This window comes from Bidens hawaiensis, unplaced genomic scaffold, assembly GCF_021521415.1.
Source record: "Bidens hawaiensis isolate Kalapana, Puna unplaced genomic scaffold, B.hawaiensis_p1.1 tig00024513_1, whole genome shotgun sequence".
Lineage (NCBI taxonomy): Eukaryota > Viridiplantae > Streptophyta > Magnoliopsida > Asterales > Asteraceae > Bidens > Bidens hawaiensis.
In genome coordinates, this window is record NW_027493878.1 from 236,072 (window position 1) to 307,432 (window position 71,361).

The window sequence follows — 71,361 nt, forward strand, 5'->3', positions numbered from 1 at the left end:
GCCCGTTCGAAATTTGCCATTATTGCCAATGGGGTATGTTCACTGATCCGGAGAAAAAACCGAGAATGGGTCGAACCGCTAAATCGGATCAGAAATTCGTGCATGGTGACCTACATATATATTTTTTTGACCCTACAAAAGAATCGGATCACTAATTACGCCCTGAAGCCACCACTTGGCCCGTTCGAAAGTTTGTCAGTATTCTGAAGGGGTATGTTCATTGATCCGGACAAAAACCTGAGTGTTGGTCGAACGGCAGAATCGGATCAGAAATTCGTGCAGGGTGACCTACATACAATATTTTTTGACCCTACGAAATAATCGGATCAATAATTACGCCCTAACACCACCACGCGACCCGTTCGAAATTCGGTCAGTATTTCCAAAGGGGTATGTTCACTGATCCGGAGAAAAAACTGAGTATGGGTCGAACCGCTGAATCGGATCAGAAATTCGTGCATGGTGACCTACATAAAAAATTTTTTGACCCTACGAAAGAATCGGATCAATAATTATGCCGTGACGCCACCACTTGGCCTGTTCGAAATTTTGCCAGTATTGCCAAAGGTGTATGTTTACTGATCCGGAGAAAAAACTGAGTATGGGTCGAACCGCTGAATTGGATCAAAAATTTATGCATGGTGACCTACATACAATATTTTTTGCCCCTACGAAAGAATCGAATCAATAATTACGCCCTGACGCCACCAAGCGGCCCGCTCAAAAATTTGGCACTATTGCCAAAGGGGTATGTTCACTGATCCGGATAACAAACTGAGTATGGGTCGAACCGCTGAATCTGATCAGAAATTCGTGCACGGTGACCTACATACAATAATTTTTGACCCTTCGAAATAATCCGATCAATAATTACGCCCTGACGCCACCACGTGGCCCGTTCGGAAATTTACCAGTATTGCCAAAGGTGTATGTTCACAAATCCGGAGAAAAAACTGAGTATGGGTCGAACCGCTGAATCGGATCAGAAATTCATGCATGGTGACCTACATATAATATTTTTTGACCCTCCGAAAGAATCAGCCCTGACGCCACCACTTGGCCCGTTCGAAAGTTTGCCATTATTGGCAAAGGGGATTGTTCACTGATCCGGAGAGAAAACCGAGAATGGGTCGAACCGCTGAATCGAATCAGAAATTCGTGCATGGTGACCTACATACAATATTTTTTGACCCTACGAAATAATCGGATTAATAATTACGCCCTGACGCCACCACTCGGCCCGTTCTAAATTTTGCCATTATTGCCAAAGGGGTATGTTCAATGATACGGAGAAATAACTGAGTATGAGTCGAACCGCTGAATCGGATCAGAAATTCGTGCACGGTGACCTACATACAATAATTTTTGACCCTACGAAATAATCCGATCAATAATTACGCCCTGACTCCACCACGCGGCCCGTTCGGATATTTGCCAGTATTGCCAAAGGGGTATGTTCACTGATCCGGAGAAAAAACCGAGAATGGGTCGAACCGCTGAATCGGATCAGAAATTCGTGCATGGTGACCTACATACAATATTTTTTGACCCTACGAAATAATCGGATTAATAACTACGTCCTGACGCCACCACTCGGCCCGTTCGAAATTTTGCCATTATTGCCAAAGGGGTATGTTCACTGATCCGGAGAAAAAACTGAGTATGGGTCGAACTGCTGAATTGGATCAAAAATTTGTGCAAGGTGACCTACATACAATATTTTTTGCCCCTACGAAAGAATCGAATCAATAATTACGCCCTGACGCCACCAACGGCTCTCTCGAAAATTTGCCAATATTGCCAAAGAGGTATGTTCCCTGATCCTGATAACAAACTGAGTATGGGTCGAACCGCTGAATCGGATCAGAAATTCGTGCATGGTGACCTACGTACAACATTTTTTGACTCTAGGAAAGAATCAGATCAATAATTACGCCGTGACGCCACCACTTGGCCCGTTCGAAATTTTGCCAGTATTGCCAAAGGGGTATGTTCACTGATCCGGAGTAAAAACTGAGTATGGGTCGAACCACAGAATCGGATCAGAAATTCATGCACGGTGACCTACATACAATATTTTTTGACCCTACGAAATAATCGGATCAATAATTACGCCCTGACACCACCACGCGGCCCGTTAGAAATTTTGCTAGTATTTCCAAAGGGGTATGTTCACTGATCCGGCGAAAAAACAGAGTATGGGTCGAACCGCTGAATCAGATCAAAAATTCGGTGTTGGTGACCTACATACAATATTTTTTCCCGTACGAAAGAATCAGATCAATAATTATGCCCTAACGCCACCCAGCGGCCCGTTCGAAATTTTGCCATTATTGCCAATGGGGTATGTTCACTGATCCGGAGAAAAAACCGAGAATGGGTCGAACCGCTAAATCGGATCAGAAATTCGTGCATGGTGACCTACATATATATTTTTTTGACCCTACAAAAGAATCGGATCACTAATTACGCCCTGAAGCCACCACTTGGCCCGTTCGAAATTTTACAAGTGTTGCCAAAGGGGTATGTTCACTGATCTGGAGAAAAAACTGAGTATCAGTCGAACCGCTGAATCGGATCAGAAATTCGTGCATGGTGACCTACGTACAATATTTTTTGACCCTACTAAAGAATCATATCAATAATTATGCCCTGACGCCACCCCGCTGCCTTTTTGAAATTTTGCCAGTATTGCCAAAGGGGTATGTTCACTGATCCGGAGAAAAAACTAAGTATCGGTCGAACCGCTGAATCGGATCAGAAATTCGTGCATGGTGACTTACATACAATATTTTTTGACCCTTCGAAAGAATCGGATCAATAATTACGCCCTGACGCCACCACGCGGCCCATTTGAAATTTTGCCAGTATTGCCAAAGGGGTATGTTCACTGATCCTGAGAAAAAAATGAGTATGGGTCGAACCGCTGAATCGGATCAGAAGTTCGTGCATGGTGACCTACATACAATATTTTTTGACCCTACGAAAGAATTAGATAAATAATTACGCTCTGGCGCCACCCCGCTGCCCGTTTGAAATTTTGCCAGTATTGCCAAAGAGGTATGTTCATTGATCCGGAGAAAAAACTGAGTATGGGTAGAACCGCTGACTCGGATCAGAAATTCGTGCATGGAGACCTAAATACGATATTTTTTGACCCTGCGAAACAATCGGATCAATAATTACGCCCTGACGCCACCCCGCGACCCGTTCGAAAATTTGTCAGTATTGCCAAAGGGGTATGTTCACTGATCCGGAGAAAAAACTGAGTATGAGTCGAACCGCTGAATCGGACTAGAAATTCGTGCATGGTGACCTACATACAATATATTTTGACCCTACGAAAGAATCGGATCAATAATTACGCCTTGACGCCACCACCGGCACGTTCGAAATTTTGCCAGTATTGCCAAAGGGGTATGTTCACTTATCCGGAGAAAAAACTGAGTATGGGTCGAACCGCTGAATTGGATCAGAATTTCGTGCATGGTGACCGACATACAATATTTTTTGACCCTACGAAAGAATCGGATCAATAAGTATGCCCTGACGCCACCACGCGGCCCATTCGAAATTTTGTCAGTACTACCAATGGGGTATGTTCACTGATCTGGAGAAAAAACTGAGTATGGGTCTAACCGCTGAATCGGATAAGAAATTTGGTCTTAGAGACTTCCATACAACATTTTATAAACATACGAAAGAATCGGATCAATAATTATGCCCTAACGCCACCCCGGAGCCCGTTCGAAATTTTGACTGTATTGCCAAAGGGGTATGTTCACCGAATCGTAGAAAAAACTGAGTATGGGTCGAACAACTGAATCGGATCAAAAATTCCGTCTTGGAGAATTCAATACAATATTTTATAAACATATAAAAGAATCGGATCAATAATTATGCCCTGACGCCACCCCGCGGCCCGTTCGAAATTTTGCCACTATTGTCAAAGGGTATGTTCATCGAGCCGGAGAAAATATTGAGTATGGGTTGAACCACTGAATCAGATCGGAAATTCGGTCTTGGAGACTTCCATACAACATTTTATAAACATACGAAAGAATCGGATCAATATTTATGCCCTGACGCCACCAAGGGGCCCGTTCGAAATTTTGCCAGTATTGCCTAAGGGGTATGTTCACTGAGCCGGAGAAAAAAACCGAGTATGGGTCGAACCACTTAATCGGATTAGAAATTCGGTCTTGAAGACTTCTATACAATATTTTATAAACATACGAAAGAATGGGATCTATAATTATGCCCTGACGCCACCCCACGGCCCGTTCGAAATTTTGCAAGTATTTCCAAAGGGGTATGTTCACCGAGCCGGAGAAAAAACTGAATAAGGGTCGAACCACTTAATCGGATCAGAAATTCGGTCTTGGAGACATCCATACAACATTTTATAAACATACGAAAGAATCAGATCAATAATTATGCCATGACGCCACCCCGGGGCCCGTTCGAATTTTTGACCGTATTGCCGAAGGGGTATGTTCACCGAGTCGTAGAAAAACTGAGTATGGGTCGAACCACTGAATCGGATCAGAAATTCGGTCTTGGAGACTTCCGTATAATATTTTATAAGCATACGAAAGAATCGGATCAATAATTATGCCCTTACGCCACCCCGCGGCCCGTTCGAAATTTTGCCAGTATTGCTAAAGGGGTATGTTCACCGAGCCGGAGAAAAAACTGTGTATAGGTCGAACCACTGAATCGGATCAGAAATTCGGTCTTGAATAATTCCATTCAATATTTTATAAACATACGAAAGAATCGGATCTATAATTATGCCCCGACGCTACCCCGGGGCCCGTTCAAAATTTTGCTAGTATTGCCAAAGGGGTATGTGCACCATGTCGGAGAAAAAACTGAGTATGGGTCGAACCACTGAATCGGATCATAAATTCGGTTTTAGAGACTTCCATACAATATTTTATAAACATACGAAAGAATCAAATCAATTATTATGCACTGACGCCACCCCGGGGCCCGTTCGAAATTTTGACAGTATTTCCAATGGGGTATGTTCACCGAGTCGTAGAAAAAACTGAGTATGGGTTGAATCACTGAATCGGATCAGAAATTCGTTATTGGAGACTTCCATACAATATTTTATAAACATAGAAAAGAATCGGATCAATAATTATACCCTGACGCCACCCCGCCGCACGTTCAAAATTTTGCCAGTATTGCCCAAGGGGTATGTTCACCGAGCCGGAGAAAAAACTGAGTATGGCTCGAACCACTGAATCGGATCTGAAATTCGTTCTTGGAGACTTCCATACACAATTTTATAAACATATGAAAGAATCGGATCAATAACTATGCCCCGACGCCACCCCGGGGCCCGTTCGAAATTTTGCCAGTATTGCCAAAGGGGTATGTGCACCAAGCCGGAGAAAAAACTGAGTATGGGTCGAACCACTGAATCGGATCACAAAATTCGGTCTAGGAGACTTCCATACAATATTTTATAAACATAAGAAATAATCGGATCAATAATTATGCCCTGACGCCACCCCGGGGTCCGTTCTAAATTTTGCCATTTTTGTCTAAGGGGTATGTTCACCGAGTCGGAGAGAAACTGAGTATGGGTCGAACCACTGAATCAGATCAGAAATTCGGTATTGGTGACTTCCATACAATATTTATTACCCTATGAAAGATTCAGATCAATAATTATACTCTGACGCCACCCCGCGTCCCGTTCGTAATTTTGCCAGTATTACCAAATGGTTTATACACCGGTCGATTCCAATAACATTTACATGTTAACTTTAATTTGATTAGCTTTTAATCTTTTATGTTATGTTAAATTAAACAAAACTAATGAATTGTTTTAAAAGTTCTATTGGAAGATCTAGTAAAAAAAGTGTGAAAATAAAACATTAAAAAGATTTAAAATAAAAAAACACATAGTGACGTTGTCTTTTGGATTTGCACACATATAAAAGTGTACGAATTGATGAAAACCATGGGTGGGTTTAATTACAAATGCCCTGTATTGAATGAATAAAATACTCAACTAATTTGTGATTATATATTAATAAGTATTTAATTACAAATCCCCTGTATTGAATGAATAAAATACTCAACTAATTTGTGATTATATATTAATAAGTATTATAACATCACCCAAAATAAAACAACAAACTCACGAGAACTTGTATTAATTATACAATTTAATCAATACGGGTTGACTATATTTTATGTTTATCATTTCTATGCAATCTTTTCTTAAATACAAATATAAATGGTTGATACCTAATATCAAATTTGCATTATCTGCATGACAATTAACAAACACCTATAAGGACATGCTCGGTATAGAACTAATTTTAGCTAAATATTAAAGAGTATTACATAAACGTTTGTACTTATTATTTTGATCTATAAGACGCTAAGTTAACCACTTAACTCACTATTTTCCCACCTCTCATGATAATGTGGCTAACACTATATACAATTTTCTTATACAGTTATTTATTTGTATTAAGTTATGCAATGAACATGTCCCTATATACATTTTAGTTATGTAATAATGAACATGTCCCTATATTTAGTTATGCTATGAACCTGTTCCAGTTAAGCTACGTATTATGGTTTTTAACTAGTGACGGTTACTTATAGCGTCACGTCACTGTCACGTAAAGTCAAATCACAAGACAAGTTTGCTTAATCAATTGGACAACTAGCCTACTATAATATATTGCCATTTGGCCTAAGTGGGACCATATGTATAAACCCAACTATAATTCACATAAAAGAAAGAATTGTATTAATTTCTTTTGTTTTTTTGAGAGAATAAAGAATTTAATATTGGAATTTCAGGTGCTATCAAACAATCTCTGATTCATTCTTTCGAGTCCCTTGCTTATATAAACACCAAACAAACTCATCATTTTGGCCATCTAAAATCCACCAACAAGCATGGGTGATTTTAGTTTTAGAAAGCTTATATTTGCATTTGTGATTGTGATTCTAGTGTGGGCTTCAAGCATAGAAACTTGCAATGCAAGAAGAGGCAAACATCGGAGGCAAAGAAGAGGTGCCACTTTAAGTTCATTGTACAAGAAAGGAAAGAGTGATCATGGACACGAAAAGTCAAAACCGAAACAGGTTCAAGGGCATCCACCTCCGCCTCCCGAAGAACCACTCACACCTCCACCTAAAGGTTCAAAGTTTAATGTGCTTGATTATGGAGCTAAAGGAGATGGTGTTTCTGATGATACAAAGGTGAGGTAGCTGTTCATGCATTTAGATTATATTAAAATTAACAATTTTGGTTTTGTTGCATAATGTACACTTTACATAACCTAGAATACCTCTTAGATAGTTTAGGCAGTTAAATTTGTTGGTCCCGTTTCTATGATACGAGGATCCGTGAAAGTGGGGCCTACAAGGGAAACAAGAAAGAAAGGTAAAACGTTAAAAAAGAAGTATACATATATTAACCTAGTAAGCATTCGCTTTGAGTTAATATAAGCATAAGAATAGAGTAATTTTAAGATTATACAAAATAAAAATAAATCTCCAGAAGCTCATATTTTACCTAAAAAATGTATATAGATAATTTGATCGTATAAACCAAACCGTGATCCAAAACCAACCCATAAATAAACCGAATCTCTAACTCTAATGAATCTAGTAATCTAGGACTAACATTTGTATTCACAATTCAATAGTATCATGCATGAGTACTTGCTTTTACCACATCCACCACCTACTAACCATTTCTACCACTTTTCAGCATAGCAAATGAACAAAAACAGTCACATAATCAAAGTTTGCATTTAATTTTGGAATTAAGTAATCCAATAAAGTTAGCATGTAGTACATAAGGACATGCATTTGTCACAAGATTTGCATTTGGGTTGAATTTTTAACTCTAAAGTTATATGCAACTTGTGTGTGGTTTCTAAAAGAAGACAGGTGGCTGTTGAATGTTGTGTGTTTTATCTATTAAAGGCATATGTAAATAAAATCATAGAATCAAAAATAAACAAAAATAATTAGGTGGGACCACTCAGAAGCCTCACAACAACAGTTTGCATGGTCCAGATTCCCAACAATAACTGTATAAATAACTATGTGTAGTTGTGTTACTTGTGTAGTCATATTAAACTTTAAAATGAACAAAAACTTATAGGAAAACAATTTTAAACTAATTATAATAATCTAAACTTAGGTGTACATATATACACACACTACATAAGTAATAGAATTGTGGCTTCAAACCTTATGAAAAATGTGTGTGCATAATGCAGGCATTTCAAGATGCATGGGCGGATGCTTGTAAAGTGGAAGCATCAACGATGATGGTGCCATCGGGTTATGAGTTCCTAGTGGGACCCATTTCTTTCTCGGGTCCATATTGTCAAAGAAACATTCTTTTTCAGGTAAACCAGGTCGATTTCAATAAGTTATGTCCAAAATGTATTTTTAGTTGATACAAAATTTAATTTATATTTAAATATATATTATTCTAAACTAAAATTGTTAAATATATTGCAGCTTGATGGTACAATCATAGCTCCAACAAATGTAGAAGCATGGGGTAAAGGTCTTCTACAATGGCTTGAATTTACAAAACTTGTAGGACTCACAATCAAAGGACAAGGCACCATTGATGGAAGAGGTTCTGCTTGTTGGACAAATTCTAAACTTTATGACAATGAAGAACAACTAATTCTTTCATCACACAATACCACATTTACACAAAATCCACAAGTATTATTTTTATCCTTGCTACTTTTTTTTTCTTTCGAATTTTATAATTTGATACGAACTCTAACAAGACAAGAACTTCAAAATCGTGTCAGATACATAAACCAGGGTACAACACATATATTTAAAAGTAATTATGTTTAAAGTATAGATCTTGTTAGTCATTTCTCTTTTATTTTTGGCATAGGATCTTCATCATACATCAACATGGATCTTCACACACACAGGCCGTATAGGACCTGAGTTGACTTAGGGGCTGCTCGGTAGCCTCTTAACAGTCATTAAGAGGCTACTTTTTAATGGCTCATAGCCTCTTAATGATTAAGAGGTAGCCTTAAGTCTGAATGATTAAGAGGTAGCCATTAAGAGGTTGACTCTTAACCATTCAGACTTAAGGCTACCTCTTAACCATTAAGAGGCTATGAGTTATTAAGAGGTAACCTCTTAATGACTGTTAAGAGGCTATCAAACAGCCCCTTAGTTTGTATCGGCTATATGAGCAGTTGATGACCTATACATCTCGTATAGGCTGAAAAGGCTATTTTTTTGTCTCTTTCGTACACTTGTCAGCCATGCGTGACCTATACGGCCCGTATAGTCCTATACGAGCCATATAGACCTGTACAATCAACATGAGGGTGCTATATATATGAAGATCACATTCCTTAATTTTTAAAGTCCATCATAAAATACCCATTTAGTTAAGTTATAAAATTTTAATTTTCTTAATTATATAACTAAACCGGTTAAACATGCTGACTTGTTAGATAAACCTGAACACGGTCCGTTTAGCAGAACATGTTTGTGTGTTTGACCCGAAACTATTTAAATTAAACTGAAACCCGTGAATTTCTTGTTAGATTCGAGTCATGTTATGATGTTAGAAATTCACATCAATGTTTTTATATTTATCTTATTAACTTAAAAAAATTTTGTTCATGACAGGTAAGCAACTCATTAGACAAAAAAATGCCTAAAACAAAACCAACTGTAAGGATCTCTTTCACCCTTTGAAAACATAATACATTGAATATTTGAATATACTATGTTAGTATTTTATGCTGACATGGCACCTACTTTGTATATACAGGCATTGAGGTTTTATGGGAGTTTTAATGTGACAGTCACAGGCATAACCATACAAAACAGTCCTCAGTGCCACTTGAAATTTGACAATTGTGATGGAGTTTTAGTTTATGGTTTTAGTGTTTTGTCTCCTGGTGACAGTCCAAATACAGATGGAATTCACTTGCAGAACTACAAGAATGTGTTAATTCACACTACAGATCTTGCTTGCGGTAAATAATATTTATCCCCTAAGCTTAGTCTATTTTTTTTCATGAAACGGCGACTTTTTCTGTGTGTTAGACATCACACTCTCTAAATTTGGAGAGCCCCGCCAGACTATGTTGTCTTAACCGGGCTCATGCTGGCTTTCAGAGTTTGGCTGCCCCTTGACAGTCGTTGTGTTACCACAAGAGCATAACTCTCTAGCGTAACACACGATGGGACGTAAACCCGGGTGAGCTTGGGATTCGAACTGATAACCTGCCTAATTATTTACTAGTTAATATATATTTTTTTAATTTTTTAACAAGAGTCTTTGAATTAAACGAAAAATAAAAATAGTTTTATAATTTATCGTCGATTTTAACAACTGATTTCACTTTAATTAGTTTTATTTGTAAGTAAAAGGTGTACAAAAGTTGATGCGTGTACAAGTGTCCGCGTGTAGTTGGTTGGTAGAACTCACGTGATACATCTGTATTTGGGTTTATTGATATTAGCGTTACGAACTTAACTTGACCGGATTAGTAGAAACTTTCTTTGGTTTATAGAATATAGTCATAAATATGTATCATTATTAAGAACAAATTTTATCATAACTAATATATCCACCAAAGCATATATAGAATGTGACAAATAATGCAAACTATATATTCTATAAAAAAAACAATGTAACAGCATAATCATGTACCCTACACACCAAGAGGCATATCAAATGTATATTCACATACTTGCACTTCCAAGTTCTATCATCTTATCCAAAAAGTATGCAGACACAAAATTTAAAAAGAATATCTCTTTGTCTATGTTTATTAAACTTATAATAGTCTTATAATGTCTCAAACTGTAGGTTCCCAGCCGGATCTACACGAGATATCGCGTTCTACGTAGGTGCAGAATCCCTACGTAAGACGTTACGAGTATAGAAAACAATACGAGCTAACACACGATACGATAACCAAACACACGTTGTATTCCAACCGTAAACACGTGATACTATGATCACTGGATACAAAACTCTCTGACTCGAATACACAAACTCTTAATCTATCTGTATCGAATAAGCCGTAACAAACAACTTATATAGACACGACAACTTCGCCTGGTATGTTCAGGCGAAGTTGTCCCTAACTTCGCTTGTCTAACAAGTTCGCCCATATAAGCGAACTTGTTAGTAACTTCGCTTACATACAAAACTCAAATTTAACTAACACGATTACAGACACTCGACACTGAACTACTGACATCATGCACCAACAGACTCCCCCTTGGCAGTAGCTTCATCTCTTTAGCTTCAAACACGTGTCTTGTAATCTTCAATCTTCTATCTTCAAGCATGCACTCCTTCTCGAACACAAACCGAGATAACTCTTTGATATTTCCTCGCTTCGTCTTTCCAAGCAGGAATATAAAATATCTTCTTGTCATTCAACACCTGCAAATCAGCTTGCGATAAGTTTACCAAGTGCATCGGATCGTACACTCTAAGCAGCTCTTGTTCATCTTCGTCTTCCATCACTGCCTCAGCTGTCTCACAATCTACAAACCACCACTTCAGGTCTTTAAGCACATCCTTGGGCATTAGCTTCATCGGTACTTCTTTCAAACACCGGATCGGTTTATACTTCATAATCATCCAAGGCTTTCCATCAGCTCTCAAACCTCTATCCTTGTCTTCAACAAGTTTTCCCTTTTGTGGCTTCAACAGCTCAAATTTCTTATCTTTTATACTCTCTTTCCACACAATTTTCCCAATGACTCTAGCCATATTATCGTCACTTCCGTTTATCAATCCCAATCTGGCTAAGTCTTTCACTTCACATTCTGGCAGTGTATTCAACGATCTTAACATCCTTCTAAAGTACTGAACACCGTCATACCTTTTAATCACGAAGAGCCTCAACTGCTCATCATATATCCAGCAAATAATCCCTTTCTTCGCTTCAGCATAACCTTTAATGTTGTAACTCTTCTTAAACATTGTAGGGACCGCCGGTTTCTTCGTTTTGACGAACCACTGAGCATAGCCTTCCTTCCACCTAGGCTGCTCTTCCCATTCAGACTCATCATTCCCAATCTGTTGACTCATATCTACGTTCTCGACTTGCGGTATCTTATGCTCCACATTCTCCTCTACTATCTCTCCCTCTTCTATCTCTGTATCAATCACAATCTCTTCACCAATCTTCTCTATCACATCACTCGGTAGTACATCATCATCACCAACCAAAACATCATCCATCTCCTCTACTATCTCCACCACCACATCATCACCACCAGCTGCAGTTGTCGACTCCCCCTGAGTTGTGGAAGTTCCAAGAGCTTGATCAGTTCTTGGCAACTCACCACCTGCATCTTTCGATGCATTGGGATCATCGTCTCTATCATTTCGTCTCTTGGTCCTCAACTCGTCGCCTTTACAGCTCGTCTCCCCCTGAGATGCCAAGAACTCCTTGAAAGCATCTATGATTTTTCCATGTTGTACCAGCAGGGACGACTGCATCTGATTCTCTGCAACTAGGCGCTGAATAGCCTGGGTCTGGATAAGATTAATCCTTGACTGCTCTGCCACGACCCGTTCCAGTGCTGCTATTCGTTCTGAGTCTGATAGGGTTGCATCGAAATCGAACCTCATATGTGATATATCTTGAGTGTACTGAGGAGGGATTTCCGATGTCACCGGGACCTCAGAAGTAGAAATAGACGTAACCGCAGGTGGTATCGTCACCGATAGCCCTGCAGTGGCCACAACAGTCGACTCTATAAATTGTGCCACGACCTCCGATGGAGTAACGGTCGAGGCGGCAATGAAACGATCTCAGGAGTCGAAAGTTGGAAGGTAGTGGGTGGGAGGCCAAAAGTAGACGAGGTAGCCACCACGGGAACACCCGTAGCGCTTGGCCTTGTAACCTGTAGTGATGAGGGAACCATTGTCATACCGGATAGTGCTGGTGGAGTGAAACGTACCACCCTAGAGCTCTCACCGGCTCCTGATCCTGCACCTATCCGTTCCCTTCTTGACCTCCGGATCAACTGTTGTACCTCTTCCTCATAATCAGACTCGCTATCATCATCTGTTCTCTTTCTTTTCCCATGTAGTCTTTCTCGAGTCACCATAATCCTTCTGGCCTCTGCCACTTCATCATCAGAATCTGAGCCAGCCACCGTTGTAGCTGCCCTAGTAACATTCACAGTCGAAGCACGTTCAACCGGAACCTGAACGTTCTCCTCTGGATCCACCCGATCCATATCAAAGAAGCCTTGACCACCAAATTCTGCATCAAGGTCCACGTTCTCCTCCGGTGACACAACAGGAGCAGTAGGTATAGCTTGAGGTGCTCCTGCCTATTGTGGTGCCGGGTCCCTAAACTCGTCCCCTCGAGCAGGCACATACCCCGGGTTGATCAAGTACCCAAAGAGTGGAGTATGTCGAGGACGGAGCTCAGGTTTGCTCCTCGCACTGGAGGATCTACATTGGGCGAAGATCCGTTTGTTCACACTCTCAACGTATCGGATCGGACGGCGCTGGGGAAGCGTTGGAGCAACATGATTCAAGATCATTTGTAGGAATCTTGGATACATGATGAATCGCTCACGCGCCATCGCTCTTCTTTGACGATCAATCTCATAAAAGACCATCTGACTAAAGTTGAATCGCTTGTTGTAAGTCAGGGCAGTCATCGCTGACTGCATGGTCGCGCCCATGCCATCAGTGCCCGCCTTTCTCCCTGACATGCAAACGATCATAACATGCATGAGAAAGCGCCACTAGTCAAGTAAAAAGCCTTTCCTCCTCTGTGTATCCCCCAAGGGACCAGAGTATCCCATCCTCAAAAACGCTCCATCACGGAAAGGAGCTACAAACTCTGTTGGGTCATCCCTTGTCTCGTTCCCAAATCGTAAAGCCGCCCGGATTTGTTCAGAAGAGAACTGAACAATCTGATTGTTGACTGTTGCGCGCATCACCGGGGGCTCGACTCTACAGTCGTATTCCACTGTCTGCCAGAAATCCTCAATATTGGGCAAGGATATTGGCAGAGTTGTTGTAATAGCGTGGAATATCCTCGAGCGTAAAAGAAATGTGATGATTTCGCGGAAATCATCAACTCCGCTCGCCTCCGGGTCTAATGTTATGTACATGTTGTGACCCGGGAAGAACTGTCTCTGGTGATCACCTCCGTCATCACCGCCTGCACCACATGCTCCAGCAACAGCAGCCATATCTGCAACAAACAGGTTAAGTTAGATAAACGTCAAAGCGAATCACAAGTTCGCCTGTTACCATGAGCGAAGTTGTGATCAATTCTGTATAGGCGAAGTTAAAGGTGAGGCGAAGTTGGGAAATAACTTCGCTTCAACTTGAACTTCGTCTGATAATAGTTAAGTAAAATGGTCCAGGCGAAGTTACTGATAACTTCGCCTAATCACAACATCGCCTCATAAACTGTTTCAAAATCAATAATCAGGCGAAGTTAAACCTCAGGCGAAGTTACGGATAACTTCGCCTAAACTGTAACTTCGCCGAATTTGAATCGGCAACAGTTAGGGATTTTGAACGACGTGTAGATGATGATTTTGGAGATCGAGGACTCCGAAATACATGATTTTATGAAGTTTTAGACGTTCAAGTAGTTTACTATCACGTAAAAACAAGTTTGAAATCGGGTGTTTAAGGTTTCGAAAGACGAGGTCGATAATCGAGTCGAAACGACCGATGATCAACCTCAAAAACACTGATTATACGAAACTAGAAACCTTACACACCTTTAATCACAGATTGGAATCGAAAAAAAGAAACTCAGATGATCGATGATATAAGTTCGCCGGTTGACAGAGAGTTAAGTTCACTGGGTTTTTGAAATTATGATCCTGTTTGACCTTAAAACTTCTTTATATAGGGTCACAGTTAGTACAGGCGAAGTTAAAAATAACTTCGCCTATTCCAGGCGAAGTTATAAACAAGTTCGCCTGTATTTACAAAAAAAACCCCTATACTTTTAACAATTTTCAATAAAGTTTTAAAAACATCCTTTAAAGCGTTAAATGATATGATCAAGACCAAGTAACCAGGTATAAAATCAAACAATTACAAAAGTAACAAAAATTTGAAAATTTTAAAGTACTCGGGATCATATTTCAGTCTCGACAGGGACTACCATGTTTTAGAAAAGATCCGAACAGGAATCATACTAATTTCGTGACTGTCACACAGATCCGTGTTCAGCTGTATTATGACATAAAGAAACAGGTTGTAAGCAGGTAATCTACTTAAAATGGTTTTCATCGTTTCTGTGATACGAGTTAGGTTCAATTAAGCTCAAAACTTAAGTGGGCAACAACTCAGAGATTATGATGCCTCCTATCTATTCTCAAGACGTATTTGGCTTTCCCCAAGTCATCCCGAATTGACCTCGACCCGTAGTGTCTGATTAAGTAGTAATTACTCTTCGATCTTAGACTCTGTTTCCCGTTCACCTTCTTGTGTCTTGATTGATAATCATTATCATTATGAACTCTAGAATTTTTTTTTTTTTTTAATCTAACATGTATATACACAACTTCAAGTAGAAAATAACTGCAAGTCCCGAATCTGGATCACTGCAGCGTCTTTACACGCTATCTTCACGGGAATCAGAACACTCACGGGCTCGTGTATGACTGGGTAATCACTTTTCTGCCTATCATTCGGAAAGATATGTATGAAGACATGCACAACTCTTAAGGAGTTTCCACATAAAATCGAGTAGATTTAGTTAGTATCACTTCTACTTTTACGCACCATAAAAAGCTACCATGACATACAATGACTGTTCTAAAGTCTTTTAGGCCTTATAACTTCACTAGTTAAGCACACAGAATCAATATATCTATCACTTTCCAAGGTTAGATCAATTTTCTGTTAAACATAGTAAAGGTACTTCTTACGAAGTAGTAGACTTGAAAAGTAATTTCATCTCCCTAAAAGAAAAATTTTTTTTAACATCAATCGCCCCGACCAACTCAAAGTCTTCAGGGAAACGGCTATCCCGAAGATCCAATGGATCAGCTGGACCGACCACATACTAGTATGTGTCCTTCTAACTAAGTATGATCGACTAATTTTCAGCGAAAGAATGAAAACACATCATAAACCGCCCCGGTCACTTTCAGTCATCTGGTTAATGGCTATCCTCATATTCTACAAGTAGAAATGTGGACCAAACATATCCGAAGACATGTCCTTCAAACTGAGGCAACCAACATAATTCTAAGCGATAGTGACGTTTTTTTTTTTTTTTTTTTAACCACAAACATATGACTTGGTTACTCGGGATTGATCATCCCATTCAGCTCAACAAGGTTTTGAAATCTAGTTTTGTCAAACGCTTTCGTGAATAAGTCAGCGAAATTATCTAACGTGTCAACCTTTTCGAGCTCAATCAGCTTCTTCTCAGCACAATCCCGTATAAAATGATGACGTATGTCAATATGTTTAGTTTTACTGTGCTTCACGGGATTGTTAGTTACTGAGATAGCAGCAGTGTTATCAATGCAAATAGGAGTAAGTGAGAAATTCAGACCATAATCGCGCAACTGTTGTTGAATCCAAAGAACCTGGGAGCAGCAGTTGGATGCTGCCATGTATTCTGCTTCACAGGTTGAAATTGCGACTGAGGTCTGCTTCTTGCATTGCCACGACACTAGTCTGCCACCAAGAAACTGACATCCACCAGTTGTAGACTTCCGACTCTGATTGCACCCTCCATAATCAGAATCTGTGTAAGCGACTAGCTCCAAGTCTCCTCCTCTCGAGTACCACAACCCCAGCTTCGGCTTGCCTTTGAGATACCGCAGTATCCTCTTCGCACCCTTCAAATGAGATTCTTTTGGGTTTGCCTGAAAGCGTGCACAAAGACAAACAGCAAACATTATATCAGGCCTAGAAGCAGTTAAGTACATTAAAGAACCTATAATAGCCCGATATTGGGTTGGGTCCACGTCTGCATCGTTGTCTGAATCAGCACCCAATTTGTGATTGACGCAGACCGGAGTATCATATGGAGTGCTGTCCTCCATCTTGAAGCGTTTGAGAACATCATGGACATACTTCGTCTGATGAATGAACATCCTGTCTTTCTTCTGGTCAACCTGCAATCCTAAAATGAAAGTTAGTTCACCCATAGCACTCATTTCAAATCTCTTCTTCATGACGGCCTCAAACCCCTGACACATGGCGACCTTTGATGCAGCAAAGATAATGTCGTCCACGTAGACTTGCACCAGTAGGAAGTCGCTACCCTTTCTCTTGAAGAACAATATGCTATCAATTTTACCTCTTTCAAACTCATTCTCAAGCAAGTAATCTGATAAGGTTGAATACCAGGCACGAGGTGCCTGATGTAGTCCATACAGCGCTTTACTTAGCTTGTACACGTGATCGGGAAAGTCAGGGTCAGGAAAACCCGGAGGTTGCTCAACATACACAACCTCATCGACTTTACCGTTTAGAAACGCACTCTTCACATCCAACTGAAAGACCTTCATCTCCTTATGAGCAGCAAATGCCAAAAACAAACGAATGGCTTCCAATCTTGCTACAGGAGCAAACACCTCATTGTAATCAATCCCCTCTTGTTGATTAAAGCCTTTAACAACCAGCCTCGCCTTGTTCCTGATAACAATCCCTTTCTCATCTCTCTTACATTTGAAGACCCATTTTGTGCCTATCGCATGCACATTCCTTGGTTTTGCAACCAAGTTCCATACTTCCATTTTCTTAAACTGAGCTAATTCTTCTTGCATGGCTTCGACCCACGAGCTGTCCTTAAGAGCCATTTGATAGTTCTTTGGTTCAATCTGGCTGATAAAGCAGGTGTACAAGCACTCGTTGATTATGCCTGATTCGTTAATGCTTGTGTAAACACAGGTGTGCTCATTCAAGCTTTGTCTTGTTTGTACACCGGCGGACAGATCACCTATCACATTTTCCAAAGGATGATCTTTGTGAATTCTCGTAGTCGGAACCGAACTGACATTCAGATTATCTTCCAAGTTCGAAGATAGCTCATCAATGGGTGATTGATGTTGAGAGTGAAACGGATTGATGAATTCCTCTTCAGTAGAGGCAGCAGGGGTATTGACAGCATTTGACGAGAAAGGCTGACATTCATCATACTGTGGTCGTTGTACCAAAGTGTCTTCCTCATCGCATATCATCTTCGTAGCAATTCTTTCCTCAACATCTGCAAAATCCAGATAAGGTATGTTAAAAGATTTAAAAAGTCTATCATAGTCGAAAACCCCAGCGGGTCCCGAGCTTGGTTTTGGTGATTTGTAACTTGTGATATCAGTGTTACACACCACCTCAACCTTGCTGTTCGATGTATTAAAGACCCGTCTGTTGGGAGTCCCAACAACGTATCTGACTAAGATTCCTTCGTCGGCTACTTCACCAAATTTAGAATTGGTCTTTAATATCGAACATGGGGACCCGAATGGTTCAAGACCACTCAAGTTTGGCTTTCTCCCATGCATAAGTTCATAACAGGTTTTATTTAATCTTTTAACAGTTAACACTCTATTAAGGATATAACAGGCTGTTGCAACAGCTTCAGCCCAGAACACCACGGGAAGTTTCGAATCAGCCAGCATGGTTCTGGCTCCTTCAATTAAGGTTCTGTTCTTCCTCTCAGCCACTCCATTTTGTTGCGGTGTATACGGTGCGCTGTATTAGTGTTCTATCCCCTTCTGTAAGCAGAAGATCTCCATATCGTAGTTCTTGAACTCAGTTCCATTGTCACTCCTGATGAATTTAACCCGTTTCCCCATGATATTCTCCACCTTGGTAATCAAATTCTTTACCATCTGCACTGTTTCATCCTTTGACTTCAGGAAATACACCCAGGAATATCGTGAGAAATCATCAGTGATCACCAAGCAGTAAGATGTTCCTCCTAGACTTCTCACATTCACGGGACCGAAGAGATCCATGTGAAGTAATTCTATGGTACTGACAATTGAATTGACCTTCTTGGTGAGATGGGATTTCTTGTGTTGCTTTCCCTTTTTGCATGATAAACATTTGTCTTCAAAGTTGAAATTCTTCAAGGGAACACCCAGTACAAGCCCATTTTTGACAAGGTAGTTCATTTTCCGAAGATGAATGTGTCCCATTCTCCTATGCCACAACTCGGACTCCGATTCAGTCGCTTTTGACAGAAGACGCGATTCTTCTGTGGCCATCTCAGTCGATCTCATATCCATGATATACGTATTCTTCACTCTTGGAGCCTTCATAACAATCCAATCTTCTGGTATCTTAAAACCAGGATACAACACAATCGCTTCATTCTTTGTAAAATGTACGGTGTAGTCTTTGTCACAAATCTGCGAAACACTCAGCAGATTGTGCTTCAGTTCTTCAACAAAGTTTACTTTCTCCAAAGTCATCTTTCCATTCGACACCGTCCCTATTCCTGTAATTCTTCCACCGCTCTCTCCTGCGAAACTCACCCTTCCTCCTTGAACAGGTTTCAAGTCGTGTAACAATTTTTTGTTACCCGTCATGTGCCGGGAACAGCCGCTATCCACAACCCATTGATTGTAGGCAGCCCTGTTCAACTGTTCCTGCACGATTAAAGCAGATGATTAAAATCTGGGGACCCAAGACCGATTGGTCTTGGGTCGATACATTCCGTACCTTGGCTGTCCAAAGTTAGTATCATAATAATTTCTGTGAGTCCTAACAGGATACCTTCTTATGGATTGACTATGAGGCCATCCAAACCTTCGTGAATTAAAAGAATTATTACTTAAGGTTTGGTTGTTAGCAGTGAAAAACTGAGATCTATTTTTTTGAAAACCTGAATTAGTCCATTTTCTGAAAGTTGATGGGTTCTCATTTTTACCATTATATTGATTACCGTTAGTTCTTTTCTCAGATTTTGAAGTCCTCACACCTCTGAATTTCTGCTTCAGAGGGCAATCAGCAACAAGGTGTCCTATTTGGTTACATCTAAAACAACTCCTGTGTTCAACTTTCTTATCACTAGTTGTCTTAGATGTGGAGGCTGTATTACTGCCCGTTTGTCTCACATATGGTGGGACATACGGGTTTAGTGGAGACTTCTTTTCAGGTGTTTTATTTTTCTCTCCACTTTTCGGTAACACTTCCTCTTGTTTTGTCTCACACGACTCAGAGGACTTGTCTGAGTTAGATGAGACATGACTCGGAGCAGAAATCTTAATACTTGCAACAGGCTTAATAACTTCTGGTTCTTTAGTAGTAACTTGAACTGGAACTGTCTGACCATAGTCAACATCAACAGATTTCTGATTACTAGGGTCATAAGTGTAATTATGATTGAAAGGTAGTGGAACTTCATGATAACCAATTCCTCCCCTTTTTGGGGAACCTTGATCACTAACGAGGTGATCAAGTATAGCGGAGGAATTTCTAAATTGCTCCAGTTTCCTGTTAAGTTCCACCACTTTTACCTGGTGATCAGCTATCTGTTTTTCCCTTTCAGCTATTAGTTTGGTTTTCTCTTCTAGAACCTCATAGCTAAGATCAATCACTTGAATTTTTTCAGCAAGCTTTGCTTTAAGACTTTTAATATCTTTCTCACTAGCTTTAATTTTTACTTTGTAACTATTTTCTCTAGCTTTAGTGAAATGATGATCTTCTTTTAAAGTTTTAAATTGCGCATCCAAACTAACAAACTGATCAGTTATAGTTGTCAGTTGTTCAGACAGATGTTCACACTTAGTACAAGGGAGTTCGGTACTTACCTTGGAGAGCTGGTCTGCTACATCTGCCATGTATGCTTCATTTTCGCCAGTTCCCTTCTCACTATCTGCAGTTTCGATTTTTGCCAAATTGGCCTGTTCAAATACTTCTTCAACATGCAGATTCCAGTTATACTCCTCGTTATGTCTGGAAATCATGGCTCTATAGTCATTACCACTACCACTTTGCTGTGTAGATCTGTTTTGACTGCGTTCTACACGTTCATTTTTGCATTCTTTTGCAAAGTGGCCATTCTGCTGACAGTTGTAACAGCGTACCTTCGACTTATCAAACCCTGGCCTCTCTCCGACAAACTTCCTGCTAGTCTTCTTCATGAACCTCTTCACCCTTCTGACAATCATAGCCATCTTCCACTGCAGATCCATCTCCTCCAGATCATCAGCATCGATCTGGTCATAGTCTTCATCCAAAACTGCAGGATCAACGATCTTACCCTGAATGTAGTTCTCATACGAAGCAATAAAAGATGCATAGAGAGCAAACTGCTGTTCAGCAGATTTGACACTCATGGGCATCTTCGAGTAGTTGTTGTTTGAAACACTTGGGGAATAACTACTCTTGGTCGCTTGAGGTTGAGAAGCATTTGACCCTCCAGCTACAAAGCACACATCACCGTTCATGTTGAGAGATACATGTCCCTCATGTGTTGAGCTCGCGCCTGACTCTCCCTTAGAGTAATAAACAGATGATTCAGTTTTCGAACTTGATCCAGAGTTAACCTTTGCACCATACATACCCGGATCTTGAACCTGATCGGTAGGTGTCTCCTTTCGTACCATGTTCAGTTCAAACGTTCTTAGCTTGTTAACTGCTGTCTCCAGGTCATAGTCAGCAAAGTCTTTATCTTCTCTCATCAACACAGTATACATCTCCCATTTCGGTGGGAGAGCATCAAGAAGCTTTTCAACTATCTCATCTTCTTTGTAAGCAATTGAATAGTTGCTGAGTTCAGTCATCAGATGATAATATCTAGTGATGATATCATCAAGTGATTCATTCTTCAGATACTTGAAGACTGAGAATTGGGTTTTTAGAAGTTTAATTTTCGAGGCACGAATTCCCACATTGCCCTCAAACCGGTTCTCAAGTGCTTCCCAAAGCTCTCTAGCAGTTTTATACTTTCGGAAGGTGTGAAGTATCTCTTGTGGAAGAGCCATTGTAATTGCTGCATGAGCTTTGCTTTCTGCCTCATACATTTTCTTCTCCTCTTCTTCCATCTCTTTGTATTTCTTGATCTGATCACGACCCTCATACTCAGCAGTAGGTGGAATGTAACCATCTTGTATGCACACCCACATCTTGGCATCTTGATACTTGACATATTATTCAAAACGATCTTTCCACGCTACATAATCAGTTTTCTTAAGCATCTTAGGTGCTTTTGTAGCCGAACCCGCTTCTACTTCCATCTTTACCAGTTCAGTAATGTTTATCGAAGACATCTTTCTCAAAACTTAAAGAAATCCGAAAATCAAAAATTTTATTTTCAAACAGCTCTGTAGGCGAAGTTGTGGATAACTTCGCTTAAAACTTAACTTCGCGTGAATTTGTAACTTCGCTCACTTTCTTAAATTCGCTGGATTGGCGAACTTGAGAATAACTTCGCTTAAGTTGAGCGAACTTGGGAGGTAGGCGAAGTTGTGGGTAACTTCGCTTGAGGTAAGCGAACTTGAAGAGGTAGGCGAAGTTGTGGATAACTTCGCTTAACCTTATATCTTCGCCGAAACCCTACTAACAGTGACGGCAACTTCGCCTGATGAACACGAAGTTTCTGCAGATTAGATTTATGGGTTTTTCTAGGTTTGTGAAGGTGTTATGGGTTGTTTAAGATTGTAGGAGGAGAGTATAGCACAAAAGCTCAGAAAACTCGTCCCGCGAATAGTCGAACGGAACGATTTCTATACCCGCGTGATAATCCCAAACCACACAATCGAGCAAAAGCTCTGATACCAATTGTAGGTTCCCAGCCGGATCTACACGAGATATCGCGTTCTACGTAGGTGCGGAATCCCTACGTAAGACGTTACGAGTATAGAAAACAATACGAGCTAACACACGATACGATAACCAAACACACGTTGTATTCCAACCGTAAACACGTGATACTATGATCACTGGATACAAAACTCTCTGATTCGAATACACAAACTCTTAATCTATCTGTATCGAATAAGCCGTAACAAACAACTTATATAGACACGACAACTTCGCCTGGTATGTTCAGGCGAAGTTGTCCCTAACTTCGCTTGTCTAACAAGTTCGCCCATATAAGCGAACTTGTTAGTAACTTCGCTTACATACAAAACTCAAATCTAACTAACACGATTACAGACACTCGACACTGAACTACTGACATCATGCACCAACACAAACAGGGTATAACCGTATAACAATTGAACAAAAAAAATAAACATATAAAAGAAAGTACTAGAAAAAAATCACATAAACTTTAAAATTTGCTAGTAGATACTTGAATAGGAAATACAAGTGATGACATGTTTATACTAATATGTAACGTTGTTGGTGTGCAGGTGATGATTGTATATCTATACAAACAGGATGCACAAACGTATATGTACATGATGTAAATTGTGGGCCTGGGCATGGAATAAGCATAGGAAGTTTAGGAAAAGATGGGACGACCGCGTGTGTTTCGAACATTACTGTTCGAGACATTAACACGCATAACACGATGACAGGCGTTAGGATCAAGACTTGGCAGGTACAAAGTACAAACTACCTATATTTTTCTTATTTTGAAAACGGGTTTTTGGACAAACGTGTGGGCCGAGCCCACTGAACTCTTTATGGGCCAAACCGGCCTATAAAAGTTCATTTCTTTCTCACATGATTAGTTTGTTACTGTATATTAAATTTTCGAAAATGGTTAAAAATTAAAATAAAACCAAGATATGACAATTATTCCACTAGACGAGTTTTCGAGTTTAAGTCTAAGAGTTTAAGTCTAATGTAATAAAGATTTAACCCGTCTCAAATAATCACATACAGGGAGGGTCAGGATCTGTACAAGGAGTATTATTCTCAAACATTCAAGTTTCTGAAGTCGAATTCCCGATCATAATTGATCAATAGTACTGTGACCACAGTAACTGCAAGAACCACACATCTTCGGTGGCGGTCTCAAACATTGCCTATGAAAATATACGAGGAACCTACACAGTAAAACCGGTTCATGTCTCATGTAGTGACAAAACCTTGTATGGATGTAAGGTTGACCGACATTGAGCTAAAACCTGCGCCTAAAGGCTACCACATGTACGAACCGTTCTGTTGGCAAGCTTTCGGGGAACTATATGCACCCACTATCCCAGAAATCGATTGCATTCAACAAGGTACACCATCAAGCAGTTGGGACCCTGATGAGACTATATGTGTAGCATAGCCTTAGTTTGGTTCGGTGTATTAATCAGTGAGTTCGGTTTATACTAGTGATTGATGTGAGTATAATATATAGGTAGTATTATGATATAGATTGGCTATATTATAGGGATTATTGATTCTCATAATGTCATTGGTACATTACAAACATGTCACCTTTGTAATTGTTTGATATTGGCTAACTATAGGAGTACAATTTAATTATGTGCTTGGTAATTATTATGGAATACCGCTACTAAACAAATAGGTACCGCTCATGGCTAGTTACATGCGGTTCCAATTAGTGGCGAAGCTTGGACTGAGGCACCGGGGGGCCGAGCTCAAAATGTATACAATTTTCACAAACGAGGGGGGGGGGGGGCAAGCTCAAATATTCGGCCGAAAAAGGCTAAACTTACACTACGTATAAAAACTTCCGGCCGAAAACGGGTAAATTTACACTATTGCGCAAAAAAACAGGGGGGCGGGGCCACCCCTGGCCTCAGTGAAGCTTCGCCCTTGGTTCCAATCCGTTGGGGTCCTGTTAAATTTAAATAAAAACAACCGTCCATTTTGATGGAACCCCTTGCCTATAAAAGAATTATTGTTAAGACTATGTGTTGTGGATGAGCTTTATCGTCCCTCCATGTCGCCACCGCGTAGAAAACGGGGCTTTAAAGCCCTCATCTATAAAGTCTCGTTGTGGTTTAAAGTCCTCTTACCGTTCCATTATGTGTGTGAGAGAGAGAGAGAGAGAGAGAGAGTGAAAAACATTTTATGACCCCACCACACTTCCCCATACTGCCCCTTGGATACAGCCCCAACCCCTTACGAGTTACTACCCCAACGCTTTGTTCCACCTCCATACAACTCCATTTATCGCCGCTTTAAAGCTCACACTGTGTGGTCTCATGGTGTCTACTGCCACCGGAGAAAGACTAGACACCCATCTAAATATTATTGGTGTATTGTTAGAAAATTTTCAAGTTTTGGCTTTAAATTATAAATGGTTGTTATTTTTAAATTAAATTACTATTTTTTTCTTATATTATTTGTGAAGTCGTATAACTTGTTTTACTAATACATGGGTGGAATTCGGTGTAAATGAAATTAACCTATACAATATACAGCCAACTAAAGTAGTTACACTACAAAAATTAAATAGGGTAACAGAAATAACTTTGGTTCAAAACTGTGTGTATTAGTCCCAATAGTATTTTTCATTATAAAAAAACAAATTATCATGTTATTTGTTTTTTTAAATCACTCCAACAAGTAGAGCTACTGCCTACCGGTTCACTTTTTAAAATACCGTCTTAGTTATAATTATTGTAGCCGTTTTCGATATGATTCAATAGCATAAGAGTGATAGTTGATGTTTATGACCCTATAATCTCAAGTTCGGAAATGTACCTAACTGAGAGTTTTTTTAAAATGGTGAGTTTCCTCATTTATTACGTCCATAAGTTAGTCAACTCTAGAATGATAATAAACGGTCACAAACACGGTTGAAAAAAATGGCTATACTTATTAATGTTACAACTTGATAAATGTTTTATTCAATTATAGCAATTAAACGATTATTAATAGTCGATTAATATATGAACAATAATTGACAATTAACATCTATTTTAATCTACCCTTGTGCCACAGATTCAAACTATATCAAAAAAGTCAAAAGCAACCCATACAACATCTTATCTTATAAAGATAACATAAAATCTTTAACCACCATTCTCCAACTGCCATATATATACACCCACCACACTTTCCCTCCATTTTCACCACCACCATGGCTGCCGGAAACCACCGTGAAACTGACCTGACCACCGTCACAAGGCGAGTTGCTGCAGTCAGCAACCACCTCAGTCCGCATTCGAGTTACCCGATTATTTATTCGGGTACTTGTAGTGCTTCGTTGAACGATAGCTATCATCGGGTTCATGGGGAAGTTGCGAGTCACATTCCGGTTTGGAAAGTGGCGTGTGATGAAGACGGGAAGGAGTTTACGGATATTGTTTACGAGAAAGCGGAAAGAGAAGCCATTGCTAAGGTTTGACCCGAACACGACCTGTTTGACTTTCCTTTTCTTTTTTTTTAAATTGTTTTCACATATTAGTACTTGTTCAAAAAAGCTTGGGTTCGCGGCTCGGGCTCGGTAAAAGCTCCAATATAACTAGAAAACTTGATTTGAAATAACATGAGCTGATTGTAACCGAGCCAAACTCGTCCCAAGCTCGGCTCACCTCAGATCGGCTCACTGGCTTGATCTTAGGCTCGTTTAAATTCAAAACCGAGCTCGAGCTGTGGGCTCGCCTCATGAATAGCTCTAATTAGTACTATGAAATTACATTTTTAAACCAAAAAATATAAATTTATATAAACAATTATATTGTAATTATAAAATATTATGTCAAATGTCTTTTTAGTTCTAAATTTTGGCTTAAGAGTTAAGACACCCAACCAATTTAATTTATTACATAAATAAAATATAAAACATAAATAGCTTAAACAGGACTACCCGCGAACCTGAACAACTTGGCTAAACGGGTTCATGGGTTCTGTCTGAAACTGACTAGAACTCGTTTTATACCAAACCCATGAATTTCATGTTAGGTTCTTCATGTTCAAAAAGCTCGAGGCTCGAAGTTCGGGCTCGTAGCTCACTCGATAAAAGCTCGAATAAAACTAGCTAAAAACTTGATTTGAAACAACCTGAACTGAGTTGCTCAGTTTTATAACCGAGCCAAAATCAACCCAAGCTCGACTCGGGTCATGGCTTGGCTTGTTGGCTCGATCTTAGGCTCGTTTAACTTCAAAACCGAGCTCGAGCCTAGTTGAGTTGTCTCGTTTAATTTCGAGCTCGAGCTCGAAACCACCCTGGCTCAACTTGTGAACAGTCGTGTCGGGTTCCATGTTGTGTTAGAAATTTACACCCTTAGGCAACATTCAAATTTGGGGCAAGAATTACAAACAAAATAGAGTTAATACTAAATTTGCAGCTTAATCTATTGATTTTGACTTATGCAAGTACCAAGTTTGACTTTTGAAAGTCAAAATGTAGTTTCTTAATAAAGGATATTATTGTTATCATTTCATTTTATCATAGTCTACTTCTTTCAATGCTTATGTAGTTATGTGATCTTCGCTTAAGGGTTAAAAAATCAAACTTTATCGAATATCCGTCTTTGTATTTTGCAGATAACAATAAATAGGCCCGAGAGGAGGAATGCGTTCCGACCGCATACTATTAAGGAACTAATTCGCGCTTTCAATGATGCTAGAGATGATAGTACAATAGGAGTCATTATTCTCACTGGAAAGGTACACTTTTTATCTTGACTAATAGCTGTGAATTTGTTTATTTGTTTGTTTATAAGCTAAAACCGAACCTAAAACCAATGCCTTTTGAACATATGAGTGAATCAGGGAACCAAGGCCTTTTGTAGTGGTGGTGACCAAGCCCTTAGAAGCGGAGATGGCTATGCTGATTTCGAGAATTTTGGTCGTCTAAATGTTCTTGATTTACAAGTAATCATTTTCATTTCATGACACGTATCTCTTGTCAAACCCGATATTAATATTTATAACGTTATTAACTAGTTTAATAAGCGTGTTTTGTCGCATTATAGGTGCAGATTCGACGACTTCCAAAGCCAGTGATAGCTATGGTAAATTTAGCTGTTTACCTTTTATGTTGCAAATAATAATAATAATATATAATTGTGTCTATTTTTTTTATATAAAAAGGTTGCAGGCTATGCTGTTGGTGGAGGACATGTATTGCATATGGTATGTGATCTTACAATAGCTGCAGATAATGCTATTTTTGGTCAAACAGGTCCAAAGGTGAGCTGGTCAACAAGCGCAATTCATAGATACGCTTATATTTTATTACGAACTGTTCATTATTATCTAATGTCTAAAAGGTAGGAAGCTTTGATGCTGGTTATGGGAGTTCCATTATGTCAAGATTGGTGAGCTTTTTTATCTTAAAAACAATAAAAAAATAATAATAATTCGATTGTTTTTATAGTCGATTTTTATTGATGGGTTAAATAGGTGGGACCGAAAAAAGCTCGAGAGATGTGGTTTTTGGCACGGTTCTACACTGCTCAAGAAGCGGAAAAAATGGGACTGATTAATACAGTCGTCCCTGTAAGTTCACTTTCACTCATATAATCATCTATAAGACTAAAACATTTCATTTGCTAACGATATATTCTTAATCTCGTGTTAGCTTGAAAAGCTAGAACAGGAAACAGTTAAATGGTGCAGGGAGATCATAAGAAACAGCCCAACTGCCATTCGTGTGCTAAAAGCAGCCATAAATGCAGTCGATGATGGGCATGCGGGACACCAGGTATTCGCAGTTTTGTCTTCAAATTCGTTGTCGTTTTAGTTTTCTTTATTTTTTAAGTTAATTATAATATCATAATGATTGTCATTTAGGAGCTAGGAGGAAATGCAACTCTTATTTTCTATGGAACCGAAGAAGGTAACGAGGGAAAAACGGCTTACATGGAACGTAGGCCTCCAAACTTTTCCAAGTTTCCACGACGACCTTAAATTTATCGAATTCTTTACAATAATAATGATGATAGCTTCATTTTTGTACCGTTACATGTATTCGGAATAAGAGCTAATGCAGTTTTTATTTGGTATTCCATAAATTATAACCATTTAGTGACATATCCATCATTTTTGAAGTATTTTTCTTTTTCATGTGCGTACGATACTTTCAACTTCAGTTTATTGGTATGCACTTAACTTTGTATAACGGTTAAATTGAGGTATGTTGCATATAACGAAGAAATAAAGATATTTTTACATTTACCATAAAAAAAAAACTTTACACGTGACTTATATATGTGATATAAAAAGTATAATTTTCCTTTTATGAAAATATATACATATATATGTTAGAAAAGTTTGTCCTAACATGAGCCGTTCTAGCTCAGTTGGTAGAGCGCGTGGCTTTTAACCACGTGGTCGTGGGTTCGAGTCCCACGGATGGCGAATTGTTGTTATGTTTGTTTTGTTTTTTCACAAAACAAAAAAAAGGTAATGCATGTTGGGTGACTGGGTCTAGTTGAAAATAAACAGTTTACAAGCTTAAGCTTGACTTACACGAGCTTAAGTTCGGCTCAAGCTTGACTATGCAATGTGAAACTAATACATAGATTCTAAACGACGTAAAACTTATTAAATACACAAGAATTGAGCTCGGGCTTGATAATCGAATGGGCTTTATTTGAGGCTAGGGCTGTGCTCGAGCTAGAAAACGCTCAACTCGATTGAAGCTTAATAGCTTACGAGTGGCTCAACTCGTTGCACCCCTAACTTCTACATTTCTACTCCATTTTGTTTCTCAATTTGACATCTGTGATTTCTAATTGAATAATTTTACAAGTCATAAACGGATATTTGTCTTTTTAAAAATAAATTACAAGTGTATGTAATATATGTATCAGGAAAACAAACCATTAGTAACAAAGATTTAGACACCGATTACTCGATTAGGTATGGACCTCTTAACAGCTTTTACATACACACTCATATAGTCTTCATATTATATATTAAGTAACTAACAAAATAGAAGTGTTAAAACACATTTTGTAATACATGTATTAAGATAAAATGAAAATTGTTGATAATTTTAGCATAAGAAAGTGGTTTTAGTTTAGTTTGATTTAAACAAAAACCAAAATATACAAATATCATTTGCCTGTAGAAGTTAGCTTCCTTAAATGACCGTTCAAAAAAAATTACTATTAAGCAGGCAAAACCCTTTATGAGATCTTGTTTCTTCAGAATATTATCCCCAAAAGCTTTCTTTCAGGTAAATCGAATCTTCATTTCATTTCAATCAATTATACTAACAATTTACTCTCAAATTTCTCTTAATCGGCCATCAGATCTCACTTGTTGTTGCTAATCTTCGTGCAATTGAATAATTAGTTACAATTTCTTACAGTTACGTTATATATATGATTCATGTGCTGTGGATTTGTATATTGTTGATCTGCGTGTAGTTTACGAAGGTAGATCTACTGTGTAGGCTATTGTTTGTTCGAACTCATGCTCTTGTTATTGATTGAAATTAGATCGTAGCTTTAAGATCCGTTAAGTTTAGTTCATTTGGTTTTATTCAGATCCGATCGGTTGTGTGCTATGCAGTCAATATCGGTGGTATCTCGGTTATCGGTCTTCATGTGAAATATCGGTCAGAATATCAGTACCAATGATATCGGCGATATTGACCGATATTTCCGATATTAGTGTTTTGAGTCTTAATTTTCAACTTGTAGTGTTTAATGTTAGTGTTTAGAGTCTTAATCAGTTCCTACCTGCTACAATTGTCAGAATATTGGTACCGATAATATTGGCGGTATTGACCTATATAAGTGTTTTAAGTCTTAATTTTCAACTGTTAGTGTTTAATGTTAGTGTTTCGAGTCTTAACCAGTTTCTACTTGCTACAATTGTTAGTGTTTTGCAAGTTGCAAAAGGATAGTTTGTTAGTAGTAGGAAAGTATACTGAATTATAAGTGTTTATATATATATATATATAAATTCTGCGTGATATTAAAATTACCGATATCTCACCGCGATAACCGATATTTCAAATATCGGTCGAGATCGGTATCTGAAAATTTTCTTGCGTTAATTGCTTAGCTTGTGTGTGTGCTTATATGTTAGGAATTTTATTTTTTTTTGTGATTTCAAGTTTTGAATTCTGCAATGTATATGTACAGTGTCGTAGAACACTAGAACTTGCTAGGCGCTGGTCGGCTAGTGGGGTATTAATCGGGATTAATTAAGTGGAATTTTTATATGTAATTTTCAGTTATACACACACACATACAATTTTATATGTAATTTACAGTGTTTGGGCGAAATTTGGTCGGCGATTTGGTCACTAGGGGTGATATGGTCCGACTAGACGCATCTAGGGGCAAATAGGCCAATTAGCAACTGATTTGACCGGTCAGTTAAAATTTAGTTAGTTGACATCTGACTATTGACTAGTCGGTGATTTTTTTCTGATTCTCCCAACACTGTATATATATGATCGCTAATGTGGTAATCCATTTTAGATCTAAATACAGCTAGCGATTACTTTTGCATATACTGATATACATCCTCAGATCCAATATATTTAAACACTGTCTGTTAATATTTGTTTTACAATTTGGTTTTCTTGTTGCAGCATGATGCAAATTTAAGTTATTTATAATTTTATATGAAATGGTTTGATTTGTAGGGATCTTCATCAGCAAAGAATGGGGCTAACATTCACCAAACTCTTTAGCCGGCTCTTTGCCAAGAAAGAGATGCGTATCTTGATGGTTGGTCTCGATGCAGCTGGTAAGACCACTATTTTGTACAAGCTCAAGCTTGGTGAGATCGTGACAACAATTCCTACCATTGGTATGTCATTTCTTTCATAGATCAGTTAGAAATGCATGTAACATTTTCTATCTATTGAATTTGAATTGAATAAACTCTTTGTGCATAAATTTTCTATCTATTGAATTTGAATTGAATAAACTCTTTGTGCATAAATTTTCTATCTATTGAATTGGATTGAATGTTTATGCTTGTTATGTTGCATGTTTATTAAGCTTCAGGATCATGTTGTATGATTAACTGGTTTTTTTTTCCAAATGACAATATTTTATGCATATTTTGATAAGGACCTGGAATACTATGATCTTTATTATTAATAGTATTTAGTAGATATGTCTTAAAGTTATTATTTAGTAGATTATAGTTTTATTTTAAGTAAAGACTTGGATGTAAATTCCATTTAGAGGACGAACTTCTGTTACACTTCTGATCTATAATAGGCCATTAAACAACATAATAGTTGTAGCTGTGGGAAAGAGTTCATTAATTTTAGATACTTTATTATCTCAGTTTTGTATAAAGTGTAACTTGATGTTTCTTACCAGTGATATTATGTGGTTCTTTGCAGGGTTTAATGTGGAGACTGTGGAGTACAAGAACATCAGCTTCACAGTCTGGGATGTTGGGGGCCAAGACAAGGTAGGAATACTGTTTGACTTTTGACTTTGGTTTGAATTCATGGATGTTTATCTTATAAGAGTCATATTTATAAATTAATATATGTGCAGATTCGTCCATTATGGAGGCACTACTTCCAGAACACACAAGGTCTTATCTTTGTGGTTGATAGCAACGACAGGGATAGAGTTGTTGAGGCAAGAGATGAGTTACACAGGATGTTGAACGAGGTAATTTTATTATTATTGTCATCTTTAATGATGACAATTGTTGGCTCTGGATATAGTAAATTGTTATAAGTTGGCTTTAATTTATGTGGCAAATCATTTTTTTATTAAAACCTAAATTTTCAAATCATCTCGCAAGTACGTTTTGATACTTAACTACTATATGACTAGATTTCTGTACAATTTTAATTACAGGATGAACTTCGAGATGCAGTCTTGCTTGTATTTGCTAACAAACAAGATCTTCCAAATGCAATGAATGCTGCTGAGATCACTGATAAGCTTGGCCTCCGTTCCCTCCGACAACGCCACTGGTAATAATATTAGTTGTTTTTGCAATCATAATAGCAGTAACATGTTATCTGATTAAAAAATCGACAAAAATGTGTCTGTTACTTTATTGTAATACAGTTTGTCCATCATATATTAACCTCATTGGCGGTGGTTGGGTTGTATACCATAGGTACATCCAGAGCACTTGCGCAACTTCAGGGGAAGGACTTTACGAGGGTCTCGATTGGCTTTCGAACAACATCACTAACAAGGTACGCAAATAGACACTAATTGTTTTTGTGTTGTGTTGCATCTTTTTATTTATAACCTTTTGTAACAGGCATAGATCGCATGTGGATCTTGGATGCTGCGAGCTTTTGCTCTACTTTGTGTGCCGATATTTTGGTAGCAAATGTGTCTACTGATATAATGTTTGGTTGTATTGCAGTTACTTTTTAAAAGCATTGTCTAAAGTTTGTAACAGAGTTAATTTGATTGTTTTGTTATATGATGATGTTTCTTAGATAATAATTTTGTTCTTCATTCTTGGAGGCCAGTTTTGACGGTTTTTAGGTCGAACCGTAAGCAAATACCTCTTGACCATTTTAAACTAAAATTACAATATTGAAGGTTAAACCGTACCAAACCAAAGCGTTGCTAATTGATTGGTTTGGGTTTGGTTTCAGTTTGTACCAAACCAACTTAAAATAATTAGAAGTTAAAATGTATATAAAAAGTTACAACTGATTGGTATGTTTTAAAATTTTCTAATCAGACCGGTCAAATTTTTTTTTAAAAAGCTGACCATGATTTCGAACTGTTGACCGGATATGATAGTTTCAGTTTTATAGTTTCAAATCGAACCTAATACACTGCTACCTGTACTATCTGCCTTGATCTCAAATCATGGATGAACTGAGGAACCACATCAGCTCAGATCATGAATACGCCGGCTGATTGAAGAATATGAAGGCTACATGGTAACTCAAGTACCAATTGCAGTGATTGTAACTTGTTTGCTCGTGGTCTTAAGTGGAACTAGTATCGTAAAACTCGCTAGGCGTTAGTTGGGCAGTGGAATAGGGGTCTAGCGAGTAATCTGGATTTACATATGTGTGTGTGTAAACACCAAATTTCAGATATAAAATTTCAAATTTAACCGATTTTGACCAAATGACGATTAATCAACGACTAATCAGTGCTTAATCATGAATATTTAATAATTATTCTTTGAAAAGCACATGCCACAAAGCTCTTTTAATATAACTTTTTCACACCTGGCTTCCATGAAGGCAATATACTACTTTGACTTGTAGTCAACCTTAGTTCCATCATTTTCCAAATTTTATTATAAATAACTAAAAAAGCCTGCAGTTTCCGAAACTTACATAAACAGCCCCTCATCAAAATCATTTCTATCTTTTGTTCTTGCATTATCATCAGTTATCTAGTAAGTAATAAGTACAACTTCCTATATTGTCTTATATTTGAAAAATAAATTAAGGTCTTGATATACCATTTATAATTGTATTTGACATAGTAGACCATTATAAAAATAGTAAAAGACGTAGATATATAATATTTGAAAATCAACTTAAAAGGTTTATAAAGTCAAAACTCATTATTTATGATATGCACCTAATCTTTTTTAATAGTGTTGTAAAAATTGATAGACGCTAGTCGGACAGTAGGAGTAAAGACTAGCGATTAGTGGGGATTAACAGGGATTATTCAGATTTGAAATTATATATAATTTGTCAAATATACATATCTTGAGTTAGAGGATTAGAAATACCGACCAACGTGCTTTCTCTTCACACCCTTACAGTTAATAAATAAAAATAATAATAATAAAGTAGAGTCAGGTTAACGTACAATAATCCTTAGCGTACGCGAATCACGCTCAAGGCAAAAACAAAACGCTCAAAGCCAAGATACAAAAACGCTCAAGAAAAGCGTAATACGCTCAAAACGGGTTTCGTGAAGAAAAAAAAAAGATCTATTAACGATCCAAATATGTTTTTGTTCAGTGAATCAATGATTAATTGGGTATGCATTGATGATTATGAGATATTAAGATGTGATTTCACGAATCAATTTAATGAATTAGATATTTTTATACGTTAAGAATTATTGTATTCTATCTTTTATGTAATAAAGTAAATACCCCGACTCACTCTCCTAATAACCAAACCCGCACTTAATTACAAGTGAAAGGAGAAGGAGTAATAATAATATATGGGTTGAGTTAGAGGAATAGTTATGTAAATTGCTGATTCTCACTACTACTCGTTCTTCTTCTGAAAGAAAACCAAGTCAACCAACTTTCAGTCTCAGTCTCAAGTCTCAACAACCAACATCTTTATATAAATTAATAAATAAATCCACATTTTATTTATCTCTCCATCATTCAACCAACAAACAAGTTACTGATTATTGTTGAAGCTGAATCAATCTCCATCGTTTTTCGAGTTAAAGCGCGTCAGATCCGAGAAGGATTATTATTATCTCGAAAGATCGGATTTGATTTTGATTTTGTTGAAGATATGTGTGTATTTGTAGCGTTTAAATAATTAAATGCAAAGGAAACGGGTACTTGTACTTCTATTGTCATCTAATTTAGGGTTTCTTTTGTGATGGGGATTTGTTGGAGCGTTCAGATTAAATCAGTTTCCACTGGTAATAATAATAATAATACTTTCTTTATTATTATTATTATTATTATTATTATTATTATTATTATTATTATTATTATTATTATTATTATTATTATTATTATTATTATTATTCATTTACGTGTAACTTGTTTTCACTTAGAAGAGCTCGAGCTCAACTCGTTTCTACCTCTTTTTCTTAAACCAGTCGTTTTAGAGCTTGAGCTCCTTTATTAAGTTGTTATTATTATTATTATTATTATTATATTTTGGGAAAACTTTAAACGAGCTTATGTCGTGTGCAGTTCCTAAAACAAGTCAAAGCTCGGCTCGTTTTGAATTATGAGAGCTTGAGCTCAGCTTGTTTCAACTTTTTTTAAAAAAAAATACTCGAGCTCGGTTCATGAGTCGTTTTTACAAACTCGAGTTCGGCTCAGTTTTTCAAGCTCGGACTCGGCTTGTTAATTTTTTATTAGTTAATTTATATACAAATTTTGTTATTTTTATAAAACCTTAAATAGTGATGTTTAAGTTTTAATCAAAGAATTGGTTTAATATATATTTGAAAAAACCTTAAACGATCCTAAGCTCGACTTGAGCTCGGTTGTGTAGTATGAAATTAACACACAAGGCTCGACCTCAGGATCGATAACTAAAGGAGCTTTATTCGAGGCTCGTGTCGTGCTTTTTATCGATCCGATCTCGAGTAGCTCGTGAGCAGCGCGGCTCATCTCGTCTCGTTTGCTCCCCTACTGATCAATTTCTATTAATTCACTCACCCAACAAACTGATTGTGTATATATAGGTTATATATCTAAAACTGGAGAAAAGAATGGAGGTAGTAATTTAAGTAGCAAGGTTTCAAGTGGTCCGCAAACGCAGACGCCTCGAAGTGAAGGTGAAATATTGCAGTCATCTAATATAAGAAGCTTCACTTACAATGAGCTTAAAAACGCCACTAGAAACTTTCGTCCCGATAGCGTTCTTGGGGAAGGTGGGTTCGGTTCGGTATTTAAAGGGTGGGTTGATGAGCATTCGCTTGCGGCTTCAAAGCCTGGAGTTGGTATTGTGATTGCTGTAAAAAGGTTGAATCAAGAAGGCTTTCAGGGTCACAAGGAGTGGTTGGTTAGTTCTTTTCACTTTCTTTATCATCTGTTATTTTAAAAAAAAATTATATTAATGAAATATGCTTAAGATCATTCCAATGTATGCATCAAATCACCAAAATGGTAAAAAATTTGATGCAAACCATCTCCAATCAAGATAGAAAAATGTTGTAATTTTTTGTTGTTACACTATCTGTCATTTCATTATAGCATATCCACCGAATTTGGTGTAAGACTATTTATTGGTCGAATTTTCATAATTTACATACTTTTTAAGTATTCAACATACAAAATAAAAAGTTATATACAAACATATATTTTGAAAGAAAATTTCTTTGAGACTTCTTATACGAGTACCATTTTTTATAATTATTATCAGTATGTGGATTAATTTATTTTGCAATAGTTAATAATTATAAGACTAACATAATAGTAGTTCTTTTCAGTTTACTTTTGTAAATATATTAATTTACTTGTGACAAAGTAATGTTTAAAAATTAATTATCTTGTGTAAAAATATGTTAGATACATGTCTCATGTGTGACTAAAGTTTAAAGTTTGTGAGATGATGTTATTAGTTATTAGACTGCCTTCAGTTTAACACACAAAAACAAACTTGTATTCTTATCAAATCATTATCCAAAACTTTGAATATGTTATTGTTTTGTCGACATATTTTAGCTTCTAAAAAAATGAATATTGGGCTTGTGCAGGCAGAAATAAATTATCTTGGACAATTACGCCATCCCAATCTTGTGAAATTACTTGGTTATTGCTTAGAAGATGATCATAGGCTCTTGGCATACGAGTTTATGCCAAAGGGTAGCATGGAGAATCATCTATTCAGAAGTAAGTTAACAATGTTTCTTATTTCTATACATGTTTTTACTTTACATTTTGCAAGTGGCATTTTTGACCCATTTAGTTATGATTTATGAAAGGGTCGATTTGGGTTGCGTTTATCTTTAAAGTATTAAAATAAAAGGGGTCAAACTGCACGAAAGAGGAACGGGGCTTCATTTTTCCTTATTTAAGTGACCAACTTCAAACTTCCAAAATAGGCTCATTATCGAAGCACACTTACATTTTTATTACAGTTTTTAGCAACCAGTCTTAGTTTAACCGATTTAGTCAATAATCGGTTGATGTGACACTTGTTGTTTGACTTGACTCCATGTCAGCCACATCAGATGTCACATATGCAAGAAATGCTTACGTGGAGAGAAACAAAGGATAAATTTGTTTAAAAAAATGATATTTTGTTAAAATAGTTATTAAATTTCTTGTCACATGACATATACATATATAAGAATGACAAGCGAGATTCCAGATCAATATTGGAAAATCAGCCAAAGAAGTGACTGCTACTGTTTAAACATGTCCATCGTTGCTATAACCGGTAATAAAGCGTAACATGGTTGCTAAAATCAGTAATAATTTGTAAGTTGGTTTCTAAAATCATTAATGAATTGTAAGTTGGTTTCGTGCATAGTTTAAAATTTTCTGCTAAAAGGTTGCCTCATATAAAACAGCTAATGAAGCATCCAAATGGGTTGACAAGTCAAAAAGTTTTCAAAGATTTCGATAATTATCGTTTTTCCTACTCATATCTGATCCATCGTGCAACTTCTAAAATCTCTAAATAAAATTTAATATCAATACACTCAAATGTAAATAAACAGGAGGTTCTTTCTTCCAACCACTTTCATGGCAACTTCGCATGAAAGTTGCTCTCGGTGCTGCAAGGGGTCTTGCCTTTCTTCACAATGCTGAAACAGTGGTCATATACCGCGACTTCAAGACTTCAAATATACTACTTGATTCAGTATGTCTGTTTTAATGAATCTTTAAATCTTACTCATTTAAGACCTAAATTTTATTAGAAAACAAGATGATGTGATTATGTGTACTGTGTTTGTTAATATGATTAACAGAATTTCAATGCAAAACTATCTGATTTCGGAATGGCAAGAGATGGGCCCACTGGTGATAAAAGCCATGTTTCAACTAGGGTTATGGGAACATATGGATATGCTGCTCCTGAGTATCTATCCACAGGTATGTTTTTACTAGGATTTAATTTTCCTTGTAGTACGTTTAACTAGTTAGTTTTACGTATATGTACCAGTTTGACCCGTTTTCTTATAAAAAAGTTGTGTTTCTAGCTCAAATTTGTCAACTACAAAATGTAGCCAAATGGGAACGGGTGGATTTAGGGGTGTGCATGTGCATGAGGTGGTTTGGGTCTTGGGCTGCCAAAAACAGAAATTTCAGTTTTTTTGAGTTTTGTTCGGTTTTGCTGTTTGGTGAAAGTTTTTGGCCGAGAAAAAATTGGCCCAAAATAATGAATTTGGGTAACACTATATATTAAATTCTTATTAATTACGTAAAATTCAAAATGAAAATTTATGAATTGTGTTCGGTTTTAGATACATGCAAAACTGAAATTATACCGAAAGTTTGGTTTATATGAAAATGCAATAGCAAACTGCAGATTTTGTTTGGGGTTCGGTTTTTTCGGTTTGATGCACACCCCCAAGTCGGTTTTGTCTGAAATGGGTCACGCGAGTTGAAGTTGCCCATATCTATATGTAATGTAAAATTATGGCCTCTTTCGACTAGAATCCATGTTGGCCCGTTACCGCCCATCTTGTAATGGATGAATTTCCGGTTTATACTCTCTCCTCAATAGTATATTTAATTTTCCTTTTCTTTTCAGTTCATGTTTGACAACTTTTATTTATATATTCATAAAGGTCACTTAACCACAAAGAGTGACATCTACAGCTTTGGAGTGGTTCTTCTTGAAATCTTATCAGGCAAAAAAGCAATAGACAAAAACCGACCAACTGGTGAACAAAACCTAGTCGAGTGGGCCATACCATGTCTAACCAACAAAAGAAGAATCTTTCGGGTTCTTGACCCACGAATCGAGGGTCAATATTCACTTGGCCAGGCCCTCAAAGTAGCCACCCTTGCACTTCAATGTCTATATATGGAACCCAAAATGAGACCAAGTATGGATGACGTGGTGTCCGAATTAGAACAACTTCAAGACGATGAAAAATGTGAGCGTAAGGACCCACATGTGGAGCCCACAACTACTAACAAAGCACGGTCATGTGGGCATGAAATCGGGAGCAAAATGGTTGCTTATCCCAGACCTTCGGCTTCCCTTCGTGCTTGAGTGTACGTTGTACGTCAACGGGTGTACTTGGTATATAGTTTTTTTTTCTTGTTGTATTGCTATATGTTTTGCAAGTGGTTTGTAATGGGTTCAGAGAATATGTTGTCTTTTACTAGAAACACTGATTAATTTTGGTGATTATGTTTAAAGTTTATCAACTTGGATAGCTTTGGATAGATATTTGTGTTGTAGATCCAAGAGAATATAAAAGAGAATCAGTATTGTTTAAAAAGTCTCATAATAATAATAATAATAATAATAATAATAATAATAATAATAATAATAATAATTTTCTTTTGTTCAATTTAACTGTCCATAACTTTGAAAAACATTATACATGATAAAACTTCACTTGCTAGAAAAACTAGTGAAGCATAACACTTCTAGCAAAAAAGACTAGTAACTCTTTTAAAACCGAGTTACGCCGTAAAAAGCCAATGACTAAAACCCGAACATTCGTATTTATAAAAGGCAACAAAGACTAGGAAAGCATTGTGGCGGATTTCATCTAACTAAGATAACTATTGTTGTGAAAAATTGTGAGCCTTGGGAACATAATGGAAGAGATGGTACAATATGTTATGAAAGACGCATTTGTGGTAGATTTCATCCAAGTTAACCATTGTTGCATAAAACGACACGTCATAATAAAATGATTATAATCGAAAACTTATTTTTTATGGAAATTATGTCAGACTACAACGGGAGAGGCAATTGCAACACATGGGCCGGCGAGCTTGGCAAAAAGGGCTCACATTTAATACCAAGTTAAGTGTATTATAGTGCGGTTAAATGTCTTTACGGGTGTGGATTGAGATGACATTGTATGATTGACTACAATAACAAAATAGTGGAGTCAAATGAGGAGCATCGCGTAGACATGCACAAAAAAACCGGTTCCGGAACCTAACTGGTGGAACCGAACCGGAACCGGTTCCAGTTCCAACCCGGTTGGAACAATACCCGGTTTGGGTATTTTTGTACCCGAAAATCGTACCCGGTTCTCCTATTTGTATGTCAGTACCAGTTCCAACCCGGTTCCTACCCGGTTCTTAATTGGAACCGGTTCGGTTCGTACCCGGAAAAACCGGTTCCGACGGGTTTTTTTTGAAGGGTCAAACAAAAGTCAAACTAGCCGTTGGAACCGGTTCCAACGGTAATATAGCCGTTGGAACCGGTTTTTTAGACACCAATTAGCCGTTGGAACCGGTTCCAACGGTAATATAGCCGTTGGAACCGGTTTTTGAGACAATAGATCCGTTGGAACCGGTTCCAACGGTAATATAGCCGTTGGAACCGGTTTTTGATGCCCAAACCTATATATAACTTGTTTCCATTAAAAACTAACTATTACAAACCTATATATAACTTGTTTCCTATATTTAAAAACTAACTATTACAAACATTATTAAAACATAAACGATACTAAACATAACAACTAAAACATAAAAAACAAAGTCCGTCGTTTTAATCCGGGAATACTTATTTTTGGGTTGTAGAGCCGGACGACTCTCCCACTTCCGTTTTTTTAGCTTCCAATCTTCTTTTCTCTCGACAATACTTATTCGTATGTTTTCGTAATGTCGAGTTGGACCCTGCTTTAAGAAACTTCGAGCAATATTTGCAACGTGCCAACTCATGTGAGTCAGTCATGAGACACAAATCGTAATGAACCCAAACATCGGGGTATCTTGTTGTTTCGATCACCATAACAACGTCATCATTGGTTGCCATTTGTTGTCGGTTTAAGGTTAATTGTGGTTTGGAGTGTGTTTTATAGTTTTGGAAGTGGTTTAACAAGTAAACAAACAAACCTTGCTATTTATAGTAAGAAAATAACCTATTTATAGTAAAAAAAACCAGTTCCAACGATCAAAAACAGCTATATAGCCGTTGGAACCGGTTCCTAACGGCTCTAATATTTAAATTTCAAAAAAAACCGGTGGAACCGGTTTTTACGTAAAAACCGGTTCCGGTTCATACCCTACCCGGTTCTTAAAAGTTCGCATATCTGGGCATCAGTTCGGGTCGGGAACCGAACCGGTTCTTGATTGGAACCGGTGCCATTTTACAACCCGGTGTGAAAAAACCGGTTTGGAACCGGTTCGGGTTTTCCATTTTAACCCGATTTGTGCACCTCTAGCATCGCGTGCTATGGCAGTCACATAAGCACCCTTTAACACCAAGCATGTTGTGATAGTTTACGCGCCTATAGTCCCATAATATGGTCTTAGTAAAACCCAACTGACCAACAGTTCCCATTGATTAATAAAGTTCTAACCATACACACTTAAAAATCATCTTCTTCAGTTAAAAGAATGTTGTAAAAAAAAGGTTTCATTTATCTGTTTAAACCATCCGGTTTCGTGTTCTCAAAACGTTTTCAATGGCTCTGTGATCATACAGAGTTTCGGAATTTAGCGAGCAAATGAAGACAAGAAAGTAAAGAACTAGAGCGTTCTTGAAAATTTTAAAAGAGCAACAAAAACTGAAATTAAACAAAATTGGGAATGTAATGATCTCAAAGAGACACTTCGATAAAGAGTACCAAAAAATAAGCCATCAAGAAATACCGTCACTGGTTTGTGAAAACAAAGCAAATGATCATAAAGTTAACATGCTTAATTTTCATAACAGATAAGCGACATATCATGATGGTTGATCCCTTGGTCCTCTTTACTGTAGTGTCTCCCTAGGATGATGACATCTCAAATTCGATTGATCAAATGTCTATCATGCTTCTAAAGTTCTCAAGAACATCCGATTTTGAAATACCTCGTCATTTTCAATCATTAATAAAACATGAAACTCAAAACAATGGGGATTAAATAACATCGTAGCAATCAAAGCTTTGTAAAATTCAAGTTCAATACTTCGTGTCAGTTCGTATTGCAATAAACCAATATAACCAGAAACAGAACCAAAATAAAAACATGTAAGCTTTGGCTCAGTTACAAAAACCAAAAACAAATAATTTCCATAACAGCAGCATATAAAACATTCAAATTTTATAAAATAAAAAGGCAACATATTAATCCAGGTTCACCAAAACAAAACAAAATCCAAAACCATCCATAACATATAACAAATAACAAAACTCAAAATTAAGTTAACTTAAACCTCAGGCCTTCTGGTAAACATAGGTCAGCCCACACTTGCCACAATAATGCCTATCAAAATGATTCGCCATAAACGTCCCGGCACCACACTCCGCATTCGGACATTCTTTCCTCAACCTCTGCACTTTACCTGCATCATCCATCTTATAACGCTTTAATTGAAATACACATAAAACTAAATAATAAAAATTTAACTGAAATATAAATTTTACATAACATTATATTGCGCACCTTAAAATGTTAAAATTTAAATACATATAAAACTAAATAATAATGTTTTAACTGTAATATACATTATCCATAACATTATATTGTGTTATATATATAATGTTGTAGTTGAAATATACATAAAACAAGTTATATACATCAGTGTTTTAAAAACCAGCCGGTCGAATGAACTATTAATATCGAGTTTCGCATATCATGCTGATATTTTGAGTCCGGCATTTTTGAGTGGTTTGCTAGAACATCAAATCGCAGTTATTTCTAAAACACCGAATTTAAGCCCAAAAGATTTTTAATATATTTAAAGTATTAACACTGAAATGAGTTTACTTTTTGTTTATATTTTTTAAAAACAAAGTTTGTATAATTTTTCTTACTATGGATTAATAAAATCATATACATTTTGGTTATTTTGAGTAGGGGAGCATACATGCCGAGCTCGGACTCAAGTCGCTTAACTTACACAGAGCTCAAACTCGCATTTCAATCTCTATTTTCAAAGAGCGAGTTCAACTCGTTTTGAGCTCTATTTTCCAAGCTCAAGCTCAACTCATTTACTATTTATCAATTATATATTAAAAATTACAATTATTTATATATATTTTTTCTATTACAATTTTATGTATAAAATAATATATATTATTTTAATAATTTTTTCATAACCTTATATATATAAAAATATATAAACGTCAGACTCCCTAGCTTGAGCTCGATCACTAACTAAACGAGCTCACTTTTAGGCTCGGGATCCTCGAAATCGACTAGCTCACAATCTCATTTACATAATTAATTTTGAGTTTAAATTGCATTTACATAATTAAAACATAAACTATCCAACCGGTTTATAAAACATTTAAATACAAACATATATCTACACATTACCTGAATCATCCACTTTATAAAACTGCAACACACTCAACTTGACCTTCTTATGCTTATGCTTAATCTTCTTAGGCTTCGTGTACGTCTTCTTCTTCCTCTTCTTCGCACCACCTCTCAGCCTCAGCACCAGGTGGAGTGTCGACTCCTTCTGGATATTATAATCCGCAAGCGTTCGGCCATCTTCAAGCTGCTTACCAGCGAATATTAGCCTTTGCTGGTCAGGTGGGATGCCTTCTTTGTCCTGGATCTTGGATTTGACATTCTCGATGGTGTCTGAGGACTCGACCTCGAGTGTTATGGTCTTGCCCGTTAGGGTTTTCACGAAGATCTGCATTTTGGCTGCCTGCTGCTAGGGTTTGGTGTTGAAGAGATGGTGCTGGTTTATAGTGGTAGGTGTTTGGGCTTTTAAGTGTGGATAATGAATCAATGGGTCATGTTGTTAGATATTGAGGATATAACCATGGTTTTAAATAGTAACAAGTCAATTTTTTTTGGCCCAACCCGATTCGTGTTATAGGATGAATCGGTATAGGGTAGAGGTGCATAAATTGGGTTTTTCTAATACCAGGTTCCTTGTATGTAGAGGTGTACCAAAAAACCGGTTTCATAACCGGGCCCGACCCTACCCTACCCGCAGATAGAGGTGCACAAAAAACCCGGAACCGGACCCGAAAAAAATAACCGGAACCGTTTTTTTTATACCTGGGATACCCGAAACCGGAACCGACCCTACCCATAGGGTATGGATAGGGTATGCTTTTTGAGCTCAATACCCGTACCTGGAACCGTACCCGATTTTTACCCGGAACCGGTCATACCCCATACTCATACCCGGTTATACCCGATAACAATTTTCTAATACCCAAAATAATATATGAGTTTTTATAATATATATTTTATGTTTACTTCACAACTTTTATGTTTAAGTTTTTTTAAAATGCATATTATTAAGTAAATAATTTGTACTTAAGTGGATTTATGGTTTTTTGTAATATAGTTTAATTATTTTATAAATTAAAAGGTAAAAAGAAAATTTTAATTTTAAGCAAATTTAAAAAAGAATAAATAATTTACAAATTCAAAACCGGTATTAATACCCGGTTCCAATACCCGAACCCGATTATACCCTACCTGAGTACATAGGGTTGAGTTTTTCTCGTCAATACCCTACCCGAGCCCTACCTAATTTCTCTCAATACCCGATTTTCCAATGCTTGGTCATACCCGAAACCAGTTTCATACTCGAACCCGGGTATTAGAAAAACCTGATTTGTGCACCTCGGCCGCAGGTACGGACCAGGCTTTGGGTTCCCTCCGGAATAGTATCTAGAATCGGAATTGACCCAGAACCGGTTTCGCCAATACCCGGTCAAAACCCGACCCTACCCGAAACCTAAGAAAACTCAATGGAACCGGTCAAATACCCGACTATACCCAGAACCAATTCCTACTCGGACCCGATATTGACTTATGTTGACCATATCCGAAACTGGTTTCTACCCAGTTTCAGTTCTAAGAATGCCCGGTTTGTGCACCTCTACATGTATGGAACCGGGTTTGAGTATAAATGGATATTAGAAAATCGGGTGCTAGTTATATCGGGTCTAAGTATTGTCTCTAAAAACCATACACTATGTACCGGGTTCGAGTCGGATAAGTGGGTTTTATATGGTTAGGGTATTGGAAGTTGTTTGGGCTTTTGAATGTTAGTATGGGTTCAATAAATGGGCTTCTGATTTTGAGATAGAAAGTCTAGAGGTGTACAAATCGGTTTCTAGTGGGCTATAAATTGAATTGGCACGGTCAACTTTGGTTAAACACAAGTTAGGCTAAAAATTGGTTTAAAATGGAAATGATCTGATTTGAGTCTGAGCTCGAATAGGCTCGAGCCTGGCTCATTTAATTTACATAGAGCTCGAGTTTGATTCATTTCAATCTATATATCTAAAATTTGAGCTTAGCTCATGTTTAGCTTTTAAAGCTCGGGCTCGGGCTCATTTAAGCTAGGTATTTGAAGATGATCGGCCTTTGAATATGGGTAATGAATGGGCCGTATTATATGATATGGGCTTTTTGGTTCACCAAATGGGATTTTAGTTTTGAGAAACGAACCTCAGTTTTAAAACATAACATAGTTATACATTGGGTTGTCTAAAATGCCGAATTTGATTAACCCGGCCTAACCCAAACAAGCTAACCAGGGTTAAAATAGGGTTGAAATGTTTTAATAGGGTTTATCGGGTATGGTCAACTTTGGTTAAAACCAGTATGGCTAAAACTCGTTGGGTTTAGAATATAAATACTCGAACCTATAGGAGCATATTAGGGTCGCCTTGAAATGGGTTAACCGGTTTTTTAGAATAGGTTGGGTAAAACTGGTTTCAAGGTGCAAGAATACTATTAAAAAACATTTTTTAAGTATTTCTTATCAACTAAGTTTAAAAACAATTTACGAGAAATCTATGATAATGGACGTAGTGTATGTTAATATATTATATGATCAGATATCGGGAGAGAAAACATATGTCGATAAAAACTGTCTTATTTATCGTACTTATAAGAATTAACTACAAATGTCGGTAATATTATCGTAGTTTTCTATTTAAATTTGGTTTTCATTCAATGCTCTTGTTTTCAATAACATTTTAGTTTGGATTTAAAGGACATTAATAGTTTTTTAGGATCCACGTTTAAAATATTTTAATGTTAAAAAATCGTTTTACATGAATTTGATATGTTAAAATGTTAACCAGCGGGGCTTGCTCCAATGGCCAGGAACATGATGGATGATCCGGGTGTCCCAGGTTCGAATCCTGATTCCGACCGGATTTTTTCAGAGCATTAAAACATGTCGTGCCTTCGGGCGGGACGAGCAAACTGGGTTTTACCGGGAACGTCAAGCCAAACTTGGACGCCAGCGTGCATCCCGATCATGTCAACATAGCTGGCCTGAGTGGGATGGTGGGGCACGACTTAATCGTGCAGTGCTAGCTTAACTGTGTAAGTCACCGTTCGAAAAAAAAATGTTAAATGGAGCAACCTATTGAGGAAAAGGAAAAACAGTTATGACCCCACCAGAATAATTATGCACCGACTTTGTCAAAAACACCATTAAATAATGGTTTCGTTAGGTAAAACATATCTATTAGCAGACCTTTTTAAAACAGTATTTTGGCCAAATAAATTTAAAAAAATTACCTTTTTTAAAACCTTTTTAAGTTATATAGTGTTCCACAACCATATTTAGTAAAATGATATATTTAGTTTTTAACTATTTATAATTTTACTGATCAAACAATTTAGTGATTAATCATAAAAAGTTTTGGTGTAAAGAAATGACACATTTTGTAAATCTTTCTTAAGATAATATTTTTCTTTGCTATAGCAACGAACATGTAAGATATAGTATATATCTAGATCTTTTTATCAAATGGTTCTTTGTAAGATGTAAACATAATCATATCCTGTTGAATGTAAGGACTCGGAAACCTAACTTATGATGCTAAGCTCTAGTAGCTCGTGTATGGTGTTCTAAGTTGTCAGTACAATACCAGTAAAAAGTTTTAAAAATTAAATAAAAAGAAAAGCAATTTTTTTGTGGAACGTGCTTACGGTTCTGAAACGGGCGCTTGTAAATTTGTAATCTCCCAAAAAAAACGCTTATCCAATCTTTTCATCAGCTTCACAGATTATTCTCTTTAAGGATCATAGCCGTTGCAAAGTACAATTTTTTAAACCTAAATTTTGAGGAATATTGATGGCCATTGGGTTTTCTCAGATAAGTTGCAAGTGTTCAATACAACTTTCACACTAGTTGTCTGAGGTAAGATTGTTGTTTTATAACGAATACTCATCTTCATGTGCTTAGAGAAGGTAAATAGATGCAATGTTATGCTTGTTTTATGTGAATGTTGCAATAATGCACATTGCACCATGTATAAACTATATTCTTATAAAACTTCTTAACAAACATATCATCATAAAATGATAGCTTGAACCTGTTAAGATGCTTGTAGTTGTATACTAGTGTATAATGTGGACAAATATGTTGGAATAAGATTGTGATTTGTAAGTGTTGAGAGTACTTGAGCATGAAACCTTGTCCAAAATATGTGTGACAAACATGTAACCTTTCACTATACGACCACCATGAATAGTAAACATGGCCTTTTCTTCTAAAGCAAAGTGAAAAGCTAACGAACCAAGTGCTGACGTGGCCGAACGAGATCATTATTGAAAGACGAATAGTGAAAGGCATGATTATTATCGAAAGAAGTATTAATAGTGATTATGAGGATTTGTCGGCACAACCAACATGTTGATTACTCTAATAATTGTTGTTTTCCCTAATCAAATTATGTAAAGATAGGAAATAAACAATTGTGTAACTATCATGAGTGTGTCTTTCAAGCAAGAAGTAGATGCATGTAGAAAAGTGGCCACTTCTTGTATTAAAATAAAAATAATAAAACAACTATAAGATATTCTCATTATTCGTATGAAGTAAACTAGTACAACATTGAATGCAAAATCAAACGAACAAACATAAACATAAAGATAAAATACAATTTTATGTAAATACTAATTCTTAATGTTGTGTTACATGAGAACTTCAACAATGCCTAGATTTCACCGTTCAAAATAAAGATAAAACATAGCAACCCAAAACAACATTCCATTTTGAGTCCCATCTTCGCATCCTTCACAACACGACCCAAACAATCAATAATACTTAGCAACCGCACTACTAACATCACAATTTGGTACTGGGAACTACCAATTTCCACCGACTTCAAGCCAGTTCCTACCTAATACCCAACCCGACAATATATACTCGAGACACAACCCAAATTAATGCACACAAAAATACAAAATGCATCCAAAACATGGACCCCCATGAAGAAGAGGCGTTTGGCTTCAACTTGGGTCAACATCTTGAAGGAATGAAGGACTTAATCATTGTTAACGTGCAAAGTTGGGTCATGTTGTGGAGTTACCGGGTCTCATAGAAGTTTCACGCATAATGGGTGTAGAACCACATCCCTATGCAATAACAAATACTGTAATACTCTAAAAAAAAAGAAAATCAAAACCAAAAGAATAAATAATAATAATAATAATAATAATAATAATAATACGTACATGAATTAATAATATATCTGATGTAATATTAATATAGTCCTACAGAATTAGTTAACCATTATTTTAATAAAAAGAAAATTAATATGTATAAAATCTAGGTGGAACCACAATATAATATTGTGGTTTATAAAATGTTAACCCAGTTGGACCATTCTTATTAACCGACAACACTATTTTTGATTTGAGATTAACACAAAAGTTTCAAAACCTTTCATCCATATCCGATACAAACGAGCAACCGGAAAAGTTGGGATTAAATCCCTTGTAGAAGTCACGAAGCCCCCCACATCTAGCCTCTATATATCATCTGATTGGCTTCATTCAATCCTCCATTCTGATTCTGCCGGTGCCAAATTACTAATAAATTGTTCTGTTGTACGTACCAGTTGAAGCTTCCGATACCAGCTTTCATCGCGAATCTGTATAATCTGGTCTCTCGCTCTTTTAACGTTCGGTTTCGTCTGGCTGTTGAGGTAACAGTTCCTGTTCATGTTAATCGTTTGTGCTGAATAATCTGATTTAATCTAGTCCTCGAATTCTGGTTTGTTTCCGGCGACTAGAATGTGATTTAAATTCGGTTTTGTTAAAAAAAACATAAGACATCTTGCTGACTTTGTCACCTTACATATTTTGTTTTCTGCTAATTAATACCCACTTTTATCATGTTAACTTAACCTTACTGTTAAAAGGGTGGTGATAAGAATACACGTACATGTTTATATGGTACAAGAACTCTTTATTATTAGGTTATCAAAATTCTTTTTTGAAGAGGTAGGTCCCAGCAGAGCCCAGTTGGACCCGCAAGACTCACCTTGAAGAGGGACGTCTGCGCAGAAACCAACTGGATCCGCAGAACCAACCATGCTCAGAGACGTGACGTCCTTACGCGCAGTATGCAAGCTGTTCCCGCAGGAAATGCCTCCCGATGGTGAAGGACTCCGCCTGTTCCCGCAGCTTCGGATACAAGCCATCAGGGAAGGCCACCCGCGCAGCAAGGCTACACGCACAAGGCACTTAGCTCTCACTCAGTGTCACCTGAAGGAATGAGCAAAGCCGGGAACAATCCCGCACAAGGGCCGGAGGGGGAATACTCCCGCCCAAATAAGCCAGTCCGTACGATACGGGAAGATCTTCTGTACTGTACCTGACGAGGTATGGGAAAAAGATCTGACTAAAGATACGACAGCTTATTGACAACAGTATGGCGAGCAGCATGCTCCTGTACTGTATGTCACTATTAGCCGCTGCCTACTCACCAACTACTGCCATACCACGTGCATAGCCGGCAGTTGGTGGAAAAGGAATAGTACACAGCAGGCCTGGTCACTATCAGCCGCTGCCTACCCACCAACTACCAGCAGGGCACGTGCGTAGACCACTGTTGGTGGAACAGGAACACTGTTGCAGCCGGCCACACCTCCTTGGAAACCTACCTTCGGCTATAAATACCACAAATGGTATGATCATCACATCTTAACATATCTTATCATATTATACATGATATCTGCTCTAGCAATCTCTTAATATACTTTTATATTTAAAGAGCAATCTAGTCTGATTCTCACGCCGGAGGGTGGTCACAAGGAGGAACCCCCCCCCCCCTCTTCTCAGTGACAAGCTCACGGTGTCTGTTTTGCAGGTTATCAGAAGAACCATCTTCTCTGGGTCTAACCCCTCGTGGGAAACATCTATCTAACCCCCAGGTTACCAGTAATCTGCCCGGGGTTCACTTAGTGTTTCTTCATTGGCGCCATCCGTGCATAAAGCTAGAACATTTTTCTCCAGTTTTTTCAAACTTCTGGAAAGATGGTTAAAGAAACTCCGGTAACCACAACCCCAGCTACTGGGGGAAATACCGGCTACACAATTTTTACAAACACTACCCCGGTTACCCAAGCCGGGGCAAGTGAAGTAAATCTTACGAACACTACCCCAGTTACCCAAGCTGGGGCAAGTGCAGTAAATAATCGCTCACTGGGAATCACCGATACCCAGTTAGAAAAACGAACAAGACTCCCCCGCCAAACACTCGATGAGGTTAAGGCATGGGCGGAGGCACGTCAAAAGGAATTCCAAGCTGAGTTGGACGAACGCTTGCGTTCCGTCCAACAGGCTGACGAATTCGAAGAAAACTGGGACGATGACCTCGGAGGAGTCCGACTCCGACGCGAACCCTCGCCATAGGGCAAAAGGGAAGCGTAAGGAAACGGACTCCCAACCGAGAAGGCATTTTGGAGAAGCCTACAAACCAAAAAACACAGGTGGAAGTCCACGTGACTTCTCCAAAACATTCAGACCAAATGTTGCAAATGCAGGAACGTCCAAATTTGCAAGGGACATTGCAGAAGCAATTGCCCCAAAAAGTGCCAAACAAATGTCCAGCATAGGCACATATGATGGTATATCCGACCCAGATGATCATTTGAACAGATTCATAGCGGGGGCAACCGTCAGTAGTTGGACGGAACCCACGTGGTGTTACATGTTCCAAATGACGCTTGTCGGGGCTGCTAGAGCGTGGTTCGATCGTCTACCGGTCAACCACATCTACGACTGGGCAGACTTCCAACAGAAGTTTAGCCAACACTTCAGCCAGCAAAGAAAGTATACCGAGGAGCAATGGACAATCCTCAAGTGCATTCGAGAAAAAGATGAATCTTTGCTAGACTTCATCACTCGCTTCAATTCGAAGAAGCTAAGTCTGGGTAACATTAGCGAAGATCTTGTTCGCGCTGCCTTTATTCAGGGCGCGAACGACCCAGAGCTCATCCGCACCTTAACAGGTAAAGATGGCATGCCATCCACATGGGATGCCATCATGACAGCAGCAAAACGCTTTGCGGAAACGGAGAAGCAACTGGATAGAGATCTCCCACAGAGCACAAACCTCTACACCCAGAAAACAAGAGAAGACAACGTCCTTACCGCCCGATTAAACAAAAAGCGAAAGCTAGGCATTTGGCAGTCAAGGGTAAACTTTGACACCTCATCCGGCTTGCAGCATCGGTTAGGCGGAAGGGATAACGTACAGTCAAACAAGAACTCCAGATGGACGCCGCTCACCAAAAGCGTCACCGAGATATTCGCTACTGAGGAGCTCCCATGGCCAAAGCCTCAAATAATCCGACATCGTCACAATGCTGATCGGAGTAAATACTGTGACTTTCACAGGACAAAAGGCCACAACACCGAAGAATGCATAGACGTAAAGGACATGGTCGAAGCATTCGTCAGAGATGGGACGCTCGCGCACCTCGTGGCGCAATGAACGCTGAGCAGGCTGATGCGTGTAGAACCCCAGCTGGGGAAAACACGAATAAAAATTCCAGCTTCAATATGGAGACTACATGCTGCGTAAAGAACGAGATCCCGAACCAGGTGCGTATCGGCTCGATGGCACTCCTATCCCAACAACATGGAAGGGAGCTCAATTACACAGTTTGCATGTAAATCAATTCCAAATTTGTAAAGAAAAGGCCAAGAGCCACTTCTAATGGAAATGATTCTCCTTAAAACATCGACGCTGATGATTTTACATTTATACTTTATGAACTATCAACACTGATGCCGGTTTTCACCGCATAAATACGTGGAAAGTCGTTGCATGGGGAAGGCGGCAAAACCCGCATAAACCCAAAAAACGACAAACCTTCACGCAGGTCAGTTGAAGGGGAAAAGTTCAGTTATCCCACTAAATGAAAGTGCCGGTCTATCCGCATGAATCATGAGAGGAAACTGAACACTAACCTATTAACAACCGCGCGTCGAACGGTTAATTTATTCAACACGGATATGCCGGTTTTCACCGCATAAATACGTGGAAAGTCGTTGCGTGGGGAAGGCGGCAAAACCCGCATAAACCCAAAAAACGACAAACCTTCACGCAGGTCAGTTGAAGGGGAAAAGTTCAGTTCCCACTAAATGAGAGTGCCGGTCTATCCGCATGAATCATGAGAGGAAACTGAACACTAACCTATTAACAACCGCGCGTCGAACGGTTATTTAAAACAGAATTTCTAACAAAAGGATGAGGAAAACCTACACGCAGGTCAGATATGGGTAAAGTTTAGCCATCCTAAGTGCAAGTGACGGTCCTACCCGCACAATCACGAAAGAGGAAGCAAAACTTCACACCTATTATCTACCACGTTCAAAGGTTAACTTATCCTCAAAAAGGATGAAGAAAACCTACACGCAGGTCAGATATGGGTAAAGTTTAGCCATCCTACTAAGTGCAAGTGACGGTCCTACCCGCACAATCACGAAAGAGGAATCAAAACTTCACACCTATTATCTACCACGTTCAAAGGTTAACTTATCCTCAAGAAAAGATGAGGAAAACCTACACGCAGGTTAGACGCATGTAAAGTTTAGCCATCCCACTAAGTGCAAGTGACGGTCCTACCCGCACAATCACGAAAGAGGAAGCAAAACTTCAACCTATTATCTACCACGTTCAAAGGTTAACTTATTCTACACTTGGAAAATTGCTAATTTAAACTAAAGTATGCAAGTCATATAACGTTTATAAAGCAAGGAATCCAATAAAAGAAGCGGTCTTACCCGCACAAAGATTTATATTTCACAATGATTCATTACAAGAATGGCCGGGTAACTACCCGCCTACAAGAAAATAAATCTATACAAGCTAAATCTATCCTAGCAGTGGGAAGGGATCTTCAGGATCAGGCTTCAGGGCCACTTCCACTTGGACCAGCACCGTCAGTAGAGCGTGGCAGTTCAAGGAAAGCCTTAAGGATAGCTAGCCCATCATCAGCAGCAGCAACTTCATTCACCTTCTCCACCACCGGATGCGGGAAGGCGGCGTACTGATTCACTGCTTGGTCGTAAACAGCTTCAGTATCAACATTGTACAAAGGGAAGTTGGAAGGCGGGATGCCTTTCTCAACGAACCCTAAACCAAGCAGGAAGCCGGCCTTTTCCCCATCCTCGTGAGAAGCGTTGAGGGCTGCGCTCATAGCATCATCATAAGAGGTCTCTGAAAAGACCCGATGCACAACCTACAAGAAAATATACAAGTATCAAAACCTTTTCTATCTACAAAGAAAAGCGTAAAGACATGAAAAACATACATGAGACAACGCTTCTCGAAGAAGCCATTCCTTGGCAACCAGAGCTTCTTGGAGGGCAGCTTGAGCTTCGTTACGGGCGCGTTCGGCTTCACTCTTGTTGAGGTTGGCAAGCAACACTTCTTTAGCCGCAGCCTCTTCGACACCCTTTAGCTTCCTCTCAGTATGGTCAAGCACCCCCCTCTGGTCCAAGATCTCCTGGAGCTTTTTGGCGTCTTCCATCGCCAAGGCATCATGAGCCTGCTGGAGAGCCTCTAATTTGGCTTTAAGTTCTTCATTCTCCACGCGTAGAGTCTCAGCAACAGCTTCAGCCTTGGTGGCCCTCTCGGTTGCGTTCCTTGCAGTTTCCTTAGCCAACCGAAGCTGTTCATTAACAGCTTGGGCAGCCTTGGAACGGGCTTCGAGTCGTGCCTGAACTTCAACCTCGAGGGCCTTGAAGGCCTTCTCCTTTTCCGCAGCTACGGCGGAAAGCCTTTTGTTCTCCTCCCGGACAGCCCGCGCCTGAGCCACCTCTTTAAGGCGAGCTGCTTTTAACTTGTCGTTTTCACGACAAAGCAGCTCGACGCGCGGCTGCATCCGGGCGAGGAGAACCCGAAGCTCAATGGTTAGCCTACCCTCCTGGTAGCTAGCCATGGCTTCCCCCAACGCACCACTGGGAGCAGCGTGACGAGCCCATTCCACGCACTCCACAGGGGTGCGAAGGGTTGTTCCTCGGCGAATGTTCCATCGTGGAACATACACTTCATTGGAGTCCGACACTGCAAAAAATATAAAGCAGTTAGGAAAAGATAAGAAAAAATATGAAAAGGGCCAAAAGAACCCTACGCACCTGTAGGGTCAATAACAGGCCGATAGCCGCCGAACCCATCACCTGAACCCAAGGGAAATCCATCCAAGAGGTCAGGCAGATGGGAAGGTGGCAGAGATTGGCGAGAAGCCCCATGCGTACCTGATGGATCGGCCGTCGTTGCCGATGACGGGGGCATGGTAGCAGCCGCCGCGCTCGCCGCCGCGGAATCCGCAGCAATAGTAACCGCCGGCTCGGTGAAGGATGCTGTAAAAATAGCACTCACAGCCGGCGGTGACGTCATCACAGCTGGAACAGTCGGCTCAAAGGAGTGAGCAACTGAACCAGCGGAAGCAGGCGCAGGCGCCTGGGTCGTCGCCTCAGGTAGGCTGACCGGGCCTACCGTCATTGGCGGGGAGATACTCCTCTGCGCTCCACCCTGGAATGCGTCAACATCCACGCCTGCGTAAAGAAGATAAGTGTTAACGATATTAAACTATGAAGCTAAAGAAAAGAAGTTTGTACTTACGGGTTTTCTTGAGCCTAAAGGTACGGAGAGGCGGGGACGAACCCGATGGAGCCGGCCTCTTTGCGCCGGTCACCGTCGTCTTCTTGGGCTCTCCGGAGGTGACAATCACAGCCTCCGGAGCGGTGGTCTTATCACCACCGGGATTCCCCGCCACCTCTTCGCTCTCGGTCTCCGAATCAGACCGAGGCGCTGGATCGGCAGTGGAGGCCACCTTCTCCTTCCCCTTCCCGCCGGCAGCCTTCTTCTTCCGCACCAACGGAGGACCATCTGCGGATTCCTCATCAGAACATACGATTAGAGGAATTCCAGCAGAGGTTTCAACATTGAGGGGTCGAGGGTCGAATAGCGCCTTACCTGGCCGACGGGCGCTAAGGATCTCATGGCCTAGCGGATAGACCTCCACGAACCGATCCGCCGTTTGTTCTAGGATGGGCAACTCGTTCTCGTCTAGAGCGCGAGTACCCATCCGAGCGGGACCATCAGCCTCCCGCGGGTTCAGGAGCGACTGCAAGTCGTTCCCCTCTGAAATAAACAGGAAAGAAGTTAGAAGAAATTCTAAATCAACAAAAGGAAACAAAGCATACCGTAAGGAACAGAGTTCGAACCGTATTCGAGGACGATTGGGATCTTTTGCGCATCCGCAGCCTTCCACACCCGGCTCATCCCCAGCATCACCATCCCGGACTCCGCAAACAGGTAAACCGGAGATTGGACTCGGGATATCTTCGAAAACCATTCCGCCTCCTCGTAGTTGGAGGCGTGAAGGCTGGGAAGTGCTTGCCTGTTCTTGAATTTCATGGCAATGGGGATGGCGCGAGCGGATATGAAGAAGAACTCCCGCTTCCACGAGCGAAGACTGCGCTCGGTCGCGCAGATCTTTAAACCCTTAATCCGGGTTATCAATGTATACCACCCCTGGATGCACCTCCAAGTGTAGAAGGTCATCAGGCGGTCAACATAGGGCTCAATGCCCAGAATCCGGCACACCCACTCGAAGTGCCGAATCTTGGCAATCGCCATCGGGTGCACCTCGGTCAGGTGCACACCGTGCCTCTCAAGGACACGGTAAACAAACTTTGTCAATGGGAACCTAAGATTCCCATAAACAAAGAATGCAGCATAAACCCCGATCTTGCCTCTGGGGGCATCGTACACCGTCTGATGGGGTTCAGGAAACTCAGGCTCGAGAGACTCGAGCATGAACTTCCTGATGACGTACCGATACAGATCGCCAGGCAGAGCACACTGGCACTCGCCAGCAGTACTCTTGTCATCAGCTGTAGATTCGAGATCACGAGACATCTTGTAAAAGAAGAAGAAAACGATTTCGGGAGAATGCTTGCCTGAAAAGGTGAGTATTCGCCGGAAATCGCTTAAAAGATGAAGAGAAGTGAAAGTGTGGATTACAAAGAACCCTCTCCCCCTTTATATACTAATCGCAATTAATGCGATGAAATTAATGCGGAAGAGAGAGAAAACGAAGGTGCAATGAAACTATGACACGTGGCAAAAAGCAAGCTGGCAACAGCTGTTGACAGGACGCATACCATTAATTTCGCGGCCACGCGCCCGAAAAATCGCGCCCACGCGCCTGAAAAAGCGTCTGGAATGACCATGTACTGTCACGTCACCATAACTTCCTGCACGTCCTGACACAGTCAGAAGAAACCGTCGCACGACGTTTCAGAGGTTTGGACTGTTCTTATCCTTTCACCAACTCTTCGAATTTCAAAATTCAAAATTCAAAAAAATCAAAAAGTAAGCGGGAAAATACCCCTTACCTTGGCAACCAAGTAACTGTAAGACGGATGCGGGTACAGTGTTAAGGCAAAACCCTTCACATACCTAGCACCCGCAGGGAATTGAAGCCAAGAAAACCTTGGCAACCAAGTAACCGTAAGACGGATGCGGGTACAGTGTTAAGGCAAAACCCTTCACATACCTAGCACCCGCAGGGAATTGAAGCCAAGAAAACCTTGGCAACCAAGTAACCGTAAGACGGATGCGGGTACAGTGTTAAGGCAAAACCCTTCACATACCTAGCACCCGCAGGGAATTGAAGCCAAGAAAACCTTGGCAAACAAGTAACCATAAGACGGATGCGGGTACAGTGTAAAGGCAACACCCTTCACATACCTAGCACCCGCAGGGAATTGAAGCCAAGTAAACCTTGGCAAACAAGTAACCGTAAGACGGATGCGGGTACAGTGTTAAGGCAAAACCCTTCACATACCTTGCACCCGCAGGGAATTGACGCCAGGAATACCTTGGAAGTAAAGTAACCGTAAGACGAGCGCGGGTACAGTGTTAAGGCAAAACCCTTCACATACCTAGCGCTCCGCTGGGAATTGAAACCAAGAAGGATCTTCTGGGCAATGCTTGCGGAAACGGAAATAACATCCCCGCATAGCGGGAACGTCGAGAACTACGTTATTTGATGCTCCAAGATGGAATTGGTGGTTTTAACATAATTGATCACTATGCTCAAAACTACCAAAACCTCATGGAGAATCCACACAAGTGGGACTCAACGCTCCTGACTTGCGAGGAGGTTACAGACCTACCCGCATCATACCCAAAGACCAAGCAGGAAACTTGGGAATTTCTGCAAGTGACAAGGACTTCCGCGGGAGGAATCCCCATGGAAAACCTTAAAAAACCCTTTTCAAAACCCTTTGCTTTAAGTCCAAAAGTTCACCTCACTTTATTAAACACTCATGAGAAGAACATTGGACTGGGGGGACTTGAAGAGGTAGGTCCCAGCAGAGCCCAGTTGGACCCGCAAGACTCACCTTGAAGAGGGACGTCTGCGCAGAAACCAACTGGATCCGCAGGACCAACCATGCTTAGAGACGTGACGTCCTTACGCGCAGTACGCAAGCTGTTCCCGCAGGAAATGCCTCCCGATGGTGAAGGACTCCGCCTGTTCCCGCAGCTTCGGATACAATCCATCAGGGAAGGCCACCCGCGCAGCAAGGCTACACGCACAAGGCACTTAGCTCTCACTCAGTGTCACCTGAAGGAATGAGCAAAGCCGGGAACAATCCCGCACAAGGGCGGGAGGGGGAATACTCCCGCCTAAATAAGCCAGTCCCTACGATACGGGAAGATCTTCTGTACTGTACCTGACGAGGTATGGGAAAAAGATCTGACTAAAGATACGACAGCTTATTGACAACAGTATGGCGAGCAGCATGCTCCTGTACTGTATGTCACTATTAGCCGCTGCCTACTCACCAACTACTGCCATACCACGTGCATAGCCGGCAGTTGGTGGAAAAGGAATAGTACACAGCAGGCCTGGTCACTATCAGCCGCTGCCTACCCACCAACTACCAGCAGGGCACGTGCGTAGGCCACTGTTGGTGGAACAGGAACACTGTTGCAGCCGGCCACACCTCCTTGGAAACCTACCTTCGGCTATAAATACCACAAATGGTATGATCATCACATCTTAACATATCTTATCATATTATACCTGATATCTGCTCTAGCAATCTCTTAATATACTTTTATATTTAAAGAGCAATCTAGTCTGATTCTCACGCCGGAGGGTGGTCACAAGGAGGAACCCCCCCCCCCTTCTCAGTGACAAGCTCACGGTGTCTGTTTTGCAGGTTATCAGAAGAACCATCTTCTCTGGGTCTAACCCCTCGTGGGAAACATCTATCTAACCCCCGGGTTACCAGTAATCTGCCCGGGGTTCACTTAGTGTTTCTTCATTTTTGTAATATTATTCAATCGGATTCTGGGTGACACTCCATGCATCCTTTATTTGTGTCTTTAGTAAAAGTTACTAGTACTATAATAAACAAAAGAATAATACTCATATAAGATGGTTCGGATAATAGTATTATCGACTACGTTAAGTAAGATGATTAATAAAACCACCGTCGCCGGAAAGGTTGTTAAAACAACAACGTTAAGTTCTATAATTTAATTCAAAAGTATATTTAAAATGTAGGATCTAGTACGTGTTAAGGACGACTCGTTCGGTTTTGCTTTGCTTGCTAAGTTAAGGTACGGTTTCCTGTTTTTGCTATTTTTAGTATTAATTATAGTCCGTTAGTTTGTTGTACGGTTTCTGGGTTCTTTCACTCATAGTATTATTATGTTTTGTCACTTCGTAGTACAGTTTCTGTTTTCGTTTGCTTATAGCATAAATTCTAATTCGTTACTTTGTAGTACGGACTTTCGGTATTTCATATTTTAGTACCACCAAGTTGTCTCTATAGATACGATACGTTTGGTCTTTGGACATTTTATACGTTTTCAAATTTTATATGGTTTTGTTTAATTATCCGTTTTGGTTACTAGTTCATTATTGCATGTTCCTATGAACAATAATATGAATTTATGTTAATATGTTATATGTTAGGTAGTATTTATATTGCCTTCCAGATTTAGTACTCTGTTACCCGAGCACACACTTTTCGTGACAGTGTGTTTTAAAAGTTCACGGCGTCTCTAACCAGTACTTTGGCCGTTTAGAGGCGTATGGATCGATCCTAGTTCAGTTATATGTTACATGTTATACATTACACGTCATATGTTACAAGTTATATGTTATATGTTTTGGCTCTGGGTTCTTCTTTAATTACATGACTTATTAGTAACCACTTGTCGTGTAAGTCAGTCACCGTTATATGTTTCGTAATACGTTTAGTATCGGGTCTTGTTCTAGTGTTAATATTTTCATATGTTCTGAAAGTATCAAATTTCGGTATCATACCTACTTCGGTTTTGATAGATTTTGTTATTATTTTGCTTATGGTTATTGTCATATCGTTATTACTATTGTTCTTTTCGTTACTGGGCAATTTTTGGCTCATCCGTATTTTCTTGTTTGTATTTATCTTATTTGCTGACAGGTAATTCTGGAAATCAGGGAAATCAGTGATGAGAGTAAAAATGAAGTTCAAGAATAAAGATTTTATTTATTTTCTTTTATTTCAACATTTAATAAATAAAACTTAGGATTCCTTTCAATTGTTTGAACTCGTTGGTTTGAATTCTATTTCTTTCTTTCTAATGGAGTTTGTCTGGTTTATGATATCTGTAATGGTGACACGCCAGCCGGTTCCGGGTTGGAGTGTTACAAATACAACCAACACAAAACGTGGACAAAGCGATCATGACATCCAACACAAGAGATTGCAAAACACCTCGAGGAGTGCGATACGCTTTCAAACTTACATATGTTTGGGACATTCTCAAACATAACTCAAAGTGAGAAGTGTTCTCAAAACGCTTCAATAAATAAGTAGCTATAAAAATAAGGACGCTTAAGAGCATTCACAATACCAACTTTTTAGATAGTGTTTTTGAACTGGCAAGTGACACTTTCCTAACCAACAGTAATCTTTCTTTTTTCTTGCCCGACTCATATCCTTTTAAAAACATCCATTCTCTCAACAATCTACTCTCTTCTAGTCACTATGACATCCATATTTTTAGTAGTTTTTGTAAAAGAACTAATTCTCAAACTCTCTCCTTCACATCATACTCTCTTTCATCCACATCATCTTCTCTCTTCTTAAAAACACCTTAAAAAACATGTATTGTAGATGCTCTAAGACATTGAGCATCTACAACAACAAACCTCTACAAACCGTCACATCATATTTCAAACTTTTCTTAAAAACCTCACTTTATTCTACGAAGACAAACCTTCACAAATCCATCATATAATATTAAAATAATATATATTTACTTTTCAAGTAAATTGAACTTGAATTTATTTGAAAAGTAAAAAGTGTCGTCTCCATACATACATACATACATACTCCAACCAACCATATATCAAACCACAACTCAAACTCACTCAGCTAAAACCTAAAACCTGCATATTCACTCACTCACTCACTCACTCACTCACCTATATATACATATACATACATAAGTACACATATATATATATATATAACCGCCCTAAGCCAGAAGCAACTTGTTGATGGATGAAATATACGACTTCCGATCAACATCATCCACTCCACCGGAAACCTACCTGATTTCCGATCACTACTGGCCGTACTTTTGCGGATCCATTGATCATCATTTATTATCAATCGTATCGGATCAAGCTGCTTCCATTCAAACAAATCCTCCTGATGATGCTTATGTCGATACAATAAAGGCGAAAATCGCCTCGCATCCTTCGTATTCCAAATTGCTCGATGCTTATATCGATTGTCAAAAGGTATTATTATCTATCAAATTGTTCGTATTGATTATTATTCAATACAGTTCCTTACAATATATATATATATATACACATACTAGTAGAGTGCCTGCACGAGATAATTTATAATTTAATTACTAGGCTGTACTGGATTTTGTTGATTTAAAAATAATTAACTCGTGAAATATTGTATAATAGTACTTAAATTATTGCGTAGTTGATGACTGTACGTTGTGACACACACAGGTAGGAGCGCCACAGGAAGTAGCTAGTTTGTTAGATGATATTCGTCACGAAAACGACGTTAGTGAACGAAACGCGACATGCTTAGAAGTCGATCCTGAGCTCGATGAGTTTATGGTTAGTAGTCTTATATTGCATATATTGCGCACACAGATAAAACTAGCTAATTACTTATAACTTGTTGTTGTATAGGAAGCTTTCTGGCAATTATTGGTGAAGTGTAAATCCGAAGTCACAAGGCCCTTTGATGAAGCTATGGTTTTCATCGGTGACATTGAATCGCAACTCCGCGATATTGCCATAGGTGTGTGTACCATTCTACACTTGATCTAGCTCCTCTTCTGTTAAATATATTGTGATTGATTTTGTCAAGCACAAAATAGCATAAGCTAAGATATATTATTAATCAACTATATGCATATAAATATACAATTGAATATAATTATAAATGAAACTTAATCAAATATAATAACTAAAAAGAAAAACCTAATTAAAATATAAATGAGTATGATTACAAAGTAGCCTAATCAAGTTATAAATCATAATTATGATTGAGATAATTAGAATAAACCATAACTACTATATTGTATCGATAATTTGTATCAAACTTAGTACACACTTTTCTTGTTTCTTTCTCCATTTTCTGTAGTGTGAGAATTTATATGACTAGGTATTTAGCAAAGAAGATAATATCATAATTCTATTATAGATTCTCTCTGAAAAATGACGATTTTCACCGCACGGAGCCCAACCTCGAATCTCTTTTGTGTTGTATACCGTTTGATGATGCTTTTGTTGTGTTGTTTACGTATAATCTCATGGTAATATTGTATCACAACTTAAAAATCTCGAAGAGTGACATCTGATTTCATTTAAATAAGAAGTCATGGAATAATGATCGATAAACCCATAAATGTTGGTGTTAATACTATAAGGGTGGAATCCGGTACAAATATACTTAATATACTAACTAAACATACAAATAACTAGAGCGATTACAGTTTTAAACTAAATTGTTGTGTTATAAAAAATAATAGTTACTATAGTTCAAACATATATAGTAATAACAATTACACTAGTTAAAAGACATTTGTGTTTTATCCAAACACATTAATATAATAAGGATGATATATTTCAAAAGACACGTATAAATGAAAACATATTTTATCTTTGCTGAATTATGATAAAGATAAAACCCTAACTAGTATTATATGTAATAGACTAGGTATATCTAAAGGGAGATATTTTGTATACAACAAATACATATATAACTAGTAAAGATCCTGTACCAGAAAGAACCTAGTAACAACGGATATATGAAAAAAATGTGACGATAAATATTATAGAGAGAGACATAACACTTGATATTTCTTTCAGCCTCATTTCATTTGTATAAAGTTTCAAGTCAGTACTGGAAACTAAAATGGCGTTATATATATATATATATGTCTGTGTACTAGTAGTTGATAAGTGATATTTCACTTTTCCATGTTGTACGTAGTTTAAGAAAAATGTAATGTAGTGTCAGGGATGTCTGGAATCATGGACCAATATTAAACAGTAACTACAGTTAATTAAAAACATTTTCTTTTTCATGTTTGGTTATGTTGTGTCATGTTTGGAGTGGTTTTTGTGTTTTTAACATTAGAACTTGGAGGTTAACAGTTTCTTATAAAGTATGATTGTTATCCCATTCTTTTTTTTTTTTGCTCTAACAAGAACTTTTATTGACAGAAAAGATTAAAATCTAAAAACTTTCTGAATAATATAGAGATAATAAATAAAGAACAATAAAATAATGATGCATGTTTAAAATATGCATATATATATAATATTGCTGATAAATTACATAAGTAAAACTATGTGTAGATAATTTATATATTACTCTTTCTGTTTTTCTTATATATAAAATAACTTGATAATATCAAACTTCGATTCCCTTTTCTAATGCAGAACAGTATATATATATTGCCAGCACATATAGAACTACATGAAATATTCATTTTTCTAAGAGTATAATAAACACATGAATAAATTTGTTTACATAAGCTACATATTACACAAGTTTCATGACAAAACAATACAACTAAAAAAAACATATGAACGAATTAGTTGATAGTTTGCATCTAAATAACATATATACTATTTATATGTAGGTAAGAAGTATATAATATAATAAATAATGAACCATTAATGATCAAATAATTAAATGGTTTAGACTTGTTCTACATGGTTTTACGAAATCATAGTGTTTTGAAACGATTCTTTCCTATGTATGTAGGGCCAATCCGTAGATTTTTGGAGGCCCTATGTTCAATAAAGAAAAAAAATTATATTTTTGGGGCCCATTGAATAATCAAGAAAAAACGATTTTTTTTATTCTCTGGTTACTACATAATTAGTAGATTTATATTTGTGAAATTTTAAATTAATTTTTATATGTATATATACTATATTTTGGGTGTATTGTCCCTTCCTTTGTCTTCACTCTTCAGCTTATTTAGTCAAAGTGTTTCATTTTTTTAGATTGATTTTCATTTTTAGTGCATTAAATTCTCTAGGGTTCACATTGGGTTCTTTGAATTTGTTACTTGTGCATTTCACATGCTTGATACTGTATGTGAATACGAAAGCTACAACTTTAAGTTTTGAAGAAATAAATTTTAAAAGGAGATGCCATATTTAATTAACTTTAAAAAACAAGCTAAAATTTGATGTTATTTTTCTAATATTATGCTCTTCACTAGAAGGTTGTAACTATTTTTATCACACACAATTATAAGACTGGTGACTTTCAATAAAGAGAATGTAAAACTATAAATTATTGGTTAACTCATATATAAATATAAATTGTTTCATAGCATTTTTGCTAGTTAACAAATAATTTATACAATGTTACAATAATAATTGAAGTATGGAGTACTGTGTAAGTTGGAAAGTAATAATAGGATGTATGGATAGGGATTGTGAAGCAAGGGTGTCAAGTTGACTAGTCTAAGAATATTGGAGATGAAAGATACAAGTAGATGTTTGGAGATTCTTGATATTAACTTGACTTTATATTGTATTCAACACTTATTTTTTAGTTTACGAATCTGCATTCATTGGTGATTCATGTGAATGAGTGAATCAGAACAACTTTAGTTCTTATAATTAAGCATATAAATCATATTGATAGTAACTTTAAAACTAAAGAAAAACCTTTTTTTTTCTTAAAAGAAATCTATTAGAGCATCTCTGACATGTTTTTTTTATCATCCATGGTGGTTGACGTGGAAAAGAGAGTATAAGGTGATGAATGAAATTTGTGGGGACAACACCCGTGAATGGAGGTTGCGAGAGGTGGATAGGAAATTGTTGGTGCTTTTATTAGTTGAGTTGGATTTAATAAGTAAAAGTTTTGTTACTAGTTAACTCCGAGGTGCGAAGTACACTAATACAAGTACAAGACTCTCATTATAACATTTTAATATCTCCCCCATGTGCGCGCAAGATCCAACGGGCAACCCCCTTGGCAGGGATCGACTCTCGGTGGCAACTGTGCATTGGTTTAATTTTTGGCGTAGCTCTTAAAGTTCCTTGATGTTTTTTTCATAAAAAAGAAAGTACATTATAAACATAAGAAACTAACAATCTATTCAAATATGCTATTGATAATATTAAGACCATTATTTGTGAGCAGCATTGGGGGGGGGGGGGGGGGGATACACCACCGAGGAGCGGTATGGGGGGATCTCTCTCTCTCTCTCTCTCTCACACACACAATGTGGCGGTAATGAGGCTTTAAAAAAAACGTGGCTTTATGCAGAGGGGCTTCAGAGCCACGTTACCTGCGTGACAGTAGCGTGAAGAGGCGATGAAGCCCCTCCACAAAGAACGTTCTAAAGGTGCTTAATTTTATATATTATCAACCAAGTGATTTGAAGTTGAACACCATTTTAAAACAAGATAGTATCTATATATCCACTGTTTATAGACCATATATATATGGTGTTAAATGATAACGAGGAAAGATAATATTATTATTGGATATGCTAAAGAAAGTATGCCCCGGATAGAACGGGTGGTGTGAAGAACTTTCACATGGACTTCCGGGATTTCCGCTGCATGTCTTTTAAATATGTGTTGAGCATTCAATGCACACTTAACTACTCTCATCCCCACAAGCTCTAGCTCACACGTATGGATCAACCAACCCTAGGTTACTGTTGTGGTACACTGCACTCCATTTTATACTTCACTCTAATTACATGCATGGGACACTAAGCTTTTAATGTCTAGGAACCGGACATGTTGTGAATAAGACATCATGTGTACTGTTTTGATGTTATTCTAGGGTTTTTCATAGTTAGATAATTAGATATCATATGGAACATACATGAGACCAGTAAGTGAGGAAACCCTGTATTTGTTTTTCTTATCAAGTATGCAAATTAACTGCTTAACTAGTGAGGAGAACCGTCAAACAAAGTGCATTTGATCAAATGGTAACTAATCGACGGCGAATAACCATAGCTTTGTTTCAGTAGGATCAGCTTTGTTATTCAAAAGTGTGTTTCGGCACAACATGTTTCCCGCTTACTTAGTTCTTTTTTTGCAATTGAAAAGTTTTTAAGTTTGGGTATCACATACATTAAAGTCAAAACATATAAAATGTAAGGACAAGCTACACTTGTTTTCTCTTGTAAACCATGAAGTAACTTGTGGTGTCTGACTTTGATTTGATGTTGGGGTATCTATAAAATAAGTAAATAATATATATCTGTGTGCATTATGTCCTATCACTTTAAAGTTAGTAAAACACTGACATTGAAACGACCAAACGAAGAGTTGTCCTTCCTCAGTACAAAACATCATCATCGATCGTTTTCCCACCTTTGACGATGAGAATCCTGAAAACATTTGACGTTTGCTACTTGTTATTTTAGTGTTCTACTATTCACTAGTACAAACATTATATATCATTATTTGGTTCCTCTTGGCTGAGGTGTTATTCACTTATTTGTGGCACCATTACATTTTTACCATAGGAGAATCATATTATCCCTTGCATACACTTGTACAAGATTTTTACCCCATTTTTAAAACCTCATACAGTTTCTTCTTCGTTTTGACTTAAGTTCTCCCGGAAATTTACCAAACGAGTCAGGTTGACCATTTTTTTTGGGATACTGACCAAAACATTCATTTGACTAGTTAGCGTCGAGACTCAAGAGAATATTCATCTGACCAACCTATTCTTAGATTGTCCATGCTAAATCAACTCAACCCGCTGGCTTTTAATCATTAACTCGACGAGATGTTTTTGGCATCTGACAATATTATTTTGGCTTCCGACGAGATTATTTTGGACAAGTGATAGAATATGTTTGGCTAATAATTCCATCAAGTTAATGATATTAAAGTCAATGCAGTCGCCGATTATAGCATGGACATTCTGAGAAGAGAATTCACTTGATGCTGATTAGTCAAACGGAGATTCTGGTCATTATCTTTTTTTCTTCTTAACAAAACAGTCATTTGAACAAAAAAAAAGTCCCTAGTCACTAGTCAAAACCTTATTTTCAGTGTATATATTTGTAGTCAACTTGACCTGGTAGATTTCGGTAACTTAAATCTTTTGGGCTTAGTGCTTTAAAAAGACTGTCACGAATTGATGATGCCTAAACTAAATGAATGGGGTTGTTGTAAAGAGTGAGACATTAATATTCTGTATTATATTAAAAATTCTCATCCCTACACATATGAAGATAAGCCATAAATTGAGAGAGAAAAGTTTTAAAAACTAGTGAAATGTTAATATAGCATATGCATAATATAACTTATGTCTCACATTTAAATCAAAATAATATAACTTAATCATGTTCATGCTAATTAACCTGGCTGTAATTAATTAGTTTGTATATCTATCAATGTTTGTCTTTATAAAGTATAAACACTTTTACAATGCTTATTATAATACACTCTATATATGGTAACTTATATATGTAAGAATACCAAGAAAAATGAAAACAAAGATGATTTGATATATGGTTTAATTTAGATGAAGGCTGCATTTCATCATCAGAAGAAGAGGTTATAAGTGGAGGGGAGACCGCGGATAACACACAGGAACTGAAGGATACGTTGTTGCGCAAATTTGGAGGTCGTCGCATAAGATCCCTAAAGCAAGAATTTACAAAGAAGAAGAAGAAAGGAAAGCTCCCAAAGGAGGCAACAGCAATATTACTTGAATGGTGGAATTCACATTATACATGGCCTTATCCTACTGTAAGTATATGTGTCCTTACTCCATCAATATATGTCTTTTAGATCATTCAATGTGGATGGGGCCTTTAAAGCCTCCACATCATTGCTACGTAAAAAAACGGGGCTTCATAGCCCCTTTCCATAAAGCCCCTATATATATTTATGTATGTATGCATGTATGTATATGTGTATGTGTGTGTATGAAAGGGAGAGAGAGTGTGTGAAAAGACCCATGGCCCCACACTTTCCCCCTTGCACCGCCCGTCCCAAGACGCCCCTTTTTGCTGTTTGTGGGCTTCGAAGCCCCTTATGTTGCCCCTCATGAAGCCCACAATGGAGGGTCTTAGAGACACTATAAAGTGTTTAAAATAAAACTATAGTAAATGAGTTTTGAGAATAAGTTTGGATTTTGTTTCACGATTTTTTCTTAAGAAGTGTAGCCTGCGTTTTAAATTGATATATGTTCCCTCGCCTTTTTTAATAAATTGTGCTGGGAAATTCTTAAATGGGACGGGTATACAAATATGGGACTGCATACTCGTCGGATTACCCGAACCAGTTTACATGTATCATAAGGACAAGCCAATATAATAATATAGTATACAACTTATAAGAGTATAATAAAGTGTATGCTGATTAAAATCATCAAACTTATAAATTGTTAAAGAGCATACTTGAGTGTTTTATCTTTCAAGTAACTTTTAATCACATAAGACCATAAACGGACCAAATGGGTGGGGGTACTCGCGCTACGAATGTGTGATACACTTCTATAGTTATGGTACTTATATTAGCAATGTGTCAATATCCGGCCTATCTACAGTTGCAGGATTTTATAAAACTCGTACATATATATAGACACTCTTTAAATTTAACAATTGAGTAGTTTTAAACATTTACATACACGAGTTTTAACTCATTTTACTATAGCCAATTCGGTCTTAATCTACCTAGTTAACGCGCTAAACATATATTGTTATCAATTTATGATCCAAATTAATGAACACATATTAGCAGAATATATTCTAGCAGGTTAATAGTACCTCATGACTTTTTATCATAAATAAAAATGCAGGAAGGTGATAAAATATCATTAGCAGAGACAACCGGATTAGATCCTAAGCAAATCAACAACTGGTTTATAAATCAAAGGAAGCGGCACTGGAATCCACCCGAAAGCATGCAGTTAGCCGTCATGGGTGCGGTTTCTAGCAATAACGATTAAACTACGCTAATTTTGCATGCTTTTATGCGTGTATATATTTACATTCAAAACTATAAACCATAAATTATGGATTTGTAAATGAACTTTTTCTTTCCGTTTTTTGAAATGGTTGATAATTTATTTGCATTTTCGTCAATATGATACTTTTTTTAACAAGAATAAAAGCACAGGATGGGACGTCAACCAAGGTAACGGCGTAAACGAGCCAAAATTTTTGTTAGCAACTAGAGATCTGCCCATGCCCATTAAAGTTTGAATCCAATTGAGATTAAACGATCTTGTGCTTGAGCACAAGCTTGTACTTAAGCTCTTTTAATAAACGAGCTCTAACTTCACTGGACTCGCATCCTTAAACAAACTTTTTATTTATGTAAAATTTTATTTAATATGTTAAACATTTGTTTACATAATAATTAATGCTCGATAAAAAACGATGATAAAATTAATCAAATTACATATATTATGTCATATAAAAGTTATTTTAGGTAAATAAAATTATTAAATAATTTAATGTAAATTGTTCAGGAGTTTTGTAATCAAATCAAATATACATATTCTTTTACATCGAAATAGAAAATAGACAAAACCAAGTTTGTTAATTTGTTTATTAAAACTGTTTTTTTAAGTTGTTTCAATGGTGGTTATGATTTGCTTATTCAACCACTCATTTATTTACTAGTAAAATAGTGTGTTCGAAATAAGGAATATTAATATATCTATTCCAAACTAGCTACTACCAAAGTAAGATCAAAGACGTATGAAGAAGTCTATAAATTTACAATCAAATTTTGTATACAAAATTACAACTCATAAACTCACTACATTCTAGCTACAGCCCATTTTACACCTTCCTTATACGCGCTTTTGTTACATAAGTTACCTTCGACTCGCTACTCTCACACTCCTCGATTTTACTAAATATGCATGCCGATGAGGCGAGTTTGATCAATCCGATCAGAAAACTTCCAAACTTTAGCGGTTTTTATGCATAAAACAACAATGTACTTTTACTTTTTGTCTCATTTTTACCTTTTAAATACATTTGAGCACTGAAAAGATGGTTTTGTTCTCATGACTCATGGTATAAATATAAAACCGTCTTTCAACGAGTCAGAAGTAGAATGACTAAAACGAGCACGAAAGTGAAAATTCATCGGTATTATATGCAAAACAAGAACACCTAAACGGTAATGCGTTACCTCGGTGAGAACTGACTATGGGAAACAGTAGCAACTGAATCAAAATCAGCATCGTTGTCATTATAACGTTGTATATTTTCTTCTAACTGTTTGATATCATCATCGTTGATAAACGGGGGACTCGAGGGTGGCGGTAAGGGTTCATCGTCTTTCACTAGCATTTTTAGTGCCATTGATATTGTCGGTCTTAACGTTGGGTCTTCTTGGGTGCATAAGAGTCCTACATGTACCACTTTGATAGCCTCTTTTTTGAAATTATGGTTCGGATATGTGTGAAACATTAAGTTCGGGTCAAGGATTTCTTCCACCGTACCTAGTTGGAAATGCCTCCATGCCTGTTTGTTTCAACAACAAATCATCAAGCGGAATGTTAAAATTATGAAAAACTGTTAGATCTCTGACCATGGGTCTTAATCAGGCCGGTTTTCGGGTTATCAAGATGTAACTGTAGGGCTGTAAAAGAACCGGCAAGAAATTTGTTTATGTTCGTCTGTTTAATAAACGAACCGGACATGAACAAAAGAACTTCGTTCGGTAAGCTTAACGGACGAACACGAACATAGGCCGCGTGCCTTCAATAGTGTTCGCAAGCGTCCGGTAATGGTTATACCTTTTGAAATTAATATGTAATCGTTTATGTTCGTTAGGTTCGTTTATGTATGTTTGTCCATTAATGTCCATTGGTGTCCGTGTGTTTGGTTGTCCACTAGGGTCCATTAGGTCCGTTAGTGTTTGTTTGTCCATTAGCATTCATTTACAATATTAACAAACGGACACGGACAAACTCAATTTCTTAATGAATGGACACGGACACGAATTTTCATT

General features: G+C 38.1%; 6 protein-coding genes, 1 non-coding gene and 1 pseudogene across 10 annotated transcripts in view; 6 read left to right on the forward strand and 2 right to left on the reverse strand.

Annotated features, from left to right (window-relative positions):
- The first annotated feature begins 6,840 nt into the window (after positions 1–6,840).
- Positions 6,841–24,355, forward strand: LOC143569494 (polygalacturonase At1g48100-like; annotated as a pseudogene). Its single transcript, XR_013141751.1, has 7 exons — positions 6,841–7,242; positions 8,274–8,405; positions 8,521–8,658; positions 9,682–9,723; positions 9,824–10,031; positions 23,341–23,531; positions 23,819–24,355. The product of XR_013141751.1 is annotated as a polygalacturonase At1g48100-like (transcript).
- Positions 24,356–25,946: 1,591 nt separating this feature from the next.
- Positions 25,947–28,831, forward strand: LOC143569507 (1,4-dihydroxy-2-naphthoyl-CoA synthase, peroxisomal-like). Its single transcript, XM_077055395.1, has 9 exons — positions 25,947–26,240; positions 27,389–27,511; positions 27,617–27,718; positions 27,820–27,858; positions 27,938–28,036; positions 28,117–28,164; positions 28,250–28,345; positions 28,428–28,550; positions 28,640–28,831. Exons 1-9 carry the CDS (start codon positions 25,980–25,982, stop codon positions 28,754–28,756), a joined length of 1,008 nt encoding a protein of 335 aa, XP_076911510.1. The 5' UTR covers positions 25,947–25,979; the 3' UTR covers positions 28,757–28,831.
- Positions 28,832–29,133: 302 nt separating this feature from the next.
- TRNAK-UUU (transfer RNA lysine (anticodon UUU)) lies at positions 29,134–29,206 on the forward strand. Its single transcript has one exon. It is a non-coding gene; the product is annotated as a tRNA-Lys (tRNA).
- Positions 29,207–29,998: 792 nt separating this feature from the next.
- On the forward strand, positions 29,999–33,258 carry LOC143569508 (ADP-ribosylation factor 2-like). The gene is made up of 7 exons (XM_077055396.1): positions 29,999–30,029; positions 31,455–31,621; positions 32,169–32,239; positions 32,329–32,448; positions 32,641–32,759; positions 32,909–32,990; positions 33,059–33,258. The coding sequence occupies exons 2-7, from the start codon at positions 31,474–31,476 to the stop codon at positions 33,062–33,064; spliced, it is 546 nt and encodes a 181-aa protein (XP_076911511.1). The 5' UTR covers positions 29,999–30,029; positions 31,455–31,473; the 3' UTR covers positions 33,065–33,258.
- Positions 33,259–35,319: 2,061 nt separating this feature from the next.
- Positions 35,320–39,841, forward strand: LOC143569510 (putative serine/threonine-protein kinase PBL10). 2 transcript variants are annotated; one of them, XM_077055397.1, is made up of 6 exons: positions 35,320–35,397; positions 36,178–36,497; positions 37,192–37,327; positions 38,161–38,303; positions 38,413–38,536; positions 39,235–39,841. In XM_077055397.1, exons 1-6 carry the CDS (start codon positions 35,355–35,357, stop codon positions 39,663–39,665), a joined length of 1,197 nt encoding a protein of 398 aa, XP_076911512.1. In that variant the 5' UTR covers positions 35,320–35,354; the 3' UTR covers positions 39,666–39,841. The 2 variants fall into 2 exon arrangements, with proteins under 2 accessions (XP_076911512.1, XP_076911513.1); XM_077055398.1 differs by having other exon boundaries at positions 39,198–39,363.
- Positions 39,842–42,652: 2,811 nt separating this feature from the next.
- Positions 42,653–44,256, reverse strand: LOC143569495 (ubiquitin-ribosomal protein eS31 fusion protein-like). The gene is made up of 2 exons (XM_077055385.1): positions 43,892–44,256; positions 42,653–42,914 (listed from the first exon to the last, which is right to left on the reverse strand). The coding sequence occupies exons 1-2, from the start codon at positions 44,223–44,225 to the stop codon at positions 42,787–42,789; spliced, it is 462 nt and encodes a 153-aa protein (XP_076911500.1). The 5' UTR covers positions 44,226–44,256; the 3' UTR covers positions 42,653–42,786.
- A 17,095-nt stretch (positions 44,257–61,351) lies between these two features.
- Positions 61,352–69,444, forward strand: LOC143569496 (homeobox protein knotted-1-like 6). The gene is made up of 5 exons (XM_077055386.1): positions 61,352–61,638; positions 61,867–61,980; positions 62,056–62,167; positions 67,907–68,133; positions 69,188–69,444. The coding sequence occupies exons 1-5, from the start codon at positions 61,393–61,395 to the stop codon at positions 69,335–69,337; spliced, it is 849 nt and encodes a 282-aa protein (XP_076911501.1). The 5' UTR covers positions 61,352–61,392; the 3' UTR covers positions 69,338–69,444.
- Positions 69,445–70,144: 700 nt separating this feature from the next.
- Positions 70,145–71,361, reverse strand: part of LOC143569511 (cysteine-rich receptor-like protein kinase 2) — a 4,858-nt gene continuing 3,641 nt past the window's right edge. Inside the window, exon 7 of one of the 2 annotated variants that reach the window (XM_077055399.1) lies at positions 70,145–70,871. In XM_077055399.1, the coding sequence (XP_076911514.1) occupies positions 70,533–70,871 (339 nt within the window). In that variant the 3' untranslated portion in view covers positions 70,145–70,532. The remainder of the gene's footprint in view (positions 70,872–71,361) is intronic. The other variant, XM_077055400.1, reaches the window with a different exon arrangement.

Excerpts from the sequence above, each read along its gene's own strand:
- LOC143569508 (XM_077055396.1), top strand. The coding sequence starts at position 31,474 with ATGGGGCTAACATTCACCAAACTCTTTAGCCGGCTCTTTGCCAAGAAA. Across the intron at positions 31,622-32,168 it reads GACAACAATTCCTACCATTG|GGTTTAATGTGGAGACTGTG; the intron begins GTATGTCATTTC and ends GGTTCTTTGCAG. Across the intron at positions 32,240-32,328 it reads ATGTTGGGGGCCAAGACAAG|ATTCGTCCATTATGGAGGCA; the intron begins GTAGGAATACTG and ends ATATATGTGCAG.
- LOC143569510 (XM_077055397.1), top strand. The coding sequence starts at position 35,355 with ATGGGGATTTGTTGGAGCGTTCAGATTAAATCAGTTTCCACTG. Across the intron at positions 37,328-38,160 it reads GGAGAATCATCTATTCAGAA|GAGGTTCTTTCTTCCAACCA; the intron begins GTAAGTTAACAA and ends GTAAATAAACAG. Across the intron at positions 38,304-38,412 it reads CAAATATACTACTTGATTCA|AATTTCAATGCAAAACTATC; the intron begins GTATGTCTGTTT and ends TATGATTAACAG.
- LOC143569496 (XM_077055386.1), top strand. The coding sequence starts at position 61,393 with ATGGATGAAATATACGACTTCCGATCAACATCATCCACTCCACCGGAA. Across the intron at positions 61,639-61,866 it reads CTTATATCGATTGTCAAAAG|GTAGGAGCGCCACAGGAAGT; the intron begins GTATTATTATCT and ends TGACACACACAG. Across the intron at positions 62,168-67,906 it reads ACTCCGCGATATTGCCATAG|ATGAAGGCTGCATTTCATCA; the intron begins GTGTGTGTACCA and ends GGTTTAATTTAG.
- LOC143569495 (XM_077055385.1), bottom strand. The coding sequence starts at position 44,225 with ATGCAGATCTTCGTGAAAACCCTAACGGGCAAGACCATAACACTCGAG. Across the intron at positions 42,915-43,891 it reads TTATAAAGTGGATGATTCAG|GTAAAGTGCAGAGGTTGAGG; the intron begins GTAATGTGTAGA and ends TGGATGATGCAG.
- LOC143569507 (XM_077055395.1), top strand. The coding sequence starts at position 25,980 with ATGGCTGCCGGAAACCACCGTGAAACTGACCTGACCACCGTCACAAGG. Across the intron at positions 27,719-27,819 it reads TAAATGTTCTTGATTTACAA|GTGCAGATTCGACGACTTCC; the intron begins GTAATCATTTTC and ends GTCGCATTATAG. Across the intron at positions 27,859-27,937 it reads CAAAGCCAGTGATAGCTATG|GTTGCAGGCTATGCTGTTGG; the intron begins GTAAATTTAGCT and ends TTATATAAAAAG.